The 66,057-nt window shown below is 40.9% G+C and overlaps 2 protein-coding genes and 1 pseudogene across 2 annotated transcripts; 1 reads left to right on the forward strand and 2 right to left on the reverse strand.

The window, feature by feature from the left end:
- The first annotated feature begins 26,536 nt into the window (after nt 1-26,536).
- Nucleotides 26,537-28,021, forward strand: LOC111960405 (uncharacterized; annotated as a pseudogene).
- An 8,643-nt stretch (nt 28,022-36,664) lies between these two features.
- cxcl19 (chemokine (C-X-C motif) ligand 19) lies at nt 36,665-41,027 on the reverse strand. The gene is made up of 4 exons (XM_023981988.2): nt 40,865-41,027; nt 40,328-40,454; nt 38,045-38,128; nt 36,665-36,964 (listed from the first exon to the last, which is right to left on the reverse strand). The coding sequence occupies exons 1-4, from the start codon at nt 40,926-40,928 to the stop codon at nt 36,910-36,912; spliced, it is 330 nt and encodes a 109-aa protein (XP_023837756.1). The 5' UTR covers nt 40,929-41,027; the 3' UTR covers nt 36,665-36,909.
- Nucleotides 41,028-48,111: 7,084 nt separating this feature from the next.
- On the reverse strand, nt 48,112-52,379 carry LOC111960352 (C-X-C motif chemokine 11-like). The gene is made up of 4 exons (XM_023982323.2): nt 52,010-52,379; nt 51,324-51,447; nt 51,072-51,155; nt 48,112-48,537 (listed from the first exon to the last, which is right to left on the reverse strand). The coding sequence occupies exons 1-4, from the start codon at nt 52,071-52,073 to the stop codon at nt 48,471-48,473; spliced, it is 339 nt and encodes a 112-aa protein (XP_023838091.1). The 5' UTR covers nt 52,074-52,379; the 3' UTR covers nt 48,112-48,470.
- Nucleotides 52,380-66,057: the final 13,678 nt, after the last annotated feature.

Genomic DNA, 66,057 nt, shown 5'->3' on the forward strand with positions numbered 1-66,057 from the left:
GTTTCCTTGACAACATGGAAGCTTTCCGTTAGCAGGGTAGAAAACAGACAAGGGAGTAGGGACACAGAATCACCCGTGCCCCCGTCTAGCCACTAATACGCGTGCAATAAAAAAAAGATTGACTGAATAAATGTTTCAGTGTAACAACGTTAATAGTAACAAAAATGTCAACTAGTGTTAGGTACCTCTTCTTGACTATGCCTAAACTAAGCGAAACATTTGTCTGAAACGCTCTGGAAATATGAGATAAAAATGTATCTCAAATGTGCAAAGTATCTAATAAAATCACAAACGCAGCTAAATCAAAAATATTGCGACATTTTAACACGCTATCTCACTCTGAATAGATGGGCAGGAGCACCAATTATGTTTAGTTCGCCCCCTCCCCATCCTCACGAACTGCACGAGGTCTTTAAATCCCTTTAAAATCCCATATGGCATTAAGAGTGCTTTGGACAAAGCAACAACAGTCAAACAAAAGTGCAATGAATGCGAAAAGAAAGACAAAGAAAGTGCAAATAGTTTACCTAAACATGTTCATATCAACTCCCTTCGTCGTTGCCATAGCATAGCATGTATCAATATACTGACCTGTATAGAAGCACCCTGCGTATGGAATCAAAATCCTCAAAAGTATTAGAGAATGACCTGGACGTTCCCCTATCTGTAGCAATATTAAACATCATTTATGTTTCATGTTTTAAGGATAGGATAGGGTGAGTTCAGCACAGATCATCAAGGCTTTCCGATAAAACATTTCCATTCCGGACAAAAAGTCCCGACTCACGGCTTGGGATGAATAGTGCCGTTTTGGACCAGTCGTCTGCCAGCAGGCGTTTTCTAAATGTTTAAATGCATTTTACATGTTTAAATCCTCTGTCATGGTCCGGTGGTGAATGTAGAATCCTTGCCCTAGTCTGAATGAAAAGCCTAATGCTGCTGTCGATCCTAACAAAAATTATAAACTTATCCTCACGATTTCTCACGTCAATCACGGACTCAAGGACACGCAGTTCCCTCCCGATGCTTTTGAAAACGAAAAGAAAGCAGTCCTGAATACCCCAGACTCCAGTCGGTAAGCGAGCGCAGGGCAGCACATTCACGAGTTGAACCGCTTCTGGTCAAGCGGGTGTACATGGCAGGTGGCGTAAAATGCCGCCTCTTTTGATCAATAGATCAAATCAAATTGTATTAGTCACATGCGTCGAATACAACCTTACAGTGAACTGCTTACTTACAAGCCCCTAACCAACAAGGCAGTTTAAAAAATACGAATTATAATAAGAAATAAAAGGAACAAGTAATTAAAGAGCAGCAGTCATATAACAATAGCGAGACTACAAACAGGTGGTACCGGTACAGAGTCAATGAAGGTTAGTGGACGTAATTGAGGTAATCAGTACATGAGTTATTAATTTCCTTTGTTAATATGGACTATTTTGATCTAAATTGCTTTTGTTTTATAGAAGGGTACTGAACTGCATGGCCTCTAAAGGCACATTTAAAAGTGTCCCATACAATAAGGGGATTTGCTGTACGTATGTAATGTCGGGAAAAGTCAGTTATAAATTCTTCTGTCCTAGTTATAAACAAGTTGTCATCACGTAGGCTTTGATTAAATTTCCAATATCCTCGCCCACGTGGAAATTCTTTAAGAGAAATATATATACCAATTATGTGATGATTTGACCGCATTCTGTCCCCTATCAACCCCTTTTTAATTTTTGGTGCCAGAGAGAATGACATAAGAAAGTAATCAAGACCACTAGCATGATTAAGCCTCTGCCATGTATATTTCACTAGGTCAGGGTATTTAAGCCTCCATATATCTACTAATTCCAATATATCCATGACATTCATGATTTCATTAAGTCCCTAAGGGTGATAGTTTGTAGTGTTATTTCCTTTCCGGTCCACTAAAGATATTTAAGACCGTATTAAAATCTCCCACCATAATAATAGAGTCTAGTGTTGCTTGTAGAGTTGATAAATTCTTATATATATTTTCAAAAAAGCTTGGATCATCATTATTTGGACCGTATAGGTTAATAAGCCATATCTGTTTATTGTCCAATAACATATTTAAAATAATCCATCTACCTTGATGATCTATTTGGCCAATTTGCACATTTGGATCAAAATTACTGTAAATTAATATCATCTCCTCTTTTGAATTTCTTTGCCCATGTGAGAAATATATTTTGCCCCCCCAGTCCTTTTTCCACAAAACTTCATCTAAAGTTGTTGAATGAGTTTCCTGTAAACAATAGATATTATATTCCGTCTCTTTTAGCCAGGTAAATATTGATCGTCTTTTCTTATTATCTGCTAAGCCATTACAATTATAACTGGCTATACTTATTTCACCACTTACCATAATGAGATACAAGTTTCAACTCTATTTATCAAAATATATGTTTGTAAACGTACCATCAAAAAGTAACATGATGATTGAGTGTCTATATAGCTGTACCATGATATTTGCATTGCTACTAAGTAAACCTCCAATTGGTCATCACTATTCCACCCGCTAAAAGCCCTCCTCATCCCGAGTTGGGTTGTCATCCCAATGCCCGGCAGACCACCCCCGACCCCCCGGATTCCATAGCCCCGGAGAGTCCGGGATCCATCCGTCGAAAAGAGCACACAGTGCCACCCACAGAAAAGAAGTAGATCAACCACCAAATGCATGTCATCGGCAAACTTAATGATGTTGTTGGATTTGTGCCTGGCCGTGCAGTCATGATTGAACAGGGAGTACAGGAGGGAACTGAGCACTCACCCCTGTGTTGAGGATCAGCGTGGCGGACGTGTTGTTACCTACCCTTACCACCTGGGGGAGCCCGTCAGGAAGTCCAGGATCCAGTTGCAGACGGAGGTGTTTAATCCCAGGGTCCTTAGCTTATTGATGAGGTTTGATTGCACTATGGTGTTGAACGCTGAGCTGTAGTCAATGAATAGCATTCTCACATAGGTGTTCCTTTTGTCCAGGTGGGAAAGAGCAGTGTGGAGTGCAATAGAGATTGGATCATCTGTGGATTTGCTAGAGCGGTATGCAAATTGGAGAGCGTCTAGGGTTTATGGGATAATGGTGTTGATGTGAGCCATGACCAGCCTTTCAAAGCACTTCAGGGCTACAGACGTGAGTACTACGGGTCGGTAGTCATTTAGGCAGGTTACCTTACTGTCCTTGGGCACAGGGACTATGGTGGTCTACTTAAAACATGTTGATATTACAGACTCGGACAGGGAGAGGTTGAACATGTCAGTGAAGACACTTGCCAGTTGGTCATCGCATGCTTGCAGTACACGTCCTGGTAATCCATCTGGCCCTGCGGCCTTGTGAATGTTGACCTGTTTAAAGGTCTTACTCACATCGGCTGCGAAGAGCGCGATCACACAGTTGTCCGGAACAGCTGGTCCTCTCATGCATGTTTCAGTGTTATTTGCCTCGAAGCGAGCATGAAGTAGTTTAGCTTGTCTAGTAGGCTTGTGTCATTGGGCAGCTCTCGGCTGTGCTTCACTTTGTAGTATGTAATGGTTTGCAAGCTCTGCCACATCCGATGAGTGTCGGAGCTGGTGTAGTACAATTTAATCTTAGTCCTGTATTGACACATTGCCTGTTTCGAATTTCTTGTAAGCTTCCGGGTTAGAGTCCCGCACCTTGAAAGTGGCAGCTCTACCCTTTAGCTCAGTGCGAATGTTGCCTGTAATCCATGGCTTCTGGTTGGGGTATGTACGTACAGTCACTGTGAGGACGACGTCCTCAATGCACTTATTGATAAAGCCAGTGACTGATGTGGTGTATTCCTCAATGCAATCGGAAGAATCCCAGAACATATTCCAGTCTGTGCTAGCAAAACAGTCCTGTAGCTTAGCATCTGCTTCATCTGACCACTTTTATATTGATCGAGTCACTGGTGCTTCCTGCTTAACTTTTTGCTTGTAAGCAGGAATCAGGAATATAGAATTATGGTCAGAGAGAGAGCTTTGTACACTTTTTTATTTTTTATTTTATTTCACCTTTATTTAACCAGGTAGGCTAGTTGAGAACATTCTTCTCATTTACAACTGCGACCTGGCCAAGATAAAACAAAGCAGTGCGACACAAACAACAACACAGAGTTACACATGGAATAAACAAACATACAATCAATAATACAATAGAAAAAGTATATATACAGTGTGTGCAAATGAGGTAGGATAAGGGAGGTAAGGCAATCAATAGGCCATAGTGGCGAAATAATTACAATATAGCAATTAAACACTGGAGTGATAGATGTGCAGAAGATGAGTGTGCAAGTAGAGATACTGGGGTACAAAGGAGCTAAAAAAATAAAATAAATAACAGTATGGGGATGAGGTCGTTGAATGGGATATTTACAGATGAGTTATGTACAGGTGCAGTGATCTGTGAGCTGCTCTGACAGCTGGTGCTTAAAGTTAGTGAGGGAGATATGAGTCTCCAGCTTCAGTGATTTTTGCAGTTCGTTCCAGTCATTGGCAGCAGAGAACTGAATGGAAAGGCGGCCAAAGTAGGAATTGGCTTTTGGGGTGACCAGTGAAAGTTCTGCTATGGTGACCAGTGAGCTGAGATAAGGCGGGGCTTTACCTAGCAAAGACTTATAGATGACCTGGAGCCAGTGGGTTTGGCGACGAATATGAAGCGAGGGCCAGCCGACGAGAGCATACATGACGCAGTGGTGGGTAGTATATGGTGCTTTGGTGACAAAACGGATGGCACTGTGATAGACTGCATCTAATTTACTGAGTAGAGTGTTGGAGGCTATTTTGTAAATGACATCGCCAAAGTCAAGGATCAGTAGGATAGTCAGTTTTACGAGGGTATGTTTGGCAGCATGAGTGAAGGATGCTTTAATTTTGGATTGGAGATGCTTAATGTGAGTCTGGAAGGAGAGTTTACAGTCTAACCAGACACATCTCTGTGTAGCTATGAATATACTATACAAGCTTTGTTGTAGGACTTACACCTTATTTGAGTCTCATATATTTTGTAAAAAAACTTTTTTTCTTTGACTTTCTCAAATATACAAGGCTACCCCTCTGATCATACTTCCTCCATATCCCCAGAGAAGACATGGAACGGACCGAGGTAAAGACAGTTTCAGGTTGGATATTCAAAGGATCTTCGCCTGTAGTTTTCCTTACGTCCACCAACAGCAGTTAGGGACCGTCAACATGACAAATGAATTTTTTCACATTTCAATAGCTCTTTAACCATTACTCCTAACACTTTCAAAACTGGTTGTAGCTAACCCAATGGCATAGACACATATTGCACACCCTTTAGTTTGTCAATTTTCTTCTCAAATTATTTGACATGAATTTTTCCAAATGTAAAATTCAATAGCTCCTTGGTCATGTGACCTAGTGACTTCAAACAAGGTTCATAATGTCCACTCAGTGGCCCTACACATTGCACACCCTTTAGTTTGTCCATTTTTATCTCTCATGGTTTTAAATTAATTTTTCAAAATGTATAATTTCAATAGCTCCTTGGTCATGTGACTTCAATTAAGGTTCAGAATGTCCACTCAGTGGCCCTACACATTGCACACCATTTAGTTTGTCCATTTTTATCTCACATGCTTTTACATTAATTTTTCCAAATGTAGAATTTCAATAGCTCCTTGTTCATGTGACCTGGTGACTTCAAACAAGGTTCAGAATGTCCACTCCATATCGCACACTCTGATGTTTGTCTACTTTCATCTCATGCTATTAGACTTAAATCTGTAAGCTTTGCAGACCTTCATTTTACATGGGTGTTTAATTATATTTTTTTAAGTCAAAAAATGTTCCATCCTCGCAATAACTATCTTTCACATGGACACTGAAAAGATCCGCAAATGGCTGTATGTGGTATGGATCAAGGACAGGAGAGGTGTTCAAACAGAGGTGCTTAAAGGAAGGCGCACAGGTAGGCCTCATGAAAAACACTGTTTCATATGCTCTTTTTAATCACAGTAATAGGCAGTGATTTGTCAGTCACAGTGAGCTTGATAACGTGAAATAATCCTTTTCATAGCATCACTTTCATATACTGTARATTAYGACAAATCCTTCTACGTTGAGWATTAGAACYCAGTTTACATAACCTGATAATGACTTGATATTTGAGTGCATTCACAACAAGCCACCTGCAGACAACTTACAAAATGCAATATTGCATTTGAGGGTTCGTTTTTCTGATGAAAATAGTTATTTGATGATTGGCATACTATTTATAACTGGGAAAATAAATTCCTGTCTTTTGTGAGTAAAATATTTTTTCCAAAATTGATTTAGGTACATTTTTGTGAAGAGGTACGAGGGTTGTGATATGGGTCATTTAATAGTAAAATCATTTAATGGATCAATACATTTCTATATTGCTTCCCCAGTATCTGCATGAACCATCAGGCCAAGTGTTTTTGGTTGACCCTGCTGGACAGAAAGAGAAGGAGGAATCGGAACACGCTGCATTCAAATTCAGGTCTTAGTTATTCCATTGTACTGGATCTAATACATATTAGCATTTTACATACATTCATAAGTGTAATCGTTTTTTATGACATACTGTGAAAAACTATCTTGGCTGCTGGCGTTGTCACTTTCAGACATGAGCAGAGCAGACTTGAACCACAGGGGTTATCTGTAAAGAGAGAGTAATCCAAAAGGCACAGACACCCCTTGACTTTCAATTGGCACCTTTGACCTGTATGTATTCTCTCCTGATTGGCTCTGTGGTGCACAGTCTGGCAGTCTGACTAAAGTGCCAGAGGTATGAGGAGAGACATCCTCCTTTGTATTTATGGGAACAAATATTTCTTAACACTTTGGATCCTTTTCTTGGACAGTTAGAAGACACAATGCATCAATGCAAACAATTTTTTATTACTAATTACTGTCCATGAGTAACCTCAACCTTGTGGGTCTATGGGTGTTTGGGCCGATAAAAGCCAACTCAATTCTACCACTGACTAGTCTCTCATGCCCCTATGAACGAGAACACAGGGCAATAGTTTTTAATCTAAACCAGACCTTTTTTACTGGAGTACACTAACCCCTAATTGGGGCTCTTTTCTTGACACACAGTAGCAGTTTACCAGATAAGAAGTCAAGAAGATCAAAAAGTAGAAAGTTGTAAGGGTGTATTACGTCCTGTGCTGGCCCCATTGTCATTTCCATTCTGGATTCTTAGTGGTAAAATCATAGCTGAAAAATGCCTCTATGTATGGTTGACATCAACCCTGATGTCCTAGCCGTGTCTGAATCCTGGCTGAGGAAGGCCACCAAAACATTTGGAAATTTCCATCCTCAACTACAACATTTTATGCCAAGACAGAACTGCCAAAGGGGGTGGAGTTGCAATCTACTGCAGAGACAGCCTGCAGAGTTCTGTCATGCTATCCAGGTCTGTTCCCAAACAGTTCGAGCTTCTACTTTAAAAAATCCACCTTTCCAGAAATAAGTCTCTCACTGTTGCCGCTTGTTACAGACCCCCCTCAGCCCCCAGCTGCGCCCTGGACACCAAATGTGAATTAATTGCCCCCCCATTTATCTTCAGAGTTTGTAGTGTTAGGTGACCTAAACTGGGATATGCTTAACACCCCGGCCGTCCGACAATCTAAACTAGATGCCCTCAATCTCACCCAAATTATCATGGAACCTATAAGGTACAATCCCAAATCCATAAACTCGGGCAGCCTCATAGATATCATCCTGACCAACCTGCCCTCTAAATACACCTCTGCTGTCTTCAACCAGGATCTCAGCGATCACTGCCTCATTGCCTGCGTCCGTAATGGGTCCGTGGTCAAACGACCACCCCTCATCACAGTCAAATGCTCCCTAAAACACTTCAGCGAACAGGCCTTTCTAATCGACCTGGCCCGGGTATCCTGGAAAGATATTGACCTCATTCCGTCAGTAGAGGATGCCTGGTTATTCTTTAAAAGTGCTTTCCTCACCATCTTAAATAAGCATGCCCCATTCAAAAAATGTAGAACCAGGAACAGATATAGCCCTTGGTTCACTCCAGACCTGACTGCCCTTGACCAGCACAAAAACATTCTGTGGCGTACTGCATTAGCATCGAATAGCCCCCGCGATATGCAACTTTTCAGGGAAGTTAGGAACCAATATACACAGGCAGTTAGGAAAGCAAAAGCTGGCTTTTTCAAACAGAAATTTGCATCCTGTAGCACAAACTGAAAAAAGTTCTGGGACACTGTAAAGTCCATGGAGAATAAGAGCACCTCCTCCCAGCTGCCCACTGCACTGAGGCTAGGAAACACTCACCACCAATAAATCTACCATTATCAAGAATTTCAATAAGCATTTTTCTACGGCTGGCCTTGCTTTCCACCTGGCTACCCCTACCCCGGTCAACAGCTCTGCACCCCCCACAGCAACTTGCCCAAGCCTCCCCCATTTCTCCTTCACCCAAATCCAGATAGCTGATGTTCTGAAAGAGCTGCAAAATCTGGACCCCTACAAATCAGCTGGGCTAGACAATCTGGACCCTCTCTTTCTAAAATGATCCGCCGCAATTGTTGCAACCCCTATTACTAGCCTGTTCAACCTCTCTTTCGTATCGTCTGAGATCCCCTAAGATTGGAAAGCTGCCGTGGTCATCCCCCTCTTCATAGGGGAGACATTCTAGACCCAAAATGTTATAGACCTATATCTATCCTACCTTGCCTTTTCTAAGGTCTTCGAAAGCCAAGTTAACAAACAGATCACCGACCATTTCGAATGCCACCGTACCTTCTCCGCTATGCAATCTGGTTTCCGAGCTGGTCATGGGTGCACCTCAGCCAAGCTCAAGGTCCTAAACGATATTATAATCGCCATCGACAAAAGATAATACTGTGCAGCCGTATCGCTCGACTTGGCCAAGGCATTCGACTCTGTCAATCACCGCATTCTTATTGGCAGACTCAACAGCCTTGGTATCTCAAATGACTGCCTCGCCTGGTTCACCAACTACTCCTCTGATAGAGTTCAGTGTGTCAAATGGGAGGGCCTGTTGTCCGGACCTCTGCCAGTCTATATGGGGGTGCCACAGGGTTCAATTCTCGGGCCGACTCTTTTCTCTGTACACATCAATGATGTCGCTCTTGCGGCCGGTAATTCTCTGATCCACCTCTACGCAGACGACACCATTCTGTATACAGTCTGGCTAGACTGTAAACTCTCCTTCCAGACTCATATTAAGCTTCTCCAATCCAAAATTAAATCTAGAATCAGCTTCCTATTTCGCAACAAAGCTTCCTTCACTCATGCTGCCAAACATACCCTCGTAAAACTGACTATCCTACCGATCCTTGACTTCGGCGATGTCATTTACAAAATAGCCTCCAACACTCCACCAAGCAAATTGGATGCAGTCTATCACAATGCCATCCGTTTCATCACCAAAGCCCCATATACTACCCACCACTGCCTGTATGCTCTCGTTGGCTGGCCCTCGCTTCATATTCGTCACCAAACCCACTGGCTTCAGGTCATCTATAAGTCCTTGCTAGGTAAACCCCGCCTTATCTCAGCTCACTGGTCAGCATAGCAGCACCCAACCGTAGCACTCGCTCCAGCAGGTATATCTCACTGGTCACCCCCTAAGCCAATTCCTAATTTGGCCGCCTTTCCTTCCAGTTCTCTGCTGCCAATGACTGGAACGAATTGCAAAAATCACTGAAGCTGGAGACTCATATCTCCCTCACTATCTTTAAGCATCAGCTATCTGAGCAGCTTACAGATCATTGCACCTGTACATAGGCCATCTGTAAATAGCCCATCCAACTACCTCATCCCCATATTGTTATTTTTATTTGATAAAAAAATATATATATATCCTTTACACCACAATATCTCTACTTGCACATTCATCTTCTGCACATCTCACTTCAGTGTTTATTTGCAAAATTGTAAATATTTCGCCACTACGGCCTATTTATTGCCTTACCTCCCTAATCTTACTTAATTTGCACACACTGTATATAGACTTTTGTATTGTGTTATTGACTGTACGTTTGTTTATTCCATGTGTAACTCTGTGTTGTTGTTTGTGTCACACTGCTTTGCTTTATCTTGGCCAGGTCGCAGTTGTAAATGAGAACTTGTTCTCAACTGGCCTACCTGGTTAAATAAAGGTGAAATAAAAAAATAAAAAATGCTGTATGTGGGAATGTCTTATGTTCGTCCTACATGTAGTGTTGGTACATGGAGTATTCCTCAACTGCATATATCATAAATTGCTATTGCAAATAGAAGTATTATGTTCAACAGCTGACATTTTCAGATATTATTTTGACAAACCCACTTTGGTGCTTACAATTCTTTTCCTCCCAGCTTTTATTTAACCAGGTAGGCAAGTTGAGAACAAGTTCTCATTTACAACTGCGACCTGGCCAAGATAAAGCAAAGCAGTTCGACACATACAGCAAACAACACAGAGTTACACATGGAATAAACAAAACATACAGTCAATAATACAGTTGAAGAAAATCTATATACAGTGTGTGCAAATGAGGTAGGATAAGGGAGGTAAGGCAATAAATAGGCCATGGTGGCGAAGTAATTACAATATACCAATTAGACACAAGAGTGATTGATGTGCAGAATATGAATGTGCAAGTAGAGAATACAGGGGTGCAAAGGAGCAAGATAAAAAAATACAGTATGGGGATGAGGTATTCATTCTCTATTGTGTCGTGGTAATTTCCTGTATTACTAAATGAGGAGAGTTTACAAACCACACACAAGTCAGAGTTATATTTTAAACTCCATCTTTAATTATATGAGCTTCACCATAGCCCTTTGACTCTCAGATCAATTCAGTGTCTATAATTGAATTCTCTGAGAGTGCTTACAAAAGAATACTTAGTATCTTTTATAGCCAAGATACACCCCTCTCAACTCACATGACGAACCACAGATCTTAGAAACTTCACAAAGGGCCTTTTACTTGAAAGAGGAGTATCCCATAGCCAGATAGCATTAGCTATAAATTATCGTTCAGTTTGGTTTCTTAGACGAGGTTCTACTTCTCGTTCTTGGTACTTCCTATTACCAAAACATTACCTCATCCAATGGCATATATCAATTGTCAATTCTAGATACTCCCATCTCAAATACACCCCCTCCTGGACAAGCTCACGGAGGGGAGTGAGCCTCTAGGTCATATACTATGAAAGATAAGTGCAACATCAGAGGGGTAATACAATGGTTCCAGACACTGCCATACTCCTCCCCCCCCAATGGGAAAAGGAGGGAATGACTGGAGTACAGACATAGTGGAGCCCTTCACATGGTTTCACAGATATATTCATTATGAAGACAATGTTCAAACCTGACTTCTCCCTTTCTGATATTCTGCATATTACCAGACATGTAAAAGACTTCTGGTAATGCTTGCGAACTGACCAAACTGAAATGCCCGGGGTTTAGAGTTTGAGAAGTCATTGAGAGTAGTGAAAAATTCTTCCTTAGTTGTTATTTTTTTCGAAATCTAAAGGCACAACTTAGATTAGAGCCAATGTCATAAGTAGTTGAACACATTTTTACTCCAATCTCGGGAAAGTGAGAAACTGATACGTTTTCATTTTTGTCAAGTACTATTTTATATCGAAGGAGTGCTGTTGATTTGACACCTGCACATGCGCAGTTCAGCGCGAGACTAACGTTAGCCCCGAGATTAGCTAGTCAGCAATGGCGAAAAATCATACTCTCCGTCAACATCTCAATTTCTCTCAGAGATATCAACAACATTTTCCTAGACTTTATATGGAAAAATAAACAACACAAACTTAAGAAGTATGTAATATCAAACTAAAGACTGACGGTGGGTTTGAAGTACTAGATTTAAATGATATCAAAAATACCATTAAAGGAAATTGAATAACAAGATGTACGCTTATCTCTGAATCTATATGGTACTTCATTTCCTGTCACATTTCCATGAAATTGTGTTGTCTTCAATTTTTGTGGAAGTGCAACTTTTCTCCAGAAAAATTACCAATCAAACTGTCCAAATTTAATGAACAGCCCTTTTAGCCTGGAAACGATGTAATGTCCACAGCTTCTCCCTACACAAAGCCCTTCTGTGGAACAACAAATACATTTTTGTTGAAAACAAGTCTTTGTTGTTCCCTAAGTGGTTTGAAAGAAATATTATATTTGTGCTTGATTTATTTGATAAAGAAGGGACAATACTATCTTATAGAAAGTTCTTAAAAACATAGAACTTCACAATGCATTAGAAAGAATGTAAAACTAAGCATGCAAAGCAATACCTTCAGGATTTACTCAATAATGAAATCTCATTTGTGTTTGGAGAACATGTCAAGATAGATGCACAACTTATGTTAGAAGGTTTCCCCCTGCTGGATAAGAAATGTAATGACACACTCTTAAGATACATTTTTAACTCCAAGAACAAGATCTCTCCTAGAGGGAAATTATTCTTGGAATGCATATATACAGAAATTGAATGGAACAAAGCTTGGTTTCTCCCTCACAAATTTGGTATATCAAATAAAATAAAATAAATTAACTTTAACTTGCACAAAATATACTCTTGCAATAACTTGTTGTCTTGGATGACATATGCCTTTTCTGTGATAAAGAAGGGAAATTCTTATTATTACTCATTTTTTATGAGTGTGACTCTGTGAAGTTATTTTGGAGCGAGTTAAGTAATTCCATTTTTTATTTAATTAATAAGACCCTTGTATTTACAGTGAAAGATGTAATATGTTATTATTCAAATGAAAACAAAACGACTGAATTAGTTGTGCATTTCTTCATTCTCTCTGGTAAATGTTATATACACCAAAACAAATAGTTGAAATCTGTCCCCAAATGCAATATATTTTTACTTGAAATCCAATATTTAATAAAATCTCTAGAATTAGTCAATAACAAAAAAACAAAAAAACACTGTATTCTTACAACTCTATCATAGGTTTATACAATTGTAACCCCTGACCTTATTTTATTATAGGTACTTTAACTTTTGAAACTTTTTGAAACTTTATTGTATTTTTTACTTTAATGTTATTTTATGTTTCTTTAGAGAAAATATACATATAGTGATGTCCTATGTTTTTTGTTGTTATTGTATTGTAATAAAACATTTAATTAATAAATAAAGGTCGCCTACAAGTGTGATCGGGCACTTCTATTGCAGAAGCCGTTTTAACCTATCTTCATACTGTACTGTCTTTGACGTTACATTTTGTGATATTTTAGATAGTTCCTGTCAAAATTGTCAGACTGCAACAAAACGTCACAAAATTAGCTATATAGTAAGTCAAATGTACTCAATGTTTGAAATGCAACTGTTTGAATGGTATCATCAGTGTTGGGGAAGCTACTCTGAAAATATAGTTTTCACACTGGAAGAAGTTAAGCTACACTAAAGCTAACCTTAATAAAAATATAGTTTACTTAACTAAAGTTACTTTGAAAAAGTAGTTCACTACATCCAAACTACTTGGTGATAAATGATCATATCTATCTGAAATGTCATAAGATAGATGTGACTATTCTCAAATCCGCATAAAGAAAATATGCACATTTTCCGACCAGTAGTGTGTTTCCACCAAATTGACTTGTTGCGGATAAAAATCGAATACTGTGCACACAAAATATACTTTTTTGCTTAAGGTTTCATGTACCGAACAAAAATTGAAAGTTCAAGTGTTTCCATCGCATTTTTAACCCTACTGATAGTTTTGTCACAATTTTATTTGCTTTAAATAGCAGATATGACTACTCTGGTCTTGGCAAGTGCGCTCTAGCCAACAGCTCACAGATACAGTGAGGTGCAGGTAGGCTAGTCTACATGATGAGATTATAGATAAGATCATATTTTTATTTGTCAAATGGCAGTCAAGCATCTGTCATCATGTCACAAGAATAAGACCCTCGATATTTATTGGAAAGGAGCATCAAGCTCATCACCGTGCACTTTCCCCACCCTGTGAAGTTCATCATAATTGATTTAATCTGTAGCCTAATAAACTGCATGGTTTCCTGAGTGGTAGTGGGAGGACCACACACCACATCATTGCATGACTCCAAGTGTGTGACTCCAAGTTCACTTCGATATGATGTTACAGTGCCTTAAGAACGTATTCACACCCATTGACTTTTTCCACATTTTGTTGTGTTACAACCTGCATTTAAAATGGTTTAAATAGAGATTTGTTTTGTCACTGGCCTACACACAATACCCCATAATGTCAAAGTGGAATTATGTTTTTAGAAATGTTTACAAATTAATTTCAAATGAAAATCTGAAATGTCTTGAGTCAATTCAACCCCTTTGATAGGGCAAGCCTCAATAAGTTCAGGAGTAAAAATGAACTAAGTTGCATGGATAGTGTATAACATTATTTTTGAATGACTACCTCATCTCTGTACCCCACACATACAATTATCAGTAAGGTCCCTCAGTCGAGCAGTGAGTTTCAAACACAGATTCAACCACAAAGAACAGGGAAGTTTTCCAATGCCTCGCAAAGAAGGGCATCTATTGGTAGATGGGTAAAAATAAAAAGAGCACATATTGAATATCCCTTTGAGCATGGTGAAGTTATTAATTACACTTTGGATGGTATATCAATACACCCAGTCACTACAAAGATACAGTTGAAGTCGAAAGTTTACATACACTTAGGTTGGAGTCATTAAAACTTGTTTTTCAACCATTCCACAAATTTCTTGTTAACAAACTATAGTTTAGGCAAGTTGGTTAGGACATCTACTTTGTGCATGACACAAGTAATTTTTCCAACAATTGTTTACAGACAGATTATTTCACTTATAATTTACTGTATCACAATTCCAGTGGGTCAGAAGTTTACATACACTAAGTTGACTATGCATTTAAACAGCTTGGAAAATTCCAGAAAATTATGTCATGGCTTTAGAAGCTTCTGATTGGCATAATTTGAGTCAATTGGAGGTGTACCTGTGGATGTATTTCAAGGCCTACCTTCAAACTCAGTGCTTCTTTGCTTGACATCATGGGAAAATCAAAAGAAATCAGCCAAGACCTCAGAAAAACAATTGTAGACCTTCACAAGTCTGGTTCATCCTTGGGAGCAATTTCCAAACGCCTGAAGGTACCACGTTCATCTGTACAATTAATAGTACGCAAGTATAAACACCATGGGACCACGCAGCCGTCATACGCAGTCTGTCTTCTAGAGATGAACGTACTTTGGTGCGAAAAGTGCATATTAGTCCCAGAACAACATCAAAGGACCTTGTGAAGATGCTGGAGGAAACCGGTACAAAAGTATCTATATCCACAGTAAAACGAGTCCTATATCAACATAACCTGAAAGGTCGCTCAGCAACTGCTCTGAAACCGCCAGAAAAAAGCCAGACTACTGTTTACAACTGCACATGGGGACAAAGATCGTACTTTTTGGAGAAATGTTCTCTGGTCTGATGAAACAAAAATAGAACTGTTTGGCCATAATGACCATCCTATGTTTGGAGGATGGTCAAGGAGGAACTACAAACCTGACTCAGTTACACCAGCTCTGTCAGGAGGAATGGGCCAAATTCACCCAACTTATTGTGGGAAGCTTGTGGAAGGCTACCCGAAACGTTTGACCCAAGTTAAACAATTTAAAAGCAATGCTAGCAAATACTAATTGAGTGTATGTAAACTTCTGACCCACTGGGAACGTGATGAAGAAGTATAAGCTGAAATAAATCATTCTCTCTACTATTTTTCTGACATTTCACATTCTTAAAATAAAGTGCTGATCCTAACTGACCTAAGACTATAATTCATACTAGGATTAAATGTCAGGAATTTGGAAAAACTGAGTTTAAATGTATTAAACGTGTATGTAAACTTTCGACTTCAACTGTACATGTGTCCTTCCTAATTCAGTTGCCGGAGAGGAAGGAAACCACTTAGGGATTTCACCATGAGGATAATGGTGACTATAAAACAGTTACAAAGTTTATTGTCTGTGATAGGAGAAAACTGTCAGTTAGGTTAGTATTGTGGAGTAACTACAATGTTGTTGATCCATCTTCAGAGTGAAAAGAAGGAAGCTTGTACAGAATACAAATATTCCAAAACATACATCCTGTTTGCAACAAGGCAATAAAGTAATACTGCAAAAAAATGTGACAAAGTAATTCAACTTTTGTCCTGAATACAAAGTGCTATGTTTGGAGCAAATCCAATACAACACATTACTGAGTGCCACTCTCCATATTTTCAAGCATAGTGGTGACTGCATCATGTTATGGGTATGCTTGTAATCATTAAAGACCGGGGAGTTCTTCGGAATAGAAAATAAAAGTAATGGAGCTAAGCACAGGCAAAATCCTAGAGGGATCCCTAGTTCAGTCTGCTTTCCACCAGACACTGGGAGATGAATTCACCTTTCAGCAGGACAATAACCTAAACACAAGGCCAAATCTACACTGGTTGCTTACCAAGATGACAGTGAATGTTCATGAGTGGCTGAGTTACAATGTTGACTTAAATCTACTTGCAAATATATGACAAGATCTGAAAATGGTTGTCTAGCAATGATCAACAACCAATTTGTGAGAGCTTGAAGAATTAAAAAAAAAAAATGGCCAAATGTTGCACAATCCAGGTGTGGAAAGCTCTTAGAGACTTACACTGAAAGAATCACAGCCGTAATCACTGCCAAAGCTAATTCTACAAAGTATTTACTCAGGGGTGTAAAAACTTATGTAAATGATATATTTCTGTATTTTATTTGCAATACATTTGCAAATATTTGTAAAAAAAGTTGCGTAGTTCCAATAATTAGCTACACTGTTACATGGCAAAAACAAATTCATTAACTATACTGAAAACACTATAGGGTTGTCCTTTTGGGGACAAAAATATTGGTGACCCCAAAAATATATTGGTGACTGTTCTTTCGACCAATTGATTGGTCGAAATGTTAAGACTTGTATTTTTCATATATAGACACATTCTATGTGTTCTAATCAAACTATTTGCATTAAGCTTGTCTGATGCTTTAAGCGCACTGTTTGATGAAATAATTAAGACACATCAATTATTAGAGTGTCCGACCACAATGGATTTGATTGTGCCATGCCGGGCTCAGCAAGTGACTGTGTGACTAGCACCCATTGTCTCGGTCTCCTCATTGCTGCAGCAACCAACCGTGTTGCTGAAGCTGCAACATAATTACAGCCATTTCTGACTGAAAAGTTATTTTACCAAAATCCCTAATTTGTTTAGGAAAAACATTCCCTATTCCCTCAACCCTTGCTCTCTTTATGTGACATAATATATGCATTGCATGCACGTGACCAATAGGGCCTGACCTCTAGCATATCATAATCACATTAATAAATTGGTAATAACAAACTCCGAACACCGTAACACATGTGACAGCAAAACGGATGCAGAGGACGTGACAAATAAAATCTAAACGTGTGAATGGAATACATTTGACTAGTTGTAGGAAACACTGGAGATTAAGAAACAGAGGGTAAGGAGCTAAACAGGCGCTGTTATATTACAATATAATTTGTCTGACCGTTTAGACAACGTAAACAATACTAAATAAATGATATGGCTACCTGTTGTAAAAACATTTTTTTTTGTAAAACCTTTATTACAGCAAAAACTAAAACATGATGACACGGACGAATGAATGATTGATTGATACAGTAGCCTATAAAAGTTTTGAAATAAAGGCCTAAGTAAGTTACGGTATTAAGACTCAACAGGATGTGCTCTTAGACCTACATCTCGATGGTGGCTTTACAAGGCTGCCATACTAAGCCTACTAATGATAATGACATTACTTCTCATTATAATGATGATAATAATAATAATAATAATAACAATAAGAAGGAGATCAAGAAAATGGAGGGTTATTATTATTGTTATTATGAATATTATTTTTTGGACTATTTGTAAAAGTGTAAACAACACTGAATATATCATAAGTAATACCAGAGAGGCTGTTCTAACAAAAAAAATGTGTAAAGCCTTTATTGCAGTATAACAAAGATTAAAAACAGCCACATTTGCGAAATTATTTATCTAACATGTGGTTGTGTGAGGCTTCGAGCTCACGGAATCAGTAGGCTATTAAACAAACACTCAAACAGGCAACAGATTATTTGTATTTGTATTATTTCTGTAAATATATACAATCAATCCAATAACCTCCGTTCTAAAGAGGGTTTCTGAACCAGTAGGATTAGGAAGGACAGTTGTTGGTATCGTACTTAATGGGAACATTGCACAAATCATCCACAAGGTGGCAGAAGTGTCCATTTTTGTTTACCTGCTGGACAGGCAGAGGACCTCATGCAGAAATACAGAGCTTGCATCCCAAATGTCACCTTGTTCCCTATATAGTGCACTACTTTTGACCAAACAAACTGTATTGGGAATAGGGTGCCAATGGGGATGCACCCAGAGAGATAACTCAAACAAACCTCTGGGATTTAGAGGTGGCAGGTAGCCTAGTGGTTAGAGCTTTGGGCCAGTAACTGAAAGGTTGCTGGATTGAATCCCTGAGCGGACAAAGTGAAAATCTATTGTTCTGCACCCGAACAAGGCAGTTAACCCACTGTTCCTAGGCTGTCATTGTAAATAAGTAAATTTGTGTGATCTTACTGTAAGTAGTACAGTAGGTCCCATGCTTGAGGTATAGGAGTTAGTTTCCCATAACCACAGGACTAGGATCAAATTATACCCCTAACCACCAGGGGGATGGGAAATTGGGTGAACAAAACATGACATAGACGGACCAGGTGAAAGCTATGACCCCTTATTGATAAATATTGAGTCAATGTAGATGAAGGGGGGAGACAGGTTAAATAAGGGTTTTTGAGACAATTGAGACATGGCTTGTGTATGTGTGCCATTCAGAGGGTAAATAGGCAAGACCAAATATTTAAATGCCTTTGAACGGGGTATGGTTGTAGGTGCCAGGTGCACCGGTTTGAGTGTTTCAAGAACTGCAACGCTGCTGTTTCATTCACACTCAACAGTTTTCTGTGTGTATCAAGATTGGTCCCTACCCAAAAGACACTCAGACAACTTGACACAACTGTGGGAAACATTGGAGTCAACATGGGCTAGCATTCCTGCGGAACACTTTTGACACCTTGTAGTGTCCATGCCCCGATGAACTGAGGCTGTTCTGAGGGCAAAAGGGGGTGTTCCTAATGTTTTGTACTCTCAGTGTATTTCTGTTCCTGTATCAGTGGTTAACATGCAGGGCCTTCTTCTGTAAGCATGGGGTGTTACTTAAATAGCCACTATGACCTATTTAGTGGAAGTTTTGGTTCAATAAATAAATGAAGAGGGTTTGCCGGATGAACGCAGTTTTATGTTTATTTTGTTATCCCAGTGAATCTTGTTTTGTTTACTTCAATCAATTTTATTTTATATAGCCCTTCGTACATCAGCTAATATCTCGAAGTGCTGTACAGACACCCAGCCTAAAACCCCAAACAGCTAGTAATGCAGGTGTAGAAGCACGGTGGCTAGGAAAAACTCCCTAGAAAGGCCAAAACCTAGGAAGAAACCTAGAGAGGAACCAGGCTATGAGGGGTGGCCAGTCCTCTTCTGGCTGTGCCGGGTGGAGATTATAACAGAACTATGCCAAATGTTCATAAAGTGACACAGCATGGTCAAATAATAATCATGAATAATTTTCAGTTGGCTTTTCATAGCCGATCATAAGAGTTGAAAAACAACAGGTCTGGGACAGTGGGCGTTCCATAACCGCAGCAGAACAGCTGAAACTGAATAGCAGCAAGGCCAGGCGGACTGGGGACAGCAAGGAGTCACCACGGGCGGCAGTCCCGACGCATGGTCCTAGGGCCCAGGTCTCCGAGAGAAAGAAAGAGAGAAAGAGAAAAATTAGAGAGAGCCAAGATTTTCAAAATTTCCATAAATGACAAGCATGTCAAATAATAATCAGGAATAAATCTCAGTTGGCTTTTCATAGCCGATCATTAAGAGTTGAAAACAGCAGGTCTGGGACAGGTAGGTTCCATAACCGCAGGCAAAACAGTTGAAACTGGAATAGCAGCAAGGCCAGGCGGACGGGGACAGCAAGGAGTCACCACGGCCGGTAGTCCCGACGTATGGTCCTAGGCTCAGGTCCTCCGAGAGAAAAGAAGAGAAAAGGAGAAAATTAGAGAGAGCAAGATTTTCAAAATGTTCATAAATGACAAGCATGGTCAAATAATAATCAGGAATAAATCTCAGTTGGCTTTTCATAGCCGATCATTAAGAGTTGAAAACAGCAGGTCTGGGACAGGTAGGGGTTCCGTAACCGCAGGCAGAACAGTTGAAACTGGAATAGCAGCAAGGCCAGGCGGACTGGGTGTCATCATGCCCGGTAGTCCTGACGTATGGTCCTAGGGCTCAGGTTCTCAGAGAGAAAGAGAGAACGAGAGAATTAGAGAGAGCATACTTAAATTCACACAGGACACTGGATAAGACAGGAGAAGTACTCCAGGTAACCAACTGACCCTAGCCCCCCGACACATACTTGTTGTTAACCTTGTGAAATACTTGAAACAATACACTTGTGAGTATCTAAGATTCCTTCAAGTCTCTCAGTGCTTTTATATACGAGCCTTGACATTGGAAAGTGTCTGATGTTTATTTAAAAAATATATTTAAAAAAATTATATCATGTATTTATGCAGCTAGATTGCACATGAACTGATCATCCTGTAGTCTAGTTGCATGAGTGGAGTCTTCGTTCCTGTTACTAGTCAGTCATTTAAAAATGTATTATTATTACTTCCTTTCAGCATTAATCAAACCTGTATAGTCTGAAGAGACTGGTAAGATAAACCTATAACTCAGGTTTACCCAACTGGCGGCCCACGGGTGAGCCCCCCAAAAATATACAGTGCCTTCAGAAAGTTTACGTTTTCTAAATGTTTGTTGTGTTACTGCCTGAATTTAAAATGGAATAAATTGAGATTGTTGGTCACTGGCCTACACACAAAGTTGAATTATGTTTTTTGACATTTTTACAAATGAATAAAAAATAAAATTTGAAATGTCAATAAGTATTCAACCCCTTTGTTATGACAAGCTTACATAAGTTCAAGAGTTAAATTGTGCTTAACAAGTCACATAATAAGTTGCATGGACTCACTCTGTGTGCATTAAAAGTGATTAACATGATTTTTGAATGACTACCTTATCTCTGTACCCCAAACATACAATTATCTGTAAGGTCTCTCAGTTGAGCAGTGAATTTCAAACACAGATTCAACCACAGATTCAACCATAAAGACGAAGTAGGTTTTCAATGCCTTGGAAAGAAGTGCACCTATTGGTACATAGGTAAAAAAACAGACATTGAATATCCCTTTGAGCATGGTGATGTTATTAATTACACTTTGGATGGGGTATCAATACACCCAGTCACTACAAAAATACAGGCGGAGAGGAAGGAAACCACTCAAAGATTTCACCATGAGGTCAATGGTGACTTTAAAACAGTTACAGAGTTTAATTGCTGTAGTAGGAGAACACTGAGGATGGTTCAACAACATAGTTACACAATACTAACCTAATTGACAGAGTGAAAAGAAGGAAGCCTGTCCAAACATGCATTCTGTTTGCAACACGGCACTAAAGTAATACTGCAAAAATGTGGCAAATCAACTTTTTGTCCTGAATACAAAGTGTTATGTTTGGGGCAAATCCAGTACAACACATTACTGAGTACAACTCTCCATATTTTCAAACAAACTGGTGGCTGCAACATGTCATGGGTATGTGCTTGGTGTGTATAGTGCTGGGGGGTTAACTTTAGTCAGTGTCACCACCGTGTCCGTGTGTGTGGCTGACGCGCGCCCCCTCACGCCCCCTCCCACGTTGATGTAGCGTGAGTCTAGCATAGCGTCAAAGTAACTGTGGCATACACAAATATCATTAAAATCACAAGTCCAAGGACACAGATGAAGATACAGGTCTGTGAATAAAGCCACCATTTCAGATTTTTAAAATGTTTTACAGGGAGACACATATTGTAAAATCTATTAGCTACACACTGTTAGCAAAGGACACGATTTTTTTACTCCCAATAGTTTTTTCCTGCGTCAGTAGCTATCACTAATTCGACTAAATAAAATTATATAGCACTACCAAAGAAACGACTTCATAAGATGACAGTCTGATATATTTATGGTATAGCATAGTTTTTTTTTTGGAAAAATGTGCATTTTCAGGTATAAATCACAGTTCTAATTGCAGCTGCAATCTGAAATGTGTGCTGACCAGCAGAACAATTACAGAGACCAACGTCATATAACGAATTACTCATCTTAAAACATTTCAGAAAAATACACAGCGTACAGAATATTGAAAGCCCAACATCTGGTGAATCCAAACAATATTTCAGATTTAAATGTTTTATACGAAAACAAAATGTAGCGCTAAATTAGCATAGCATATACCAGGCAGATTCGGCTAGGCGCCCACGGCCAGTTCCATGCACAACAGATATGATATAACATCGTAAATTGGGTCTTACTATGGCTGATCTTTCATCAGAATGTTGATCAAAGTGTCCTTTGTCAAGATGAGTCGTTGTGTTTCCGTTCAGAATTGTTCCTTTCCACTCATTTAGCACAGGTACTGGTCGGTGGCACGGATCTCTCAAACGTAAATAAAATCAGACAACGGAACACCACAAAACTCCGAAAAAATTCAAATAATCTGATTAACTATATTGAAAACATACATATAGATGATCTGGTCACATGTATCAAACAACTTCGAGACGGAGATAGTTTCATCCATAATGGCCGCACAACAGAAGACAATCGAGCTACAAGTCGCACGATTTAGAGAACCGAAGTTTGTCGGTCACGCCAAAGAATTAGCTCTCATTTCACGTCAGTCCCAGATAAACAAGATATTTTTCCTCTGACGTCCTCTTGACACCCAGAGGAAGGCCAATGAGGTGTGTTTCGGGTCATAGGGGCACGACCATATTATAGGCGAGAGCGTTGAAGCTGGCATACACTTTGCTTTTTTCTTTTGGTCATGGAAAGTGCTGTCAAATGACTTCTGTATCACTCAGAGACAAAATTGAAACGGTTTAGAAACTAGAGATTGTTTTCTTTCCAATGGTATTTATTTATATGCATATAGTATAGATGCAATAGTTTGAATAAGAGGCAGTTTAATCTGTAGAGCAAATTATGCTAATGGGAAAATAGCACCCCCTGTATTCTCAAGAAGTTTTAAGGACTGGAGCGTTTTTCAGGATAAAAAATAAATGGAATGGAGCTAAGCACAGGCAAAATCCTAGAGGGAAACCTGGTTCAGTCTGCTTTCTACCAGTAACCTAAAACACAAGGCCAAATCTACACTGGAGTTGCATACCAAGATGACAGTGAATGCTCCTCAGTAGTCAAGTTACAGTTTTGACTTAATCTACTTGAAAATCTATGGCAAGACCTGAAAATGGTTGTCCAGCAATAATCAACAACCAATGTTACAGAGCTTGAAGAATTTTGAAAAGAATAATGGGCAAATGTTGCTCAAATGTTGAATCCATTTTGATTTTAGACTGTAACACAACAAAATGTGGAATAGGTCAAGGGGTATGAATACTTTCTGAAGGCACTGTATATATCCTTTTTATATATATAATTTTCATTGTTGGACATAAAAGACTGTAAAAACACCAGGAAATCAGCTCCAAATTATTTTAATTTTGGAAATCTGCTCCCAAGTATTCCCACACATAATAGAGTCACGTGATCGTATACAAATGTAAGAAAGGTTTGAAATGATTGCTTTAGTCAGATATTATGAGTTTGGGCTTCTTGCAGTCAATTTGCAGTCTATAAATTACTAGTAATTATGTTCCTGCCCTCTGACCATCCGCTCAAGAAAAAAACGTCCTGCGGCTGAATCTAGTTGATGATCCTATAACTTATAAACATTTTCCCTGTACGACCCGTGTTCCTCCCTCCCCCAGAAAACCTTACATTCTGTGTACGTGTTACTTATCGCAAAAACAAGCACTCCCTCTGCTGCTCCCTCCCCCTCCTCACTTACCTCTGATTTGCATGAACATTCCAAAGAAATAGGACCATTTCATCGACATGCTGTACAAACTTCTTGGTCTGTTGTAACTATCAGAATATTCAAATCAAATCATATTTTATTGGTCACAAAAACTTATTTAACAGATGTTATTGCAGGTGTAGTGAAATGCTTGTGTTCCTCGCTCCAACAGTGCAGTAGTATCTAACAATTCACAACAATACACATAGATCTAAATGTAATAAAATGGAATTAAGAAATATCTAAATATTAGGATGAGCATTGTCAGTGGCATTGACCAAAATACAGTAGAATGGAGTATATACACATATGAAATTAGTAACACAGTATGTAAACATTATTAAAGTGACTGGTGTTACATTGTTAAAGTGACCAGTGATTCCATGTCTATGTACATAGGACAACAGCCTCTAAGGTGCATGGTTGAGTAATCGGGTGGTAGCCGGCTAGTGATGGCTATTTAACAGTCTGATTGCCCTTGATTTAAGCTGTTTTTCAGACTCTCGGTTCCAGCTTTGATATACCTGTACTGACCTCGCCTTCTGGATGATAGCAGGGAGAAAAGGCCGTGGCACGGGTGGTTGATGTCCTTGATGATCTTTTTGGCCTTCCTGTGACATCGGGTACGGTGGGTCCTGGAGGGCAGGCAGTGTGACCCCGGTGATGAGTTGGGCAGACAGCACCACCCTCTGAAGAGCCCTGCGGTTGCGGGCGGTGCAGTAGCCGTACAAGGAGGTGATAAAGCACGAAAGGATGCTCTCAATTGTGCATCTTTAAAAGTTTATGAGGGTCTTAGGGGGCAAGTCAAATTTCTTCAGCCTCCTGAGGTTGAAGAGGCGCTGTTGCGCCTTCTTCACCACATTGTCTTTGTGGGTGGACCATTTCAGATTGTCAGTGATGTGCACACCAAGGAACTTCACCTTCTCCACTGCGGTCCAGTCGATGTGGATAGGGGCGTGCTCCCTCTGCTGTCTCCTGAAGTCTCTTGGGTCACTATATCTATTTTGCCAATTTGGATTGATCCCCTCTACCACACGGAACCCCACTAACCTACCGACGGAAACGCACGAGGTATCTACAAATAGACTTCCATACTATGCTATCTATGTCTTTTCATTGTTGGTTATCAGGCCTACTACTATTGGATAGTACTTAACTGTAACCAGTGGTAATACCTGGTTAATAATAACATTACTGGTTAACACTGTAGTTATAACCAGAAAATAATATTTTTGCATAACATTTTGGATGTTCATACTGTATTCACTCTAAAAGTGAACCTCACTGCTGAGATTCTTTATCACACATTCATTGGAGGAAAATTACCAAAAATATGACTCCGGGATCACTCCAATGTAAAATCATTGAATGTTTTTACAGTTCACTTCTTGTAAAATGTTAGGTGCACGTTTTTCCAAGTCAAAATTGCACAAGTTCCGTCTTGGATTTCGCTCCCAGAACACAATTCCCACGGGTACTCCCCATTTCCACCCCATTTCTATCACTGCACATAGTTGTCAAAATCCTGGAAGTATGTCAGTTCTTAAGAAATTACACAACCCACTTTCCAGTCTCCCACTAGTCTCATGTTACACATCAACTATCAAAGACAATGAACTGCCTTTAATAAAAATGGTATTCTTCAGAATTTGAAAGCCTCACTTGGAAGTCACGGCAATGACCAAGTCAATAAATACTGATCTGGCTCCTACTATTATTTGACTCTTTCTTGAAAGATAAAGGAAAAATATTGACATTTGAGTCATTGCAACCTGCAATGTTCCACTGGATGTAATAAAGTGGAAAGACGGGTCAAAATCCAAGTGCATAAATTCCATTGAAACATATTCTGAGACAAACAAGAGATAGTCTATAATGTGTCACGCTTTATGGTGCTCTATCACCATCGCTTTATCAGCATCATTGTGTTGATATGAGCAGGAGGCGGACTGTTTGTTTCATAAGCAGTATACAGTGAGTATGTGTTTAAACTTTTGACACACCTACTCATTCAAGGGTTTTTATTTATTTTTACTATTTTCTACATTGTAGAATAATAGTGAAGACATCAAAACTATGAAATAACATATATGGAATCATGTAGTTACCCAAGAAGTGTTAAACAAATCAAAATATATTTTATATTTGAGATTCTTCAAATAGCCACCCTTTGCCTTGATGACAGCTTTGCACACTCTTGGTATTCTCTCAAGCAGCTTCATGAGGAATGCTTTTCCAACAGTCTTGAAGGAGTTCCCATATATGCAGAGCACTTGTTGGATGAGACACACCTACCCCTGCGCCCAGGCCAGAGTAATCGAATCCCCTCATTGAATAGAATGGGTGTATCCATTCAAGACAATGATGGCATAATGGGTGGACTTCCGGCCATTGTGAGTGCACCCATAGGAGTAAAGTAGTAAGTAAAAGCTGGAAGTGTACCCATCAATCTGTGCTGTGATTTTATGCACTGACCTTTTATCTGTCGACAGGACCCTGGACAGGACTGACCGGTATGGATGAGCCTCTGGGGCGAGACTGAACAGAGACAAGAAAGAAGCCCAATTTTTCGGACCATGGGCAGACCCAGACTTGACCAGACTACCACTGACAGTTAAAATGACCGACATAAGGGTACTGGGGGTAAAGTTTGACAGGGAGGGAGGAGGAAGCGGCAACTGGAGTGGGATCCTGGGGACTGTACGACAGAGACTGGGTTTTTGGGGACTTTGACAGCTGACTTGTGAGGGCAATGTTTTAATCATTAAAGCTGTGATGTTACCGGTGCTGTTATTAATCAGTTCTGTTTTTATCCCCCCACGAACAACTCTTTTAGCTCTGGAACGGATGCTGTTTTACTTCCTGTGGGGAAGCAAGTGGGAGAGGCTGAAGAGGGAGGTGGTCAAGAGACCCAGGTCCAAGGGAGAGAAAGGCTTGCCTGACCTCTACTTGTTCCTGGGCAGCTGCTACACAGCGTTACATCTCACTCTTGCCATCTCCCCGGTTAACAACAAGACCCAGTCCCTCACACAGTTCTGGCTGGGATCTTACCTCAGGACCCTGAGGCTGATCCCGGTCGACCTGCGAGCCCCAGTCTCTTTCCTGCTCCCCACACACTACGTCCAGCTCCAAAAGTTTTTAATACATTTTAAACTTGAAAWAGAGGCAGTCACYGTTTTAACTAAACATTGCTCTCTTCTCTCTCTTGTGCAGGAGRGGGAACCAGTGTGTCCAGTGCGCGGGCTTGCTACAGGCGAGCCCACAACGGTTTGGCGCAACATGGCCTATCCTGCTCTGCTGAACCGACACCGGGACCTGTCCTGGATGGTCGCCCATGAGATCCTCCCGGTCAGGGCCATTATGCACTCCCGAGGCATGGCGAGGACATCCGCGTGCCCCCGACCACGCTGCGGCCAAGATGAGTTCGATGAGGCACTTGCTCTTGGAGTGCAGAGCCACCAGGGACCTATGGAAGGAAGCAGGCCCCCTGATCGCCCCGTGTCTGCCAGCAGGGGAGGACCTAACGCCCCAGCTCGTGCTGTATGGGGTGGGCCGAAGGCCTATTCCACAAAAGGCCTTCACCAAGCTCTGGCCCACCGTCACGTGTCTGAAGGAAGCACTGTGGTCCTCCCGCAACCTGCTGGTAGTGAAACGAGTAGAGACCACCCCCCCAGGCAGTGGCCATGGTAGCCACGGAAGCCCTGGGGTAGTACAGAAGAAAGGGGGCCTCGACCCCAGGTGAAGGGTCCCCCACAACACCTAGGGTCCTGGCGGCCACGGCCTGACAGCGCTGCGGTGCCTGGTGCGATGCGTCTAGGGGAGGGATCTCCTCTGGGCCCCGAAAGACGGGACGGTGATCGATTCGGAAGAGCAGGAGGAGGCGAGTTTGATAAGGACTCACCCCGCTCCTGTACAAAGGACCGAAGACAGCTTTTTAACAAAGTTTTTTTTTTTTAAACATGTTTTCATGTCTTGAAAATGATTTAATTTTGTTCAATCATTTGTACACATTTTAAATGGCTTTTACAGATTTTATGTTTGGACAAGGAAAAGTACTTTTATTTATGGTTGTTTCTATTGTTTTAACAAATTGAAATGTAATTCAAATGCTGTTTTTGTGTACAAAAATATGAGCTGCTGTTAAAGGAAATGCAATAATAAAACTTTTCCAAAAGAAAAAAACAAAGTAATAGACGGCGTAATTGGAAAGTATTCAGATCGCTTAACTTTTTCCACATTTTGTTACATTAAAGCCTTGTTCTAAAATCTATTGAATAGATATTTTTCAAATCTACAAATAATTCTCCATAATGACAAACCGAAAACAGTTTATTTTTATACCCCATTTTTCTCCCCAATTTTGTGCTATCCAATTACGATCTTGTCTCATCTCTGCAAGTCCCCAACAGGCTCGGGAGAGGCGAAAGTCCTCCGAAACATGACTCGCCAAACCACACTTGTGAAATTGAGCTCAGGTATATCCAGTTTCCATTGATCATCCTTGAGATGTTTCTACAACTTGATTGGAGTCCACCTGTGGTAAATTCAACTGATTGGAAATTATTTGGAAAGACACACACCTGTCTATGTAAGGTCCCACAGTTGACAGTGCATCTCAGAGCAAAGACCAAGCCATGAGGTTGAAGGAATTGTCCATAGACCTCCGATACAGGATTGTGTCACGGCAAAAATCTGGGTAAGGGTAACAAAATGTCTGCAGCATTAAAGGTCCCCAAGAACACAGTGGCCTCCATCATTCTTAAATGGAAGAGGTTTGGAACCACCAAGACTCTGCCTAGATCTGGCAGCATGGCCAAACTGAGCAATTGGGGGAGAAGGACCTTGGTCAGGGAGGTGACCAAGAATCTGATGGTCACTCTGACAGAAAGCTCCAGAGTACCGCTGTGGAGATGGGAGAACCTTCCAGAAGGACAGCCCTTTATGGTGGAGTGGCCAGAAGGAAGCCACTCCTCAGTAAAAGGCACATGACAGCCCACTTGGAGTTTGCCAAAAGAGTTTACCTAAAGGACTCTCTGACCATGAGAAACAAGATTCTCTGGTCTGATGAAACCAAGATTGAACTCTTTGGCCTGAATGCCAAGCATCACGTCTGGAGGAAACCTGGCACCATCCCTTTGGTGAAGCATGGTGGGGCTAGCAGCATCATGCTGTGGTAATGTTTTTCAGCGGGAGGGACTGTGAGACTAGTCAGGATCGAGGGAAAGATGACAGGAGCAAAATACAATTAATTAGATGTTCAGGAGTCTTATGGCTTGGAGGTAGAGGCTGTTTAGAAGCCTCTTGATCCTAGACTTGGCGCTCCGGTACCGCTTGTCGTGCGGTAGCAGAGAGAAAAATCTATGACTAGGGTGGCTGGAGTCTTGCACAATCTTTTGGGCCTTCCTCTGACACCGCCTGGTATAGAGGTCCTGGATGGCAGGAAGCTTGGCCCCAGTGATGTACGGGGCCGTTTGGACTACCTTCTGTAGTGCCTTGCGGTCAGAGGCCGAGCAGTTGCCATACCAGGCAGTGATGCAACCAGTCAGGATGCTCTTGATGGTGCAGCTGTAGAACCTTTTGGGGGTCTTAGGACCCATGCCAAATATTTTCAGTCTCCTGAGGGGGAAGAGGTGTTGTTGTGCCCACTTCACGACTGACTTGGTGTGTTTCGACCATGATAGTTTGTTGGTGATGTGGACACCAAGGAACTTGAAGCTCTCAACCTGCTCCACTACAGCCCCATCGATGAGAATGGGGACGTGCTCGGTCATCCTTTTCCTGTCGTCCACAATCATCTCCTTAGTCTTGGTTACATTGAGGGATAGGTTGTTATTCTGGCACCACACGGCCAGGTCTCTGACCTCCTCCCTATAGGCTCGTCTCATTGTCGGTGATCAGGCTGACCACTGTTGTGTCGTCGACAAACTTAATGATGGTGTTGGAGTCGTGCCTGGCTGTGCAGTCATGAGTGAAATGGGAGTACAGGAGGTGACTGAGCACGCACCCCTGAGGGGCCCCCGTGTTGAGGATCAGCGTGGTGGATGTGTTGTTACCTACCCTTACCACCTGGGGGGCAGCCTGTCAGGAATTCTAGCATCCAGTTGCAGAGTGAGGTGTTTAGTCCCACGGTCCTTAGCTTAGTGATGAGCTTTGAGGGCACTATGGTGTTAAACGCTGAGCTGTAGTCAACGAATAGCATTCTCACATAGGTGTTCCTTTTGTCCAGGTGTGAAAGCGCAGTGTGGAGTGCAATAGAGATTGCATCATCTGMGGATGATCYACTTACAGTATGTGTCTAGAGACTTAATTTACTTCCATGGTTTTGATGTTAGTCCCTATTAGATGGAAGCTTGTGGCTCAAAGGAGTTTGAACTAATCCAACATTAGTAACTTTGCACCACTGCTTGTAGTTTATGATGGGTCTAATAGCTTGTTGTTTTATGACTGCTGGACCTGCTCTAAATGCAAAGCCTATTTCGTGAACTGCCGGATTTAGACTTGGATACAGAGTATATAGTTTGTTCATTTATATTATAACCCCCTACTTACTATTACTATTATTACGTCCTACTTGTAAATCTGTTCCATAATATTACTTAATTTTACCACAAATACTGGTATATTTTTATTGGTACATAGTCTTTTTCACTACATGCCCAAATTATCAAAATGACCCACCGCAAATGGAATGTTTTTACTKTTTTWWWWWAAATGAATCCAACATGTTGATTCTAAACAAAGAAATGTGATGACATCACTTTTGTGACCACCGCTGACACAAAATCAGGGATGATTCAAGTTTAGAATTCCTTGATCGTTAACAACCATTTTTTCTCTTTAATTTGTTCAGTTGAACTGCACAGTTTAATGGCACTCAGAACAACACAACGCCAAAACAAACAACACAAAAATGTTTGACTTTGCCAACCGCTTTTTGGAATTGAGCCCTCGTTTTCTTTGTACAGCACATAAATAAACAACAAGAAAATAAAAAACACAGGCTCCTCTCAGTGAAACCACAAAGCATTTCATACCTAAGTTTGCTGATCTAGTCACTGATATGCAAATCATTTTTTTTAATATATACATGTGGCTTGTGTTAAAGTTTACGTGTGTCTCATCCAGCTCCGTACTCACGTTCACTACTGCTGCCATACCTCAATGTGAAACAGATGGTTGTCGAAACAGTTAATCCCTTAGCATCCACAGTACAACTGTCCTCTCAAAGGGTTAGCTGAATATGAATGGAGTTGTCAGTGATACGCTACCATCGATGGAATTCAGGACCGGTGTTCATTAAGCATCTCAGATTGCTGATCTGGGATAGATCCCCTTCCGCCCATTTAATATTATTCTTTATGACTTCTGAACTGTTCTGCGGTATCTTATAACATTATACTCTGTCTGTCTGTGTGCCTGCCTGTCTGCCTGTGTGTCTGCCCGTATGTCTGTCTGCCTGTCTACCTGTCCTTCTGCCTGTCTGTCTGTCCGTCCATCTGAATGTGCCCAGGCCTGTGAGGTGACATTTCAAGCGTAGTACCATGTCTAACCCGGAGCCCGCAGCCCAGCCACCACCCCAGGTGTCCCACCGCGGCCGCAGCGCCGCCCCCATCGCCAGCTCCAATGCAGAGGGGGAGGAGGTGCCTGAGTTCGATTCCTTCGGCATAATTGGACCCCGAGGACCTCCTCCACTCAGGGGTGAGGAGGAGAATGAGCTTGTGTGTGTGTGTGTGTATGTGTGTGCGTACGTGTGTGTGTGTGAAGAGGATAAGGAGGCGCTGTGTGTGTGTGTGTGTGTGTATGTGTGTGTGTGTGAAGAGGATAAGGAGGCGCTGTGTGTGTGCCCCCTCAGATGTGTGCTGTTTTAAAACAAATACTATAGCCACCTAGCAATTTTATGACGTTTGCTTTAGCTAACCCAGATAGATTCCCAATCTCCCAACCTCCTAACTAGCTAACAAGAAGACATTTCAGGCTATCAATCAAGTTGGAGTAGCTAGCTTGTTTAACTATCTTAGCTGGCATGCCTGTTGGCAAGGTTGGTAGACTTTAGAAAAGCAAGCAATAAATAAATATACTGAATAAGACTCACATTCCTTTCAATATTTTAGCAGAGATGCAGAAAATCCTCTTCTTTTTTATATATATTTTTAAAGAACCAGCAGTAAGGAGGACACAGACAGCACAAGAGGTATGCATAGATATTTACTTAAAATTAAGCATAATGATTATGGCTCTGGATTACAGGAAAAAGCTGTTTCAGGTGTTTGAAAAATGCTAAATTCTCAAATTTATGGATGGGGGGGCATAGCCCCACTACGGACCACTTCGAACAATACATCCCACTCTTAATGTGGGGTCTTAATTTGAGTAAATTTGCTACTGCAGGAAATTAATCCTGCAGCAACAGGAAATGTGAATTATGTGGATTATAAGTAATTGACATTTTGGAAATTACAAACTTTCAGAAGCCTTTTTAAATCTCAAATACACTTCAATCGAGTACAGGCTTATTAGCTTAGTGATGAGCTTTGTGGGCGTTATGGTGTTGAACGCTGAGCTGTAGTCAATGAACAGCATTCTCACATAGGTGTTCCTTTTGTCCAGGTGGGAAAGGGCAGTGTGGAGTGCGATTGAGATCTGTGGATCTGTTGGGGCGGTATGCGAATTGGATTGGGTCTAGGGTATCCGGGAGGATGCTGTTGATGTGAGCCATGACCAGCCTTTCAAAGCACTTCATGGCTACCAACGTGAGTGCTACGGGGCGGTAATCATTTAGGCAGGTTACTTTCACTTCCTTGGGCACTTGGACTATGGTGGCCTGCTTGAAACATGTAGGTATTACAGATTCAGTCAGGGAGAGGTTGAAAATGTCAGTGAAGACACTTGCCAGTTGGTCTGCGCATGCTTTGAGTACACATCCTGGTACTCCATCTGACCCCAGGGCTTTGTGAATGTTGACCTGTTTAAAGGTCTTGCTCACATCGCCTTCCGAGAGCATTATCACACAGTCCAGAACAGCTGGTGCTCTCATGCATGCTTCAGTGTTGCTTGTCTCGAAGCGAGCATAAAAGGCATTTAGCTCACCACTGGGCAGCTCGCGGCTGGGTTTCCCTTTGTAGTCTGTAATAGTTTTCAAGCCTTGCCACATCCGACAAGCGCCTGAGCCAGCGTAGAAGGATGCAATCTTAATCCTGTATTGACGCTTTGCTTGTTTGATGGTTCGTCTGAGGGTATAGAGGGATTTCTTATAAGAGTCCGGATTAGTGTCCCGCTCCTTGAAAGTGGCAGCTCTAGCCTTTTGCTCGATGCGGATATTGCCTGTAATCCATGGCTTCTGGTTGGGATATGTACGAATGGTCACTGTGGGGACGACGTCGTCAATGCACTTATTGATGAAGCTGATGACTGAGATGATATACTCCTCAATGCCATTTGATGAATCCCGTAACATATTCCAGTCTGTGGTAGCAAAACAGTCCTGTAGCGTAGCATCCGCGTCATCTGACCACTTCCGTATTGAGCGAGTCACTGGTACTTCCTGCTTTAGTTTTTGCTTGTAAGCAGGAATCAGGAGGATAGAATTATGGTCAGATTTGCCAAATGGAAGGCGGGGGAGAGCTTTCTATGCATCTCTGTGTGTGGAGTAAAGGTGGACTAGAGTTTATTTTCCTCTGGTTGCACATGTGACATGCTGGTAGAAATGAGGTAAAACGGATTTAAGTTTCCCTGCATTAAAGTCCCCGGCCACTAGGGGTGTTGCTTCTGGATGAGCATTTTCTTGTTTGCTTATGGCCTTATACAGCTGGTTGAGTGTGGTCTTACTGCCAGCATCGGTTTGTGGTGGGAAATAGACGGCTACGAATAATGTAGATGAGAACTCTCTTGGTAGATAGTGTGGTCTAGTTTATCATAAGGTACTCTACCTCAGGCGAGCAATACCTCGAGACTTCTTTAATATTAGATATCGCGCACCAGCTGTTATTGACAAATAGACCACCCCCCGCACCTGGTAAGACGTAGCTTCTCTGTCCTGCTGGGCATGGGAAATCCCTCAAGCTCTATATTATCCTTGTCGTCATTCAGCCACGACTTGGTAAAACATAAGATATTATTGTTTTTGTCCTGTTGGAAGTATAATCTTGATTGTAGGTCATCCATTTTATTTTCCAATGATTGCACATTGGCCAATAGAACGGATGGCAGTGGGAGTTTACTCACTCACCTACGAATTCTTAGAAGGCAGCCTGACTTCCACCCCCTTTTTTCCCATATTTTCTTCACGCAAATGACAGGGATTTGGGCCCGTTCCTGAGAAAGCAGTATATCCTTCGCGTCGGACTTGTTAATTAATTATTTTTTTCTCCAGTTCGAGTTGAGCAATTGCTGTTCTGATGTCCATTAGTTATTTTCGTTCATAAGAAACGGTAGCAGCAACAATATGTACAAAATGAGTAAAAAAATAAGTTACAAACAACACCAAAAACCAAAAAACAACATAGGACAGTTGGTTAGGAGCATGTAAAACATCAGCCATCCATTCTGGTGCCATTCTATTGCATAGATATCACATGTTGTGGTTTAACGTTGACATTTTTGTAGCTGCATTGATGCTTATATGTAACACTTCTCGTGGGCTGAAGGAAGAGTGGACCAAGGTGCAACGTTTAAAGTGTTCATGATTTAATCCAAAAACCCAAATCGAACAAAAACAACAAACAGGAGAACGAAAGCGAAACAGTTCTGTCTGGTGCAGACACAAAAACAGAAAACAACTACCCACAAAACACAGGTGGAAAAAGGCTACCTAAGTATGGTTCTCAATCAGAGACAATGATAGACAGCTGCCTCTGATTGAGAACCACACCAGGCCAAACACATAGAAATAGAAAACATAGAACAAAAACATAGAATGCCCACCCCAACTCACGCCCTGACCAACCAAAATAGAGACATAAAAAGGATCTCTAAGGTCAGGGCGTGACAGTACCCCCCCCACCCCCCCCAAAGGTGCGGACTCCGGCCGCAAAACCTAAACCTATAGGGGAGGGTCTGGGTGGGCATCTATCCGCGGTGGAGGTTCTGGTGCGGGACGTGGACCCCGCCCCACCTTAAGCTTGGCCCCACTGGAGCGGGGACCCTCGCCACCGACCCCGGACTGGGGACCCTCGCAGCGTGACATTATACAAGTGTATGAGTTCCCTAAATGTATATGAGTTCCACTGCAGAAGAAGAACCACAATGGCCAGAACAAAATCCAGACAACAAAATCCAGACAACAAACAGAAAATTAAGACAAAACAACACAACACACCACACCAGACAACAAAACAACCCCAGAATCACAACCGCAAAGCCAGCATGCAGTCCCCCCGAACTCCCCTACTCCCTCAGAAGAAACATATCCCCTCCAACACCTTTCCTCGTACCACTCCCTACCTCCCCCCATTTTTAACACCTCTGATCACCCCAGCCTAGCCCCTACGGGCCCAGATCCGTCCCCCCATGGTCCTTACTGCACCTGACCTTACAACTCCCAAAACCCCCAATTCCTTCCTAGAAATCGTCTCCCCCTCCTAGTCCCCCCTCACAACACAAACAACCCGCTAGAGGCCCTCATCCACCTCTGCAATGGAATGATCAAACCCGGAGTTCCCCAATGACCCATGATCTTGACAATACACTCAGACCAGAATGACTTTCTTCAGATGGCTGTTCATGTTTGCCTCCCCACTAGGAAATCCATCCATAGACGGCACAAGGTATGTACAGAGAACTTCCGCCACGGATGCATCTCACATTGAACACACCTACCAACTTGTTTGTGAGTGGTCTGTGGGTCTGGGCCCTCTTTGTTCCCTGTTCTCCATCCACCATTGTCCAGCCTTGCCACCACATCGCTCCCCCTCCAGCACCAGCCCGATGGACATATCCTCCTCCACCCCCATCCCACTCCGTCCCCCTTCCTCCCTATACACTTATCCCTCTCACAGAACCAGACCAGAACCCCACAAAAGAGGCGCAGAGAAAAGACCAAAGATATAGATCTACGCCCGGAGCGAGCAGGCCACAGCGGAGACCTGTTTTTAGCCAATCATTTTTTTGTGTAGTGCACTATAAAGGTAATATGGTTCCATTTAAGACTACACTACACTGCCATTATCTTTAGTATGGAGCTTATTTTCTGGACTCCAAAGGTTTGACTGAAAATGGAACATTATATAAGTGTGGTGCTGGTGTGCTGTTTGTGTTGTATGTTTTACATTTTGTAATGTTGTATTGACTGCTTGAAAGAGACCGTGTCTCAAGAGGTTTTTCCTGGTTAAATAAAGGTTAACCAGAAATAGCATAAATATACCAATACAGTCAACAAATATGAATATGTTGCTTTTATTTGCTTGCTTGGAAATGAAGTGAAAGCATAAATATAACATGGACAGAAACTTTGATCTAAGGTCTAAATGTCCTCTTATAAGGAACTCTTTTCATTTACCTACTGTATGCAGCTCTCTTCTAAGGACTCATCCCTCTGACCCTTCCTGGGTCCTTCACAGGTAAACATATAATGAACATATCTTTATTAAAACATCTGTAATAAACAAAGGCAATAGAGATAGTACACAAAATGTGCTACATTGTACATTTCCGCTAATAAGAAGAAAGTCGGCTAGTGAAAGCTTTCGCAGAGCAAAATGCCTATACGCTTCATTGCATTGTAGGGGATGTATCAGAAGGGAGCGCTGGGCCGGCAGTCCAACACACAGGTTGTTGAATCACGTCCACCATTTTGTTAACAAGTGTTACAGGGTATGAGTAGTGCTTCCAACCATTTTAGAATGTTTACTCTCCTCCATTCTGGGAAAGAGAAAAAGATAGACAAGTCAAACTAGGCAGAACTGAACGATTTCCCCTTAGATAGGCCAGCTGCAAAGTGAAAATTGTCTTTGTGTTGGATTCTAGCTTGAAATATACCTATTCATGTTACCATACTAGAACTTATTGATTACTTTACATGTATAAGGAATGTATATGTTGGGGTCAATGAAGGGTTGATAGGGATTTGGATTCTGTTCCATGTTTCTAAGGAGGGAGGTGATAGTCTCTTGATAAGGGATGCCAGCTGCGGAACTAGGGAGGAGCGAGGAATGTGTCTCGAGGTCAAGTCGACAGATGAGGTGAGAAGAAACCTCTGGTAGAGGGGCCCACCACTACGACTCTCCTACTATAGACCTATCTCACACACTTCCACGCCAACAAAAGATCTAGCATAAGGCAGGGCTATGACTACACCAGTGAGAGGAACAAATTAAATTCAGAGATCTATTGGCTGTCTAGACGTGTAAGGAGTTGACCCTGCCTATTAGGAGTTTATAAATATATGCGTTTGAGTATATGCGTTTGTTCAGAACCTAACAGTTGTAAAAATGCATGATGTTTTTTTGTTGCTTTTGGTCTTAATTTCAGTTTAGGGTTAAGGTTAGGATTAACATCAGATTTAATGACGTTGTGGCTATGCCAGCTAGTGACCTCCCACTAAGCATAGACGTCAATTCAACGGCTATTCCACGTTGGTTCAACGCAATTTCATTGAAATGACATGGAAACAACGTTGATTCAACCAGTGTGTGCCCAGAGGGCTCTCTGCAGAGCTGCCTCCAGAACAAGATTCATGACAAAAAACGCTAACCTGCTCAAACAAACAACAAAAACACAAACATTTGAGAAAAACAATCCCGCCGGCCGTATGTTTGACACTCATGCCGCAGACTGTCTCTCTTAAATGTTGATCATTAACCATTATCTGTCTAGCATTGTCCCAGATTAGTTTGTGCTGTTTTGCTTTCTTGGCATAAAACACAAACAGATCTGGGACAAGGAAATTATCTCGCTAAGAAAAGGCAATAGCAGCATTGTGTTTGGATTGCTATCTATTACCTTTTGGTTGATCTCTCCACCAGAATCTTCACCGTGCGGTCATTTGGGTCCAGGCAGCGTTGACGTCCATTTTTGAGTGTGATACTAAAATAATTAAAGGGAGATTGTCTGTAGTCCATAGACTTCTTTCAAGGTCAAGAATTACCAGCTATTCCTGTAATGCATCATCTTCAAGATGTGCACCAGTACCTTTGTTCTGTGTTCCCGTGAGCAAATTCTTAAACCTCCACCATTTTTTATTGTAAGTTACTTTCATGTTTTCAACACTTAGTCTAATAATATACACGTCAAATAACACTTTGATTGTCAAATAACACTATTTGACCCGTTAAATAAGCTTTTAATTTGACACGCCAAATAACAGTTATATTATAGATTGTTGTGTGTTCTGAATTTGCACGTGCAAGCCAAGCACCACCACTACTATCAGTAGCACTGTCAAAACTGTACAAAAAAGGTCTGCAAACAAGCAAACACCGGCCACAAACGATGTGTTTACAATACCGCGTTGGTAATAAAGCATTATTTGTTCGACCGCAACTTCTAAGGTAGCTTAGCTACCTAGCTTTAGCTTGGTACCTAGCTAGCACCACACAACCAGCCTACAACTGCAGTCATTTTCATTATTCTTAGCAATGATTTAGGAATCCTTGTGAGTAAGTATTAGCTAGGTAGCCACTTGTTGTTCGCCTATGGAAATTGAACTTCAGTTCATGAAAATAAATAGCTAGCCAGCTACTTAACCCTGTTGCCCAACGCTAACGTTATAAGCAGCCAGCTAGCTTTCATCTGCCTGATGACGCTCGACCGGACCAGGTTATGTGTTGTGAAACTAGCCACAATAAGGATTAGGCACAATAGTGGAATTTGCGGGCTGCCTTCAAAATAAAAGTACCCATTTGAAAGTGATACAGACGGTTTATTGGTGGAATCTTGCCATATTTAGATTAGATAATGTTGAAAAGGTTGGAATGTGAAGCAATGAAATGGGGTATCCGTCTACTCGGTGAAACCCACAGAACACAACTGTGAAGAGTTTACACAAATACTAGCGTTGTAGCTCTTATCACGGGACTGTGACTGTGTGAAATCACCTCCCCAGTCAGCCTATTGTGTGTATTGACATTCATATTGCACTGTACAGCTTTACCTAAGGATTGGGGATCAATGAAATGTGGTATCAGTCTACCCAATATATTTTCTGGGTAACTCCTCAGAGTTATCAGACTCTAAAACATCCACGCAGTATGGTTTTTCCTCGGGAATAGTGTTCAATACACATAGGTTGACAATAAATGTGGCTCAATTCAGTTGTTTCAGAGTCCCGCAATAAGAGCTACGACGTTCTATATTGTACATTTCTCTGGGTGTCACTGAGTAGACTGATACCCCATGTCATTGATCCACAATCCATAGGTAAGGCTGTACAGTGAAATAAGTATGCCTGCAATGCAATTCTAAAGTATAGTACATCCAGTGTAATTTCAACAGATTTTTGTTAAATTAACAAATTATTGTCTTTTGTTGATTTTATATAACAACATTCCAACCTCATTTAGCAGGATCTACTCAATAATGGCAATTCCGAAATTCTACTATTTGTATTCATTTGCATCACTGTCAATGACAAACCTTTAGTTTGAAGGCTAACCACAAAGTCAACATTGTGGCTCATCCTTATTGTGGCTTGCTTCACATAGATGGGTACGACCACCATTAATTAAATAAGAACTGTCTTATGAATTTAGTTATTTTAGATGATGACACCTAGCTATATAGTTAGCTAGCTAACTATAGCTACTGAAACAGACTATGTCGTTTTGCTATGTTTTTGGGGAAGAACATTGTTTTTCATCCATGAGCGAGCTAGCTATCTTTTTTTTAATGACCAGCACTGCGCGAGACAACTTTACAAGCGTCATAGCGTACGTATCGATTAATCGTTGTTATATATGAAATACGAGTGCTAGTGTAATCAATGTGTAATAACGACGTAAAAAAAATATGAAATCGTTAAATTATTATGTGACGTGCAGTCATATTCAGGTCCTGATTGGTCAACAAGCTTATTTGACATGTCAAATAGTGTTACTTGACTTGTATCTTTTTTGACACCCAAAGACCCAAACGGCGTGCCATAGCTGAGGGACTGACTCAAAAACTTTTTTTAAATGTATTTTGTACTTTTGACTTATTCTGAGAAGAAAATTGATTAATGATCATACACATTATTGATTATAAATGCTCAATTATGTTGATTTATCAGTTGAGGGAGTTACTCACATGACTTCAGTCTTTGAGCAGTGCGGACGAGGAGGGAGATGCAGCACTCTCTTCAGATTCCTGAACGGAATACGACCAGTCTGCACGTTGGGGCAAAGGCAGCGTAGAACCCTTGGCTGTCTTTTCCCTATAGAGAGGTAGGGTGGAAAGCACAATGGGTTTGTCTTACATTTCTTATTTCGATTTCACTTTTTTATCTTGAATGATGTATGATGATATCAGAAATACATGCATAAATATATGGTTAATGGTTAGGGTTAGAGTTAGGTTAAGTGTTACTGCTGTATATACAGTGTAACAACGAGTAGTAGTTACAATAGTTATTACACTGTATACAGATGATAAGAACACTGTCATGTAAGAGTCACCGACACAATTGCATTGTTGATCAGTTGCGAAAACTTCAAATGAAAGTAACCAGGTTATAAATTCAATAAAGTAATAAACTATCATGCACTAGTATAAAAATAGTAAAATAGTAGTAAGGAATTAGTAATTACGTATACAATATTAAGTGATAAATGGATCATTATTTACCTTCAGTTGCTGAGAAGATTGCCAGGAGGGTGAGCAGAACGATGGTTATGCTTGCAGTGTTCATGGTGATATCCCTTTACATGCAACACTGTGGGAGGCTGCTGTACTATGGGTCTCCAATGATGATTATGTTATCGGATGAGGGGGCCCTGGTTTTTCTGGTAATCATGTGGTTTGGCAAATAGAAGAGAGAGCTGCTTAACAGTGTACTTGGAATTCAATGCAGGCTGTTTCATGTCACCCCAAAGCCAACACACACACACACACACTCTCTCTCTCTCTCTCTCTCTCTCTCTCTCTCTCTCTCTCTCTCTCTCTCTCTCTCTCTCNTCTCTCTCTCTCTCTCTCTCTCTCTCTCTCTCTCTCTCTCTCTCTCTCTCTCTCTCTCTCTCTTTGTCTTGCTCACTCGCTCTCTTGCTCTCTCTCTCAAAAGACAGAGGGCCCTGAATTTTCATTTAGCGACCTGAAACTTGCCCGCCAATGAAGTATATACTGGTGATATCTGTAGTCAATTCCTTACATTTACCCTTTATCACCCTGCAGACTTCAGCCTCCTCTTTGTGTTTGAAGGGACACTCCATCACAATAACCGTAACTCTAACCAGCAATATTTCTCAGTCAAGTTGAAGGGCCATTCCGGGGTTGTCTGAAGTAGAGATTTATTTTAATTTTTTTTGCCAGTGCTTAGCTCTATTCTGGTTATTCTTATCCTTAAACACTCCCTAGACCTTGATGATGACAGGCATAACCATAACATGATGCAGCCACCACCATGCTTGAACATATGAAGAGTGGTAGTCAGTGATGTGTTGTATTGGCTTTACCCCAAACATAACGCTTTGTATTGAGTACATAAAGTACATTTTTTGCCACATTTTTTGCAGAATTATTTTTGTGTTTTGTTGCAAACAGGACACATGTTTTGGAATATTTGTATCAATTCGGTTAGTATTGTGTAGTAACTAAAATGTTGTTGATTCATCCTTAGTTTTATTCTATCATAGTCATTAAATTCTACAACTGTTTTAAAGTCACCATTGGTGTCACGGATTCCCCCGGGAATGCTGCTCATTCCGTGCACCAGTTCCGGAGGTCTACGTCACCGGCCTCTAAGCGTCACTGAACTGGATCATTACCACCAACCCGGACTGTCTTGTCTCATTACGCACACCTGATTCCAATTCCCCTGATTAGTAATTGTATATATATATACCCTCTGTTCACCATTGTCTTGTCGGTTATTGTTCCCAATGTCCGTTGGTCTGTGAGTACCTGTGCGTTGTTATTTTGGCTTTTGTGCTGATGTATTGTGCACTTGTTATTACGGGTTCTCGTCCTGTGTATTGTTGTGCATAGTGTTTATTACGGGTCCCGTGTAGTCTATTACGGGTCTCGTCCCGTGTATTTATTAGAGGCTTAAACAACTTCTTCAGGATCGGTGAGTCCCCTGTGGGATGTTGAGCTAACATAGGCTAATGCGATTAGCACGAGGTTGTAAGTAACAAGAACATTTCCCAGGATATAGACATATCTGATATTGACAGAAAGCTTAAATTCTTGTTAATCTAACTGCATTGTCCAATTTACAGTAGCTATTACAGTGAAATAATAGCATGCTATTGTTTGAGAAGAGTGCACAGTTTTGAACATGAAAGTTATTAATAAACCCGTTAGGCACATTTGGGCAGTCTTGATACAACATTTTGAACAGAAATGCAATGGTTCATTGGATCAGTCTAAAATGTTGCACATACACTGCTGCCATCTAATGGACAAAATCTAAATTGCAGCTGGGCTGGAATAATACATGATGGCCTTTCTCTTGCATTTCAAAGATGATGGTGCAAAAAAAAAAAAAAAGAACGGTTGTTTTTATCTTTCTATTATCTTTTTCCAGATCTATTGTGTTATATTCTCCTACATTCCTTTCACATTTACGCAAACTTCAAAGTGTTTCCATTCAAATGGTACCAAGCATATGCATATCCTTGCTTCAGGGCCTGAGTTACAGGTAGTTAGATTTGGGTATGTCATTTCAGGCTAAAATTGAAAAAAGGGTCAGATCCTGAAGAGGTTTTAAGCATATCCCAGTTTAGGTCAACTAACAGTACAAACTCTGAAGATAGATGGGGAGCAATCAATTCACAAATGGTATCCAGGGCACAGCTGGGTGCTGAAGGGGGTCTATAACAAGTGGCAACGGTGAGAGACTAGTTTCTGGAAAGGTGGATTTTTAAAGTAGAAGCTCAAATTGTTTGGGGACAGACCTGGATAGTATGACAGAACTATGCAGGCTACCTCTGCAGTAGATTGCAACTCTGCCCCCTTTGTCAGTTCTATCTTGTTGGAAGATGTTATAGTTAGGGATGGAAATTTCAGGGTTTTTGGTGGCCTTCCTAAGCCATAATTCAGACACGGCTAGGACATCAGGTTTGGCTGAGTATGCTAAAGCAGTGAATAAAACAAACTTAGGGAGGAAGCTTTTAATGGTAACATGCATGAAACCAAGGCTTTTACGGTTACAGAAGTCAACAAATGAGAGCGCCTGGGAAATGGTAGTGGTGCTGGGGGCTGCAGGGCCTGGGTTAACCTCTACATCACCAGAGGAACAGAGGAGGAGTAGGATAAGGGTACGGCTAAAGGCTATAAGAACTGGTCGTCTAGTGCGTTCGGAACAGAGAGTAAAAGGAGCAGATTTTTGGCGCGGAAGAATAGATTCAAGGCATAATATACAGACAAGGGTATGGTAGGATGTAAGTACAGTGGAGGTAAACCTTGGCATTGAGTGACGATGAGAGAGGTTTTGTCTCTCGCGGCACCAGTTAAGCCAGGTGAGGTCACCGCATGTGTGGGGGGTGGAACAAAAGGGCTATCTAAGGCATATTGGGCAGGGCTATCTTCCACTACAGTGAAATAAGACAATAATCACTAACCAAAACAGCAATAGACAAGGAATATTGACATTAGGGAAAAGCATGTGTAGCCGAGTGATCATAGGGTCCAATGAGTAGCACTAGAGTCAGGGAGCCAATTTCGTAGTCGCCGCTACGCTAGGCGAGCTGGAGACACGACGATTCAGACAGCACACTCCCTTATCACACTCCCTGTAGACTGACAACTCATCATTGTCAACACTGTGTTGTCAGCAAACTTAACGATGGTGTTGGAGTTGAAATTGGCCACGCAGTCGTGGGTGAACAGGGAGTACAGGAGGGGACTAAGCACACACCCCTGAGGGGCCCCAGTGATCAGGATCAGCGTAGTTGCCTACCCCTTAACACCTGGTCGCGGCCCATCATGAAGTCCAGGATCCAGTTGCAGAGGGAGGTGTTTAGTCCCAGGGTCCTTAGCTTAGTGATGAGCTTTGTGGGCGTTATGGTGTTGAACGCTGAGCTGTAGTCAATGAACAGCATTCTCACATAGGTGTTCCTTTTGTTCAGGTGGGAAAGGGCAGTGTGGAGTGCGATTGATATTGCATCATCTGTGGATCTGTTGGGGTGGTATGCGAATTGGAGTGGGTCTAGGGTATCCGGGAGGATGCTGTTGATGTGAGCCATGACCAGCCTTTCAAAGTAATTCATGGCTACCGACATGAGTGCCACGGGGCGGTAATCATTTAGGCAGGTTACCTTCGCTTTCTTGGGCACTTGGACTATGGTGGTCTGTTTGAAACATGTAGGTATTACAGACTCGGTCAGGGAGAGGATGAAAATGTCAGTGAACACATTTGCCAGTTGGTCCGGGCATGCTTTGAGTACACGTCCTGGTAATCCGTCAGTCCTCGTGGCTTTGTGAATGTTGACCTGTTTAAAGGTCTTGCTCACATTGGCCACTGAAAGCGTTATCACACTCTTGTCCAGAACAGCTGATGTTCTCATGCATGCTTAAGTGTTGCTTGCCTCGAAGTGAGCATAAAAGGTGTCACTAGGCAGTTTGCGGCTGGGTTTCCCTTTGTAGTCCATAATAGTTTTCAAGCCCTGCCACATCTGACGAGCGTCAGAGCCAGTGTAGTAGGATTCAATCTTAATCCTGTAATGACACTTTGCTTGTGTGATGCGGGATTTCGGGATTTCTTATAAGCGTCTGGATTAGTGTCCCGCTCCTTGAAAGCGGCAGCACTAGCCTTTAGCTCGATGCGGATGTTGCCTTTAATCCAGTGGGGACGTCGTCGATGCACTTATTGATGAACACGATGACTGAGGTGGTATACTCCTCAATGCCATTGGATGAATCCCGGAACATATTCCAGTCTGTGCTAGACTGCACTCAATCAGCTGTATAAGGCCATAAGCAAACAAGAAAATGCTCATCCAGAAGCGGCGCTCCTAGTGGCTGGGTAGTTTAAATGCAGGCAAACTTAAATCTGTTTTATCTAATTTCGACCAGCATGTTACATGTGCAACCAGAGGAAAAAAACTCAAGACCACCTTTACTCCACACACCTTTATTTGCCAAGGTAGAGAACATGATCAGTGAATATATTAAAGCTACAGGCTACAATGTGGGGATCTCATGCATGGCAATAACAACATGTTTATATGACTTTCATGCTTGGCACAGAGTTATATTCTACTCAATCCATAGGCTCCATTAATGTCATTCAGACTGTTTTGAAGTTGGCTATGATAGCTGAGGTTCATAGCTAGGTTCTGAACTAATATGTATACCAAACGTTTGGGTCCATACACAGGTCGGCTAGATAGCTAGCTACACATCCATAGGCTTTCAGGTATTTTCAGCTACGTTATTTCATCTATCTGCATTGCATGGCAAATATCAGCAAGGCACGCTTACAAAATTGTACATTCAATTTGCAGTAAATGCTTTAGCTAGCTAGATTCTTTACATCCACTGTTTTAGAAGATGACAGCCTGGTTTGCTGGTTGTTTCAGGAGTCCCTAAAACATTAAACAACCAGAATTACAATGTCATACTCATGTCACAACACCCATAAATCTAGCCAGCTAGCTGACTAATGTTAGCTAGTCAGCTAGCTTGCTAAATTGCAATTTTCATTAATTATCATGATAAAAAAATATGCATAATCGTTTGTCTCTACATTAACTAACATATTCCTGTCAAATGTAGATTTTTTGCATGATTCGTTATGACATTATAATCACTTACATTTGCTTCCATCCTAGTATTTTTGTCAGCCATCTTTGCTGAAGAAAGTCTCCAGCCTTGGGTCGCATAGCGTAAAATTCATCATGGGAACCACTCGATATGATTGGTCGTCGCCGCTGGTGATTTGCATAAAGTTAGGGAAAGTTTATTTTTCACCGCCTTCCACGCCACCTTTGCACCACCCAAAGGTCCCCTGCCCGCTCCTCTTCTCACTGCTTTCCTTCCATTGAAATGAATGGGAAGCGGTATTTCACCACGTGGCATCCTGTGCTAGTGTATCATGCCCGTTAAGCCCCTCTGACTCCACTTACAGTCTACCTTCATCTCAGCACTACTAGCATTACTTACCTGATTCCACTAATCAAATCATCAAACCTTTGATTCGTTTTTAGTGCTAGCTCAAAAACTAAGATGTGCACCCCTTTGGGTCCTCAGGAACAGAATAAAGAAACACTTGTCTCACCAATAGGGTTGCTGATGCAGAGTGACCCTGTCAACAACACTATCGTCTCTTCACTCAGACATCTGGTAAGCAAGACGAGCAAAGCTACAAATGAATCTGGTTGAAGCAGAGATTACAGCCTCAAGTCTTCTTGGGTATGACGCTACAAGCTTGGCACACCTGTATTTGGGGAGTTTCTCCCATTCTTCTCTGCAGATTCTCTCAAGCTCTGTCAGGTTGGATGGGGAGTGACGCTACACTGCTATTTTCAGGTCTCTCCAGAGATGTTTGATCGGGTTCATGTCCGGGCTCTGGCTGGGCTGCACATGGACATTCAGAGACTTGTCCCAAAACCACTCCTGCATTGTCTTGGCTGTGTTCTTAGGGTCATCGTCCTGTTGGAAGATGAACCTTTGCCCCAGTCTGAGGTCTTGAGCACTATGGAGAAGGTTTTCATCAAAGATCTCTCTGTGCCAAACCATGGCTTGGTTTTTGCTATGACATGCACTGTCAACTGTGGGATCTTATATAGACAGGTGTGTGCGCTTCCAAATCATGTCCAATAAATTGATTTTACCACAGGTGGAATCCAATCAAGTTGTAGAAACATCTCAAGGATGATCAATGGAAACATGATGCACCCGAGCTCAATTTTGAGTCTCATAGCAAAGGGTCTGAATACTTATGTAAATAAGGTATTTCTGTTTTTTTCTGTTTTTAATTTTCAATACATTTGCAAAAATGTATTGTGCGTAAATTGATGATAAAAAAAAATATTTCATCCATTTTAGAATAAGGTTGTAACGTAACAAAATGTGGAAAAAGTCAAGGGGTCAGAATACTTTCCAAATGCACTGTACATAGTATGATATGCTGGTGTGGTTTATAGTATGATATGGTGGTATGGTATATACAATGAGTGTACAACACATTAAGAACACCTGCTCTTTCCATGACATAGACTGCCCAGGTGAATCCCGGTGAAAGCTATGATCCCTTATCACTTATTAAATCCACTTCAATCAGTGTAGATGAGGGGAGGAGACAGATTTTTAAGCATTGAGACAATTGAGACATGGATTTTGTATGTGTGCCATTCAGAGGGTGAATGGGCAAGACAAATATTTATGTGCCTTTGAACGGGTTATGGTAGTATTTGCCAGGCTCACCAATTTGAGTGTGTCAAGAACTGCAACGCTGCTGGGATTTTCATGCTCAACATTTTTCTGTGTGTATCAAGAATGGTCCACCACCTAAAGGACATCCAGCCAACTTGAAACAACTGTGGAAAGCACTGGAGTCAACATGGGCCAGCATCCCTGTGAAACGCTTTGCAAACCTTGTAGCGTCCATGCGTCTGATGAATTGAGCATGTTCTGAGGGCAAAAGGTGGTCCAACTCAATATTAGGAATGTGTTCCTAATGTCTTGTACAGTCAGTGTATATATATATATGGTACAGTCTGGTAGAGCATGGCATTAGGGTATGAAAGCTGATGCTATGTTATGTTATGGCGTAGAGACAAACTTGGCAAAACAGATATACTGTTTAATTAAAAGTTTGATTAAATAAACTACATTTGACCAACAATACAATCATAGTGCAGTGCTCAAGGTGTGATATGTATATATCCATTTTTTGATTAAGTACACATTGTTGAGAAAACAAGTAATCTATGTCCTATAATTGTTTGTTTTATTTGAAAAAATATATATCAAAGACAGGTTTTATATCAAAAATACTATTACATTATTCCTTAATATCTATACTGTATATATAAAAAATATAAATACATACATATAATAAACACATTAAAAGGACAGCCACTTTCTAGGGCAGTGTCCCCATCACTGTCCTGACTCATTGATTGAAGTCTCTTTGGACCAGAGGGAACAGTGCCCCTTATTGGCGCTCCAACACCACTTGTTCTGGTTGTTGTCTACCATTCAAGGTTTGACCGGGCCCAACCCCGCTTCAGAGACAAGCCAGCAGAGTGGTTGCAGTGTGGCACAGCTTCCAGTGCCAGACAAAGAGTGATCAAGTGCTAGTGGTGGTCTGTGGGGAGAGAGTCTCAATGGAGTGTTGTTTCTGACGCTGTTGATTTCTGTAGGAGAGAAGAAGGTGTGCTGATTAACCCTCTGAGTTACGTGGCAGAATACAAAAGCTTTATGGCAGACTATATTTACGGCCGAATAGATTCTATACTCTGTTAAGCTTTATGGAAAAATATATTTTTGGCAGAATAAATTGTGTACTCTGTTAAACTTTATGGAAGAATATAGAGTTGAAGTCGAAAGTTTACATACACCTAGGTTGGAGTCAACCACTCCCCAAATTTTTTGTTAACAAACTATAGTTTTGGCAAGTCGGTTAGGACATCTACTTTGTGCATGACACAAGTAATTTTTCCAACAATTGTTTACAGACAGATTATTTAACTTATAATTCACTGTATCACAATTCCAGTGAGTCAGAAGTTTACATACACTAAGTTGACTGTGCCTTTAACCAGCTTGGAAAATTGGCTTTAGAAGCTTTTGATAGGCTAATTGACATCATTTGAGTTAATTGGAGGTGTACCTGTGAATGTATTTCAAGGCCAACCTTCAAACTCAGTGCCTCTTTGCTTGACATCATGGGAAAATCAAAAGAAATCAGACAAGACCTCAGACAAAAAATTGTAGACCTCCACAAGTCTGGTTCATCCTTGGGAGCAATTTCCAAACGCCTGAAGGTACAACGTTCATCTGTACAAACAATAGTACGCAAGTATAAACACCATGGGCCCACGCAGCCATCATACCGCTCAGGAAGGAGACACATTCTGTCTCCTAGAGATCAACATACTTTGATGCAAAAAGTGCAAATCAATCCCAGAACAACAGCAAAGGATCTTGTGAAGATGCTGGATGAAACAGGTACAAAAGTATCTATATCCACAGTAAAACGAGTCTTAAATCGACATAACCTGAAAAGCCGCTCAGCAAGGAAAAAGCCACTGCTCCAAAACCGCCATAAAAAAGCCAGACTACGGTTTGCAACTGCACATGGGGACAAAGATCATACTTTTTGGAGAAATGTCCTCTGGTGTGATGAAACAAAAATAGAACTGTTTGGCCATAATGACCATTGTTATGTTTGGAGGAAAAGGGGGGAGGCTTGCAAGCCGAAGAACACCATCCCAACCGTGAAGCATGGGGGTGGCAGCATCATGTTGTGGGGGTGCACTTCACAAAATAGATGGCATCATAAGAAAGGACAATTATGTGGATATATTGAAGCATCTAAAGAAATCAGTTAGGAAGTTAGGCTTGTTTGCAAATGGGTCTTCCAAATGGACAATGACCCCAAGCATACTTCCAAAGTTGTGGAAAAATGGCTTAAGGACAACAAAGTCAAGGTATTGGAGTGGCCATCACAAAGCCCTGACCTCAAACCTATAGAAAATTTGTAGGCAGAACTGAAAAAGCATGTGCGAGCAAGGAGGCCTACAAACCTGACTCAGCTACAAAAGCTCTGTCAGGAGGAATGGGCCAAAATTCACCCAACTTATTGTGGGAAGCTAGTGGAAGGCTACCCGAAACGTTTGACCCAAGTTAAACAATTTAAATGCAATGCTACCAAATATAATTGAGTGTATGTAAACTTCTSACCCACTGGGAATGTGATGAAAGAAATAAAAGCTGAAATAAATCATTCTCTCTACTGTTATTTTGACATTTCACATTCTTAAAATAAAGTGATTATCCTAACTGACCTAAGACAGGGAATTTTTACTAGGATTAAATGTCAGGAATTGTGAAAACTGAGTTTAAATGTATTTGACTAAGGTGTATGTGAACTTCCGACTTCAACTGTATTTATGGACGAATCGATACTGTACCCTACACTGTTATTAAGCTTCAAACCATATTTAATTCAGGGAAAATACAGGTAAATGACAAAATAAAGGAAACAACAACATTCTTTTCTCTTAATGGGGTGTTGGGCAACCACGAGCCAGAACAGCTTCAACACGCCTTGAGATAAATTCCACAAGTGTCTGAAACTCTATTGGAGGTATGCAACATTATTATTCCACGAGAAATTCCATCATTTGGTGTTTTGTTGATGGTGGTGGACACTGTCTCAAGCGCCGCTTCAGAACCTCCCATAAGTGTTCAATTGGATTGAGATCTAGTGACTGAGACGGCCATGGCATATGGTTTACTTCGTTTTCATTCTCATCAAACCATTCAGTGACCAGTCGTGCCCTATGGATAGGGGCATTGTTATCCTAAGGGGGCATAACCTTGACAGACAAAATAATGGGCAACTGGACCTGCCCAGCTTTTTTATATATGACCCTAATTATGATGGAATGTTAATTGCTTATGTATTGCTCGGTTGAGCCACACCTGTGTGGAAGCACCTGCTTTCAATATTCTTTGTATACCTCATTTACTCAAGTGTTTCCTTTATTTTGGGAGTTACCTGTAAATGGCCCATGATCTATATGGAGCACATAGATGCAGTACATTTTAAATAAAATTATATACAATTTTAAATATATGTATATATATTTAAATTTGAATAGTTCATTCAAACAACTAAATTGAATAAAATAGCCTGTGCAATAAAATACATCCATAAACTCACGCTTTGGTTTGCCTTTCAATCAGTGTTTTGGCAAAGTTCCCATTTGGGTCGAGACAGAGCGGACCTCTGGTTTTCAGTGTGACACTTAGAGAGAGAGAGAGAGAAGAGGGGATGAGAAAGAAAAAGAGTGGGGGGACAGATGTTTAAATTAAATTAATCATTGAAATATATATTTTGGAGAGTTTACATATAATTTTCTTTAAGTACCATATAGTACAATACAGTACAGCACTGTATAGTATAGTAACTCACATGACTTCTTCCTTAGAGCAGTGTGAGCGAGGAGGGTAATAGGTCAGTGTCCTGATTAAACTGATATTCACCCCCCCTGCATGTACTTTATGACAGCGGCACCGAGGATTTAGTATACCTCTCCCTGTAGAGAAAAAACAGAAAGTCAAAGAAAACTCTTCAGTCTCCCTCTACGTTCATCAACAATTTACTAATCTAGTTTTAGGCGGGATTCAATCTGAAAACATGTTACAGCGAGCTTGACATTCCAATTTAATTTCCAATTGAACTTTTATTGTACCATCAATATGATCTCAGCCAATGAGGTAACATTGCCTTTAAAAGGCGCATTATCGACAATGTTATTCAGATTGAATCCCGGACTTAAAGTTTTATTGTAAATTGTAAGAAATGAATAACATAGTTCACACCCATAGTCCACAATTCTGTAGTTAGATATACACTGAGTGTACAAAACATTAAGGACACGTTTCTAATATTGTCTTTTTGCCCTCAGAACAGCCTCAATTTGTCAGGGCGTGGTGTCGAAAGTGCTCCACAGGGATGCTGGCCTATTTTGACTCCAAAGCTTCCCACAAGTCCTTAATGTTTTGTACACTCAGTATAAGTTAAAAGTTCTATTAAATACTTAAACATAATACTAATTTTCATCAAAAGTTCTACGGACAGATTTTTAAGCCAGTTACCTTGTATCATGCAGATGACGTCTGAGCAGACCAGAAGAACAATAACAGTCATTGCAGTATTCATGATGATCTTGACTCTGTAGACTGTAGTTGCAGTGTGGCTGTTGTATCAGAAGGTATACCAGTAAGCCAGCTGCAGTCTTCTTCTTCTTCAGTTGCAGTGAATTTCTGAGTTCAACACTTTTCTTTGCTGAGTTGCTCTTCTTGTCTCCAGTTTAGATTCTGTCTGCTGCATCATGGTAAGAGACATCTTATATGGTCTGAGGTCAGTGAAAGTGACTCGAGAGACCACATACCAGAGTTGAGGGGAAGCACGCCAAATCTTGCATCTGGTAAAATTAGTGTTCACCTAACCGTCTCCCCACTCCTCCCCTCCCACATAATGCATGTCTGAACAGCAGCCCTCTACCAGAGAATTACTCAAAAAAAGTGCCACTTGTCATTGTCAGAATCACGTTTTTATGAGATACCGTCCTTCCATCCTGTATGGACACTGAACCAGTGACGTGTGTTGAGGTCTGAGGATGGGAAGGCACTTTCTAGTGAGACACAACCGGCTGTGATTGGGACTCCCATAAGGCGGCGCACAATTGGCCCAGTGTCTTACGGGTTAGGTGAGGGTTTGGCCGGGGTAGGGCGTCATTGTAAAATAAGAATTTGTTCTTAACTGACTTGCCTAGTTCATGAGGGCACAAGGCGAGACCCAAATGCAGACACAGGAGGCAGATGGTTGAGCTCCAATATTTATTATACAAAAAGGGGTAGGCAAAAGGCAGGCCGGGGACAGGCGAGAGTTCAAACTGTACCAGGCGATAGCCAGGCTTGAGGTCAGAACAGGCAGAGTGGTCAGGCAGGCGGATTCGGCGTCAGGACAGGCAACGGTCAAAACCAGGAGGGCTAGGGGAAAAACAGACTGGGAAAAATAGGAGCTGGTTGCTTGGCAAATCAAGACGAACTGGCACAGAGAGACAGGAAACACTGGGATAAATACACCGGGGACTAACGGGGAAAAACAGGAGACACCTGGAGGTGTGTGGAGACAATCACCAAGACAGGTGAAACAGATCAGGGCATGACATAGTTAAATAAAGGTTAAATAAACAATTCTGGAGTCATAGAATTTCAGTGAGTTTCAGAGGGAGGAGATATGTTGCAACACTGTTCTCTACTTCTAAACACTTATGAATCAGCTGCACAAAGGGTGCTATGATTTAAATATCGACATTCCACCATGTCGGAAAGAAAAGCCCTGGAATTATTAAATCATGGTTTGTTTAAACACTCCCAAAACAAACTAAAATGAAGGTAATTTGTCTGTCTGTGTGTGTGTGGCCTTGCGAGGACAATCCACTGACTGTCCCTGTGACTCAATAAATAGCAACTCAGTTCAATGAAGGGAAGAGCATTGCCACTTTAAATTATTTCTCTGTGTTACTGTAGCAGATGTGATTCATAATAAGGAATTTCCTATTGGGCTAACAACTAAGACGTTAGCTTCTTCTGTGGGAGACCTGGGTTCAAATCCTGCCAGTGACATCGCTGTGACTCAAACAATACCTATGGATGACACTGATATTTCTTATTTCCAAGGACAAATAGCTTATCAGTCTTTCATTGGAAGCATTACTAAACCACCCACTACTTTCAAGCATGGTTGAGGCGTTTGTCCTTGATAGCTTACCATGTCCTCAGAGTTGCAAAACTGATAAGGGTGTTATGTTCGGGAAGTGTGTGTGCGTTTGTTTGTGTGTGTCTGTGTGTAGGGAAACAGACTTGTACAATCTATGCCCCGATGCACTGAAGACACTTCATAACACTTGGTTGGTGCTTCCTTTTTTTATTTATACAAGTTTTTCTCATTGAGATAAAATCTATTTTTCAAGAGAGACCTGGTCCAACAGCAGCAGGGGGTCAGACAAAACAACTTACATACACTAACACAACATTAAACAAAACACACATACAGTACAACAATTATATATTACATTAAAAAACATGAATATCATAAATAAAAAAAACTGTCCTAAAGACAATTACAGTCTTCTATGATATTTACATCGATCAAGTGTTTAAACTCCACCAACGTGACTACATCATCAATGTTCAGGAGAGAATTCCACGACCACGGAGCTGAGTAACTGAAACTATTTCTACCATGTCCTGTTCTAATTCTAGGTACTGTTAGAGCAAATGAGAATGGGACCGTCATTTATATTTATTTACTGACCTGACTAAAAAATAATAAAGTGGCATTTTACCCCTGATGGCTTTTAAATAAGTGTGTTCCAGTGTTTAAGCCTACGCAAGGTCAATGACGACCAGCTGTCCGCCGAAGTCGGCTCCACTCCTTGTTCGGGCGGCGTTCGGCGATCCACGTCACCGGCTTAAGCCATCGCCGCTCCATTTTTTATAAATCCATTTGTCTTGTCTTGTTTCCATACACACCTGGTTTTCATTTCCCCAATCAATCTACTTGTATTTAACCCTCTGTTTCCCATCATGTTTTGTGTGTAATTGTTTCATGTTATTGTGGTGTTTTATTACACGCTTTATTTTTGTATGTTCCGTGTTTTGAGCACATTTGATGTATGTAGTGCTCTCGTTTTTGGAACTAAAATAAAAGTGTGCCTGTTTACATCACTCTACTCTCCTGCACCTGACTTTGCCTCTATACACCCGTTGACACCAGCCAACGGCTCTGTAGAGATCACAATGATGTGTTAGACGTTTTTGACTGTTAATGAACCCGAGGGCCGCATGATATACTGAATCAAGTACACTCAGTGTAGTGGTTTGAGTCCTGCATATATATATATATATATACTAAAATCTGTAACCGCCAGTAATGTACATCGTACCAGCTCCTTCCTAACCTCCAGAGAAAAACAAGCCTTATGCCAGTAATAAAAACCTATTCTCAGCTTGAGCTTCATTCAAGTTATCCACATGAATAGTGAAGCTCAGCTTGTCATCAGCCCACACTCCCAAATATTTGAACACTTTAACTTGGTCTACTGTATGTCCATGCAATGTAACAATGACATGATTAGTAACATGCCTGGCATTTGAATATACCATGCATTTATTTTGGCAGTTACTTGTAGCTATCTGTATGAAATTCCTCACACTTGCCCTTTCTCACTTGTTAAATACAACCTATTTGTATTTTAATGGACACACCATCACGATAGCTCCAACTCTAACCAGCAATAGTTAAGAGAACTACAGTCATTTATTCAAGCCAAACTCTGAACAGTTTTTAAACTATCTATCCAGCTTCACTGCAACTCTGTGTCCACTTCAGTAGCTTTCCATCATTGGTCTCCTGTCCTAGACAAGGTTTAAGGGCCATTTATCTGAGTCAAGTTGAAGGGCCATTTGGTATCACTTACTTTAAAGGGGTCCTTGTTACAGTGTAGTAACATGTGTAATTACACTGTAACAAGTATTGTAGTTAACTGTAACAACTCATAGTTACAGTGTAATAACAAAATGTAATGTAGTAATTGTTGTCACTGAAGAAATGTAACAACAAATTATTGTAACAACAAATTCTCGTTACCATGCTTGTTACAAATGGGCAGGTTACCACTAAATTACCACTAAATTCACCAACTTATTGTTTTGCTTCATCTCATCTTCATCCAATGAATGAAAACTGTGACAAAGGTTGGGATCCTTTGTGGATGCACTGGGTGTCTGAGAGATTACAGCCTATATGCTCAGTAGGCTCTAATTACTAAACAATGAATGTGCACTGTTCAAAATATATCTCCTGTCAATGTTGTTGCTATCGCTTATCCCCAAAATAAAGCATACCATATGCCTTAAATTGTTGAGTTGCACAGGATTTAGCTATACAATTAAGTGTTTCTTACAGGGTACTTATTTGTAATGATTGTGTACTTATTCAGTACATTACCCATCCTGACAACCTTATCCTATATTTTACGTTTCTAAAAGCGTAGCAGTGCGTGGGTAAAATCACTGTGGAAGACAAGCCAGGTAAAAAAAAAGCCATATTACAACCTATGTGTTGTGATAATTGCGTTGTTTGCTCTATAACCTGTTAGTTCATATGCCTTGACACTGCGACGATACTTTATAGGCCTGAGGCCGAGACAATAGGAAGATACAGTGGCAGCAATTCGACCATGAAGGCCTGATTCACGCAGTCTCCTCTGAACAGTTTATGTTGTGATGTTTCTGTTTCTTGTAATCTGTGAAGCATTTATTTGAGCTGCAATGTCTGAGGCTGGTAACTCTAATGAACTTATCATTTGCAGGTGTCGCCCATCTTCCCCATTATCCCCTGTGTATTTATACCGGTGTTCTCTGTTTGTCTGTTGCCAGTTCGTCTTGTCTCAGCTCCTGCTTTTCCCCAGTCTCTCTTTTTCTCACCCTCCTGGTTTTAACCCTTGCCTGTCCTGTCTCTGAGCCCGCCTGCCTGACCACTCTGCCTGCCCCTGACCCTGAGCCTGCCTGCCGTGCTGTACCTTTGCCCCACCTCTGGATTACTGACATCTGCCTGACTTGACCTGTCGTTTGCCTGCCCTGTTGCTGTAATAAACATTGTTACTCTGACACAGTCTGCATCTGGGTCTTACCTTCAAACCTGATACTCCTACCTTGTCACAACACAACTGATTAGCTCAAACTAATTCCACAAATTCCACAAATTAACTTCTAACAAGGCACACCTGTTAATTGAAATGCATTCCAGGTGACTACCTCATGAAGCTGGCTGAGAGAATGCCAAGTGTGTGCAAAGCTGTCATCTAGGCAAAGGGTGGCTACTTTGAAGAATCTTAAATATAAAATATGTTTTGATTTATTTAACACTTTTTGTTTACTACATCACTACATATGTGTTATTTAATAGTGTTGATGTCTTCACTATTATTCTACAATGTAGAAAATAGTACAAATAAAGAAAAACCCTTGAATGAGTAGGTGTGTCCAAAGTTTTGACTGGTACTGTATATTTTTGACAACTTTTACTTTAACCCCACTACAGTTCTAAAGAAAATGATTTACTTTGTACTCCATACATGTTCCCTGACACCCAAAAGTACTCATTACATTTCGAATGCTAAGTAGAACAGGAAAGTGGTCCAATTCTCACATTTATCACGAGAACATCCGTGGTCATCCCTACTGCCTCTGATCTGGTGGACTCACTAAACACAGTTGCTTCATTTGTAAATTATGGAATTGTAAATTATGGAATGGACTCTATCTACATGTGTATTTATCCTACTGTTTTATACCAAACAAATGTAAATGTGTTTTGTCTTAGCCAGGGGCATGCTCCAACACTATCCATAAATTAATAAAACAAGAACATTGTGCCGCCTGGAATGTGAAATGCATTTGACTTTTGATACATAAGTACTGTATATTTAAAACAAAATACTTTTAGATTTAACTCGATTTTCTACTACTTCTATTTTCTACTTACTTTTAGTCAAGTATGACAATTGGGTACTTTTTCCACCACTGGCTATCGTTACCCTATACTTACAAGTAAGTACCCCTCAATATACACAGGATTTTGCTAGTTAAAATGAAGTGTAACACCTAGTAATTACATTGCACTTATGCAGATATTACATGTACTCTGGATCACACTTCCGGAAGCTTGAAAATGAGGGTCAGTTTGTCAGGAAGGGTAAGGTCCTGTATACGTTGGTGAATATAGTGGAAACTTGCCCAGTTGTAACAAGTATGGAAACAAGCATTCGTTGTTACACTTCTGTAATTACAGACCGCAATTACTAGCAGGTACATCTTGTTATTACATTGTAAGTTGTTATAGTGAACTACTGTACTCATTACAGTATAATTACACATGCAATTACACTATAATATGGACCACTTGAAAGGAAGTGTCACCGGCCTTCTCTGAGTCAAGTTGAAGGGCCATTTCTCTGAGTCAAGTTGAAGGGCCATTTCTCTGAGTCAAGTTGAAGGGCCATTTCTCTGAGTCAAGTTGAAGGGCCATTTCTCTGAGTCAAGTTGAAGGGACATTTCTCTGAGTCAAGTTGGAGGACCAATTCTGGGAGTGACCAGGTTTCAGGGAAAATATGCATTCTTTTAAATTCTCTGGCTGAGATTTTTTCGAACAATGTGAACATTTGTTGTGTGATTATGTTGGTCTAACCAATAGGGCTGGTGTGTGTTGCTTGAAGCAGTGTGACCATGTCAACAACACTATAGTCTCTTCAGTCAGACATCCTCTGGCAAATTAATCTAGCTGAGTCAGATTGTTAATGTTTGTCTTTATAGCTCAGTGTTGGCCGCACTGTTGTACTGTGGGTGGTGATGGACTTGTGATTGTAGGTTTCCCCCAGCAATATATTTTTACACTAGCGTTCCACAGGGGTGCTGGCCCATGTAAAACCCAGCAGAATTGCAGTTCTTGACACAAACCGGTGCGCCTGGCACGTACTACCATATCATGGAAAGAGCAGGAATTCCTGATGTTTTGTACACTCAGTGTATATATGATATGGTCCAGTCTGGTAGAGCATGTCATATAGGGTATGAGAGTTGATGCTATGGTCTGGTTTGGCATAGAGACAGACTTGGCAGAACAGGTATACTGTTTCATTAAAAGTTTAATGAAATTTTGACCAACAATACAATTCTAGTGCAGGGCTCAAGGTGTGATGTGTATATCCATTATTTGATTAAGTACACAAACAACTAATTGTTGGGCAAATTGTTCAGAAAACAAGTCATCTATGTCTTATTATTGTTTGTTTTATTTGAAAAAATTAAATACATGACAATAAATATATCAAAGACAGGTTTTATATCAACAATACTATTATGTTCTTCCTTAATGTCTATACTATATACATAAAACATAGAAATATATACAAATAAATAATAATAAACACATTAAAAGGACAGCCACTTTGTAGGGCAGTGTCCCCATCACTGTCCTGACTCATTGATTGAAGTCTCTTTGGACCAGAGGGGACAGTGCCCCTTGGCGCTCCAACACCACTTGTTCTGGTTGTTGTCTACCATCCAAGGCCCAACCGGGCCAACCCCGCTTCAGAGACAAGCCAGCAGAGAGGTTGCAGGGTGGCACAGCTTCCAGTGCCAGACAAAGAGTGATGAAGTGCTAGTGGTGGTATGTGGGGTCTCAATGGAGCGTTGATTCTGTCGCTGTTGATTTCTGTAGGAGAGAAGAAGGTGTGCTGATTAACCCTCTGAGTTACGTGGCAGAATACATAAGCTTTATGGCAGACTATATTTACGGCCGAATAGATTCTATACTCTGTTAAGCTTTATGGAAGAATACATTTTTGTCAGAATAGATAGTGTACTCTGTTAAGCTTCATTGGAGAATATATTTATGGGAGAATCGATACTATACCCTACCCTGTTAAGCTTCAAACCATATTTATTTAGAGGAAAATACAGGTAACTGACAAAATAAAGGAAACAACAACATTGTTTTCTCTTAATGGGGTGTTGGGCAACCACGAGCCAGAACAGCGTCAACGTGCCTTGAGATAAATTCCACACGTGTCTGGAACTCTATTGGAGGGATGCAAAGTCATTATTCCACGAGAAATTACATAATTTGGTGTTTTGTTGTTGATGGTGGAAAACACTGTTTCTAGCGCCGCTCCAGAATCTCCCATAAGTCTTCAATTGGATTGAGATCTAGTGACTGAGACGGCCATGGCATATGGTTTACTTCGTTTTCATTCTCATCAAACCATTCAGTGACCAGTCGTGCCCTGTGGATGGTGGCATTGTCATCCTATGGGTGAATAACTATGTAGCCAAAATAACTGGACCTGCCCAGCATTTGTATGCATGACAGGATGTTAATTGCTCAGGAACCACACCTGTGTGGAAGCATCACCTTTCAATATTCTTTGTATCCCTCATATACTCAAGTGTTCAGAAGTACCTGTAAATGGCCCATGATCTATATGGCACACACAGATGACATTATTTAACTAGGCATGTCAGTTAAGAACAAATTCTTATTTCAATGGCGGATTACACCGGCCAAACCCGGACAACACTGGGCCAATTGTACACCGCCCTATGGGACTCCCAATCACGGCCAGTTTTGATACAGCCTGGAATCGAACCAGGGTGTCTGTAGTGACGCCTCAAGCACCTCAAGACCTGAGATGCAGTGCCTTAGACCGCTGCGCCACTCAGGAGCCCAATATATCAAATTAAATAAGAATTCTATATATATACAGTATATGTACTCTAAAATTTAAAAGTTTGTGGTCACTTCGAAATGTCATTGTTTTTTAAATAAAAGCCAAAAAAATTGTCCATTAAAATAACATCAAATTGATGAGAAATACAGTGTAGACAATGTTAATGTTGTGAATGACTATTGTAACTGGAAGCGGCTGATTTTGAATGGAATATCTACATAGGCGTACAGAGGCCCATTATCAGCAACCATCACTCCAATAGCACGTTGTGTTAGCTAATCCACATTTATAATTTTAAAAGTTTATTGATCATTAGAAAACCCTTTTGTAATTATGTTAGCACAGCAGAAACATGTTTTTCTGATTAAAGAAGCAATACAACTGGCCTTCTTTAGACTAGTTGAGTATCTGGAGCATCAGCATTTGTGGGTTCGATTACAGGCTCAAAATGGACAGAAACAAAGTACTTTCTTCTGAAACACGTCAGTCTATTCTTGTTCTGAGAAATGAATGCTATTCCATGCGAAAATTTGCCAAGAAACTGAAGATCTCGTACAACATTGTCTACTAGTCCCTTCACAGAACAGCGCACACTGGCTATAACCAGAATAGAAAGAGGAGTGGGAGGCCCTTGTGCACAACTGAGCAAGAGGACAAGTAAATTAGTGTCTAGTTTGAGAAACAGACACCTCACAAGTCCTCAACTGGCAGCTTCATTAAATGGTACCCGCAAAACACCAGTCTCAACGTCAACAATGAAGAGGTGACTCCGGGATGCTGGCCTTCGTGCTTTTCTTTAAAAAACAATGACATTTCTAAGTGACCCCAAACATTTGAATGGTTGTGTATATATATTTAAACATTAATATTTAATTCAATCAGCTAAATTTACTAAAATAATTCAAATAATAACATCATTCTGGCTTCATAAAATAACCTGTGCAATAAAACATCCAAAAACTCACTCTTTGATTTGTCTTTCAATCAGTATTTTGGCAAACTTCCCATTTGGGTCGAGACAGAGCGGACCTCTGGTTTTCAGTGTGACACTGATGGAGAGACAGAGGGAGAGAGAGAAGGGGTGGGTGAAAAAGAAAAAGAGTGGGTGGGAGGGAGATGTTTCATTAAATTAATAATTGAAATATATTGTGGAGAGCGTGCATCTAATTTTCTTACATTACAGTACAGTACGGCACAGCACAGTATGGTATAAAAACTCACATGACTTCTTCCTTAGAGCAGTGTGAGCGAGGAGGGTAATGGGTCAGTGTCCTGATTAAACTGATATTCACCCCCCCTGCATGTACTTTAGGACAGCGGCACCGAAGATTTAGTATACCTCTCCCTGTAGAGAAAAATCAGAAAGTCAAAGAAAACACTTCAGTCTCCCTCTACGTTCATCGACAATTTACTAATCTAGTTTTAGGCGGGATTCAATCTGAAACCATGTTACAGTGAGCTTGACATTCCAGGGTAATTTCCAATTGAACTTTTATTGTACCATAAATATGATCTCATCCAATGAGGTAACATTGTCTTTAAAAGGCACATTATCGACAATGTTATACAGATTGAATCCCAAACTTAAAGTTTTATTGTAAATTGCAAGAAATGAATAACATAGTTCACACCCATAGTCCACAATTATATTGTCAGATATACACTGAGTGTACAAAACATTATGGAAGCGTTCCTAATACTGAGTTGCCCCTTTTTGCCCTCAGAACAGCCTCAATTTGTCAGGGCGTGGTGTCGAAAGTGTTCCACAGGGATGCTGGCCTTTTTTGACTCCAAAGCTTCCCACGTGTCCTTAATGTTTTGTACACTCAGTATAAGTTAAAAGTTCTATTAAATACTAAAACATAATACTAATTTTCATCAAAAGTTCTACGGACAGATTTTTAAGCCAGTTACCTTGTATCATGCAGATGACGTCTGAGCAGACCAGAAGAACAATAACAGTCATTGCAGTATTCATGATGATCTTGACTCTGTAGACTGTAGTTGCAGTGTGGCTGTTGTATCAGAAGGTATACCAGTAAGCCAGCTGCAGTCTTCTTCTTCTTCAGTTGCAGTGAATTTCTGAGTTCAACAGTTTTTCTTTGCTGAGTTGCTCTTCTTGTCTCCAGTATAGATTCTGTCTGCTGCATCATGGTAAGAGACATCTTATATGGTCTGAGCTCAGTGAAAGTGACTCGAGAGACCACATACCAGAGTGGACGGGAAGCACGCCAAGTCTTGCTTCTGGGAAAATAAGTGTTCACCCACTTATGTCCCATCCCCCCCCCTCCTCTCCCACTTAACACATATCTGAACAGCAGCCCTTCTCTACCAGAGAATTTCACAAAAAACATACCACTTTTCATTGTCAGAATCACCTTTTTATGAGACAGCTACCTTCCATTCTTTTTGGACACTGAACCAGTGATGTGCGTTGATGTGCGTTTCTTGTGAGCCATGTCCTGCCTCAGGGACAGTCTGTGTCAGGTCATGCTGGAACCAAAAGATGAGGAGCTGTCCAGGTGATTTGTGTTGTACCATTTGTTAACTCTACAATCCGACAAGATCAGCCTTAAGTACATGGCATATTTTGAAAGGCTCTCGTTTGTTGGTGTTGCACTTCTGTGACATTGTTGGATTTTTTTTGCAGTCCATTAAACCAAGGAAATTAAGTTCACCAAAGTGGTAAAACCTGGCTCTCATGTGAACATTGATATTGTCCAGTATGTTGTAATAGATTCTCCCCCTCTCTACTCTGATCGTCTGTTTACTACGAGTTTCGTGTTCTGCCAGGCCCAGTTCATTGTATTTCTGATCAAATCGCTCATAGAAACTATCCAAGGCTTGTCACTGCCATTCCAGTAATTTCATTCTATCGCTAGTACAGGTACGTCAGAAACCAATATCCATCACTTCTTCTGCAGAACATGGAAGAGCGGTTTAATTGAAAATTCCTTCATAGGCCATGAGCAAAAAGGCACGGTGGCGGCCTCTAGATGGGTTGCTAACTGTTAATTTTTTTCAGCTAAGGCATGTAATAGTTCCACATATACTCAACAAAAATATAAACACAACATATTAAAAATTCAAAGATAAAAGTTCATATAAGAAATGCAGTCAATTGAAATAAATAAATTAGGCCTTAATCTATGGATTTCACATGACTGGGAATACAGATATACATCTGATGTTCACATATACTATACCTTCAACAAATGAGTCATACAATGGGCCTCAGGATCTCGTCACGGTATATCTGTGCATTCAAATTGCCATCGATAAAATGCAATTGTGTTTGTTGTCTGTAGCTTATGCCTGCCCATACCATAACTCCATCGCCACCATGGGGCACTCTGTTCACAACGTTGACATCATCAAACCGCTCACCAACACGACACCATACAGGTTGTCTGCGGATGTGAGGCCAGTTGGACGTACTGCCAAATTCTCTAAAACAAAATTGGAGGCAGCTTATGGTAGAGAAATTAACATTCATTTTCACAGGGTAGGCACTTCTGACCACATGTCACTGCACTGAACTACTTGAAAGGAGCTTACATGTCAACCTTTCACCCCCTTCAGAAAAACACACACACCACACACACTCACACGTCCAGTAGCAGTGTGCCAGGGAGTCGGCGTCATTGGTCATAGTCTGGATGCCAGTCTGTTTAGCCAACATTACACTACAAAGATTATCATATGACACATAGTGGCAAGGAAAGGAATGATAAGCTTTTAAGCTAAACAGACTGGTACTACTCAGACTGCTTTGGTCATTCAGGACTCATTCAGGACTGAGAGATATGTTGCAACACTGTTCTACACTGTTCTACACTTCTAAACACTCCCAAAACAAACTAAAATGAAGGTAATTTGTCTGTGTGTGTGTGTGTGTGTGTGTGTGTGTGTGTGTGTGTGTGTGTGTGTGTGTGTGTGTGTGTGTGTGTTTGTGTGGTGTGTGTGTGGTGTGTGGGTGTTGTGTGTGTGGTGTGTGTGTGTGTGTGTTGTGTGTGTGCGCGTGCGTCTTCCGAGAACAATCCACTGACTGTCCCTTTGACTTAACAAATAGCAACTCAGTCATTGATGGGAAGAGTATTGCCACTTTACATTATTTCTCTGTGTTATGTAGCAGATGTGATTCATAATAAGGAATGTCCTATTGGGCTAACAACTAAGACGTTGGCTTCTTCTGTGGAAGACCCGGGTTAAAATCCAACCTTTGACATCCCTGTGACTCAAGCGATGTCTATGAATAGCGCTGGTAACTTCATTTTTCCAACGACAAAAAGTTATCAGTCTTATTGGAAGCGGTACTAAACCACCCACTACATTCAATCATGGATGAGGCGCTTGTACTTTTTGGCTTAAGAAAGTCCTCAGAGTTGCAAATTGATTTTCTTTTATTTCTTTATTTTAATTTAACTGGGCTAGTCAGTTAAGAACAAACATCTGTTCCTTGACACTTGTAGAATCCATGCCACGGTGCATTGAAGACACTTTATGTAAGTGTTTCCTTTATTTTGGCAGTTACCTGAAGCTATCTGTTGAAAATTCCTCACACTTGCCCTTTCTCACTTGTTAAATTCAACCTCCTCTTTGTATTTTAATGGACACACCATCACGATAGCTCCAACTCTAAACAGCAATAGTTAAGAGAAATACAGTCCTTTATTCAAACCAAACTCTGAACAGTWTTTAAACTATCTATCCAGCTTCACTGCAACTCTGTGTCCACTTCAGTAGCTTTCCATCATTGGTCTCCTGTCCTGGACAAGGTTTAAGGGCCATTTATCTGAGTCAAGTTGAAAGGGCATTTGGTAACACATACTTTTAAGGGGTCCTTGTTTTGCTTCTTCTCATCTTCATCCAATGAATAAAAACTGTGACAAAGGTTGGGATCCTTTGTGGATGCACTGGGTGTCTGAGATGACAGACTATATGCTCAGTAGGCTCTACTTACTAAACAATGAATGTGCACTGTTCAAAATGTATCTCTAGTCAATGTCCTTTGCGTGGGTAAAATCACTGTGGAAGCCAAGCCAGGTAAAAAAAAGCCATTATACAACCTATGTGTTGTGATAATTGTTTTGTTTGCTCTATAATCTGTTAGTTCATATGCCTTGACACTGATGCATAGGTCTAAGGCAGAGACAATAGGAAGACAGTGGCAGCAATTCAACCGTGAAGGCCTGAGTCTCTTCTGAACAGTTGGTGTTGAGATGTGTCTGTTACTTGAACTCTGTGAAGCATTTATTTGGGCTGGTAACTCTAATGAACTTATCCTTTGCAGCAGAGGTAACTCTGGGTCTTCCTTTCCTGTGGCGGTCCTCATGAGAGCCAGTTTCATCACAGCGCTTGATGGTTTTTGCAACTGCACTTGAAGAAACTTTCAAAGTTCTTGGAATGGTCCGTATTGACTGACCTCCATGTCAAAGTACTGATGGACTGTCGTTTCTCTTTGCTTATTTGAGCTGTTCTTGCCCTAATATTGTATTTKACCAAATAGGGCTATCTTCTGTATACCACCCCTACCTTGTCACAATACAACTGACTGGCTCAAACGCATTAAGAAGCAAAGCAATTCCACAAATTAACTTTTAACAAGGCACAGCTGTTAATTGAAATGCATTCCAGGTGACTACCTCATGAGAGAATGCAAAGCATGTGCAAAGCATTCATCAAAGGGTGGCTACTTTGAAGAATGTCAAATATATTTGGATTTCTTAAACACTTTTTTTGGTTACGATATTCCATATGTCTTATTTCATAGTTTTGACGTCTTCACTATTATTCTACAATGTAGAAAATAGTACAAATAAAGAAAAACCCTTGAATGAGTAG

The sequence above is a fragment of the Salvelinus sp. IW2-2015 genome, linkage group LG37, assembly GCF_002910315.2.
Source record: "Salvelinus sp. IW2-2015 linkage group LG37, ASM291031v2, whole genome shotgun sequence".
In the NCBI taxonomy this organism is placed as follows: Eukaryota; Metazoa; Chordata; class Actinopteri; order Salmoniformes; family Salmonidae; genus Salvelinus; species Salvelinus sp. IW2-2015.

Coding starts and splice junctions, on each gene's coding strand:
- cxcl19 (XM_023981988.2), bottom strand. CDS start 40,928: ATGAACACTGCAAGCATAACCATCGTTCTGCTCACCCTCCTGGCAATC. Junction 38,129..40,327: donor TGCTCAAAGACTGAAGTCAT/GTGAGTAACTCC, acceptor TAATTATTTTAG/TATCACACTCAAAAATGGAC. Junction 36,965..38,044: donor GTGGAGAGATCAACCAAAAG/GTAATAGATAGC, acceptor TCTCTTTCCCAG/AATGGAGGAGAGTAAACATT.
- LOC111960352 (XM_023982323.2), bottom strand. CDS start 52,073: ATGAATACTGCAATGACTGTTATTGTTCTTCTGGTCTGCTCAGACGTC. Junction 51,448..52,009: donor CGTCATCTGCATGATACAAG/GTAACTGGCTTA, acceptor TTTTCTCTACAG/GGAGAGGTATACTAAATCCT. Junction 51,156..51,323: donor TGCTCTAAGGAAGAAGTCAT/GTGAGTTACTAT, acceptor TCTCTCTCTAAG/TGTCACACTGAAAACCAGAG.